We start from the raw sequence: 72,089 nt of genomic DNA on the forward strand, positions 1-72,089 counted from the left end.
TTGGGATCTTTATTTCCTTGGGCATTGTTGAGTTGTTTGGAAGAGGTGTTTCTACAATCTCTACAGGAATAGATTGGTCAGCAAATGATATTTCAATTTCTTGCTTACCTTGGGTCAGCTCCTGTATGTTTGACACTGTGGCTTCTGGTTGATCAGCGGAAGCTGAGCCTGGTTCATCTTCTTCAGGCTGAGCTGACTTACCTGTAGGGTTAGTTTCATCGAACTCAACATGTATAGACTCTTCTATAATCTGGGTTCTTTTATTAAATACTCTATATGCTTTACTGTTTGTTGAGTACCCTAAAAAGATCGCCTCATCAGCTTTAGCATCAAATTTAGCAAGATTGTCTTTTGTATTGAGTATGAAACATTTACACCCAAAGGCACGAAAGTATCCAATGTTGGGCTTTCGACCTTTCCAAAATTCATATGGGGTTTTCTTGAGTATAGGTCTGACTAGAGCCCTATTTAGTATATAACATGCCGTGTGAACAGCTTCACCCCAGAAGTACTTTGGAAGCCTATTTTCACTCAGCATTGTCCTAGCTATTTCGACAATGGTTCTATTTTTCCTTTCAACAACCCCATTTTGTTGAGGTGTTCTAGGAGCAGAGAAGTTGTGGTCAATACCACAGGTTTCACATAATTCATCAAACTGTTGGTTTTTGAATTCTCCACCATTGTCGCTTCTAATGTGAGCTACTTTTAGGTCTTTGTCATTTTCAAGCTTTTTGATCAATGTGGTGAACATCTCAAAGGTTTCATCCTTGCTACTCAACAAGATGATCCAAGTGTACCGAGAGAAATCATCTACAATAACCAAAGAAAATTTCTTACCTCCCAAGCTGAGTGGCTGGATAGGTCCGAAAAGATCCAGGTGTAGTAATTCCAACGGCCTTTTGGTTGAGACGATATTTTTGCTATGAAACGACTTTTTAGTTTGTTTACCCTGCTGACAGGCTTTACATAGTTGATCTTTTTAAAACTTTAATTTGGGTAATCCCTCAACTAATTGCTTTCTAGCTAATTTGGCAAGAAGGTCCATGCTAACATGCCCAAGTCTTCTATGCCATAGCCAGGAGTTGTCCTCTTTAGACACTAAGCATATATTTTTAGAAAACTGTTTTTCCAAGTTTAACATGTATACATTTTCTACACGAGGGGCAGTTAAAATTAATTCATTTGTATTTCCCTCGAGTATTTGACACTTAGTATCATCAAATACAACCCTTCTGCCGCTTTTGCAAAGCTGAGCTACACTCAGCAGATTGTATTTGAGACCTTTAACTAAGGAGACAGACTCAATAGTTGGGTTACCTCCGATAGTACCTGAGTCGACTATCTTACCCTTCTTGTTGTCTCCAAAGCTTACACTTCCACCTCGTTTAAGCTCTAGTGTGATGAACTGAGTTTCATCACCTGTCATATGCCTTGAGCATGCGCTGTCTATATACCATAGTTTTGACTTCTCCACGCATGTCAAGTTGACCTGCAGTTTAAACTATTCATTTTTAGGTACCCAATTCCTTTTGGGTCCTTTCTTGTTAGTATAGACAGGTGCAAAGTCATATTTTAACTTGTGACGGTGTGACCTGGTTTACCACAGAAGTCACAAAAAGATACCCTTTGCGGGTTGAACTGAGTATAGTCAGCATTATTGTGTTGGGCATGCCAAAATACTTTTGTGGTATACCCTTTTCTTCCGCAGAAGTCACATTGGACAGTCCGCTTGTTATGCCAACACACATCCTTTGTGCGTCCCCCTTTTTCCACAACATTCACATTGAGTGACTTGCTTATGCTGACTATTATTTGCATACTCAGCATGGGCTTTATTTCTGTTTGAGCCCTTCCCTTGACTCTATAATGTTGTGATATCCTTTCTAAGTTTCTTTGACTCAGATTGAACCTCCGTGACAAACTTATGTAAGATTTGCATGTTGGTATGCAAGTCAGAGTTGTCCTGGAGAAGATATCGGAGGTCACTCAGCTTGACCTCTTCAATCTCATCATAGCGCCTGCTGAGTGCCTTAATCTTTTTGTTACACTTCTTAGTTAGTGTATATAAGTCACTCAGGGCATTTACCATTTCATTTCTAAGCAAAAGTAAAGATGTTACCTCGTTGTTGTGATTCTCTTGGTCAGTTTCATCAGAAAGGTCAGCATGCTCAGATTGGGATTGGTCAGCTCCATCATCTGCCATAAAACATATGTTGGCTGTTTCATTTTGCTCAGCTTCAGATGATGTTGATTCATCACTGTCACTCCATGTGGCTACCATAGCCTTTTTGCTTCCCTTCTTCTCTTTCTTGAGATTGGGACAACTTGACTTGATGTGCCCGGTTTGATGACACTCAAAACATGTGACAGATTTCGAGCTGTCCTTCTTGTACTTGTCACTTGACTCAGCTTTGGACTTATCATTTCTTCTAAATGATCTTTTGCCATTTCTATCATTTCTCCTGAACAGCTTTTTCATCTTTCTGGTGAACATGGCCAATTCCTCATCATCAGTTGACTCCGCTTCAGTTGAGTCAGCTTTCATGACAAGGGATTTTTGTTTCTTATCTTCTGATTTTTCTTTCTCTTTGGCTTCAAAGTTTTTCATAGAGATTTCATGGGTCAGCAAGGATCCGATCAGCTCATCATATTTGTAGGTAGTCAAGTCTTGAGCTTCTTCTATGGCTGTTTTCTTTGCTTGCCAGCTCTTGGGCAGACTTCTCAGAATTTTCTTTACCTGTTCTTCTTCAGTGAAGTTCTTTCCAAGCCTTTTTAGCTCATTTATAATGTTTGTGAACCTTGCGTTCATTTCTGAGATGTCTTCATTCTCCTTCATCTCAAACAGTTCGTAGAGTCTCATATGTTGATTGACTTTAGACTCCTTAACTTTGCTTGTGCCTTCATAGGTTACTTCAAGCTTCTTCCAAATCTCATGTGCTGACTCACAACCTGAAATCTTATTGTATTCTGCAACATCTAACGCACAGTGAAGCATGTTTATAGCCGAAGCATTATTTTGTAGTTTTCTGAGGTCATCCTCTGTCCACTCAGCCTCGCTTTTAACAATTTTCTCATTGTTAATAGTTTTGTATGGAACATGTGGACCTTGAACAATTGCAAGCCATGCACTCATGTTTGTGGCTTGAATAAAGTTCTTCATCCTATTCTTCCAAAATGTATAATTTGATCCAAAGAATAGGGGTGGTCTAGTGATTGATAATCCCTCAGGGAGTATCTGTGTTGTTTGGTTTCCAGGAAGGAAACGAGTGCTATTCTCACCCATTTTTAGGGATCAGCTCAAGATTGTTAAATCTTTGAGTAGTGAGCTTTTGCTTTGATACCACTTGTTGGTCCCTGGTAATTAGTTCCAAGGAGGGGGTTAGGAACTAATATAACTTTTTCGTGTTTTAATTGACCTGACCAGAAGTTATATTGAGAGTTTATTAACTCAGCCTTTGGTCAGCTTGGTGAGATATATCACAGGACAGCTTTAGTCAGATGTTGACCAAAGTTGTTTCCTTGAGAGTTAGGAATTGACACTCTTGGAGGTCAGCTTCTAACTCAGCACCACTTACTTACTCAGGATCAGCTTAGGCAATTTATATGCTGAGTAAATAAAGCAAACAACAAATGCAGTTATAAGAGAGAGTTTAGAGATTACTCAGTATCACTTATCCTGGTTCGGCCTCTCTGCCTACGTCCAGTCCCCAGAGTCCTCCGGGCTTTTTGAATCCAATACTGAGCTCTTTAATGGTAGAGCACAAACCAATTACAAGGCAGTTGAATATGCAAGAGTACCTTCCTCTATTCGTCTACTCAACTCCTACTAAGTGCTACAACCCAGCACCTAGATTTCTCTACTACTGAAATGCTTACAACCAAGCACTCATCTTTACACTCTCAATATTCCTATTGATCACAGTCTTGTTCCTTTTTGAACTAAAGAACACTTTAGATGATTACAACTCAATCTATCTTTTACACATAGAATAGAAACGTCGGTGTAAGATTCCTTTTTGTATTTGAGTGCTTTTTGAAACCTTCTCTCTTGTATTTTTCTTTTTGATGCTTCTCTTTATTTTAAGTTCTTCGATTGTCCTTTTATAGAAGAAAATCTGTGGTCTTGATTGTTTTGAAATGTCTTGACCGTTGCTATCAAAACGGCTCTTTTGGGGAACAATCTCTAGAAAGATTCAGACTGCACCTCCATTCCCTTTCTCTGTTTTCTTCAGGCGTCAGGTTTGTCTTCTAGCGTCTGGTTTGTTTGTTTGTGCCAGTTGTCTGTTTCCAATAATCCAACGTCCCATGACTCTTGGAATTAGTCTTTTAGGTGTCTTCGAGGTTCCAATTATTGGTGCAGAAGATTGGCAGACTTCGTCTTTTAGTGAACGGATCCTTCATGCTGTCCTGACTGTTACTCAGCTTCGTTTGTTCTTTTCGAATGTTCAACGTTCATGCTAAGTTCCTTCAAGGTCAGCTCCGTTCTGTTTAACCGCTCCAGTAGAAGTCTTCAACTTTAGTCAGCTTCGTTTTGCTTCTGAATTTTAACTCCACTCAGCTTCTATTCTGTCATGCTGAGTTCCTTTCTACTCAGCTTCGTTTGTGCTGACTTTTGTCCTGTCTTTACTTTATATATTTTTGCACTCAATATTTAACAAACATATTAGTATAATTAAATCAAAGCATCTAAATTTAATTGCCTCTTAATCATGGATGATTTTGTCAAATCAAAATCTTGTGGAAAGGTGTTTCAACAGATTCCGCTCCTCAACACGTTGAGCAAGCCAAGGAATTACCTGCTCAGGTGAACACTGAACTTACTCAGCTTCCACAATCAACTCAGCTTCTACCTGACCCTGAGCAAGTAACACTTTCTGCTGATCCTCCACTTCCCCCACTCAATGATTAGAATCAGATTCAGTCAGTTTCTACTAACAATCTCAATTCCAGGCCAGCCGCTGATAATGCTGGGCCTTCTAATGTTGAGCAGAACCAAACAACGCCTCTATTCGTTTTACTCCTCCTCCAGCATCTGGGCCAACACAAGATGGATCCTTTAGCTACCTCAATGCCTCTGAGTCTGGTCGAAAAATTGTTGACTCCGCTCAAGCTCTTATCTAGGACCTCCATCAATCAAGTACCAATGCCGCTAGGTCTACTAATGTTGAGACAACTCCACTTTCATTTGTCACTCAGCTTCTTACTAAGATCAAAGGTCTGAAGGATCTTTTGAGTGTCATGACATCCCTCCAATCTCAACAACCCAGGCAAGACTCTATAGCAAAGCTGGCCGAACTCCAGCTGACCATGGCCAACCATATAAACTCACTGCAAGGGGAGATTCATCAATTATCAGCTGCGAACTCAGCATATACCACTTCTGCTGAAGTACAACATCTCTTCAGCCAGCTTCATACTGAGCAAGAGAAGACAAATCACCAACTCTCTTCCTACTCTCAATGCTCCATTGAACAACTCAGCGAGGCTGTGCGCATGCTGAACTTAAGCAAACAAAAGATGGACACTGACCAGCTCAAGACAAATGAGATCTTGAAGTACTCTCGAGTCACCTTCAACCACCTTCGTCACTCCAACGCTCAGCGTGAGTATTTTGATTCGTCTTTACTAAAGATGTTTCATCAAGCTTTTGCAATGCTCTCTGAAACCTTACACTGGGTGGGAAAGTCTCAAGCATATGTTTTGAGTATGTTGAGTGCTGCATCTATCGGAATTCCTCGAGCCATTGTGGATGAGGGTGTTCCAATCTTCGACAGAATGAATGAAAGCACGCGAAAGCTAAAGGCATTTTCTAGACGCCTAACTCAAGCTGCCATTAAATTTAAATGTTTTGATTTGACAAAATTATTTAAGTAATGATAAAAATACTCTAACACATTAAATTTAAATGTTTTGATTTATTACACTAATGTGTTTGTTCAATGTTGAGTTTAATTGTTTATAATACATTGAGATTAAAAAGCCCAAAGGCCCATAAAGTGGAAGTCAAGCCCAAATCAACACATCAAGACCATTCGGCCCAAGAGTTCAAAACGAAGCTGTATCAACTAAAACGACGACTCAGCAAGAGAAGGATCGAGAAGCCTTCGTGGCAAAAGCTTCAAGTAGAAGTTGCTGAGTTGGATGACAAAGTAGTCTGGACAGCGGCAGACAATGTTCAAATTCTAGACAAAGTATTTCTACTTTGGGAAAAGTTCATAAGGCGCAGAAAGCTGTCTCGTGGACTTTTCCTTAAATGTCGAAACATTCTGCCGAAGACTGACGAAGACAGAAGATGCATGAATCCTATTGGCCAACGACGCTGAGCACGCCCAAAGTGACAACGACAGGAAGTCGTTTCCCTCCAACGGTTATTTCGAAATTCGAAATGACCAGGTGCCTCAAGTGTCACTATATAAAGGCCATCCATTTGCTTCAATCCATGCAGAACTTCAAGTAGTCGAAACGCTGACCAAATTCATACTCGAAGATTCTGTGAGAAAAGCAAAGCAAATACCTTACACCAATTTCCATATTATTGTGTAAAAGTCTAGAGTGATTTTCAATCGTCTAAAGTGTCTTAGCAATTGTTGTTTAGGACAAACCCTTTATCAATTCTAGAAGAATAGAAAGGAGAGGCTGAGTACTTGGTTATAGTACTCAGCGTTAGATATAGGAGTGAGTAAAGGTATAGAGGAAGGTACTCTTGTTATACTCAGCTTCTATTTGTAAAAGATTTCGTGCTCTACCTTTAAAGAGCTCAGTAGAGAATTCAAAAAGCTCAGAACGAGTTCCGGGGACTGGACGTAGGCGGAGAGGCCGAACCAGGATAAGTCTGCTGAGTAATATCTTTCTAACCCTTAAACTCCTTTAATATATATTGCTTGCTATGAAAACTGACTAAGTAAAAAACTCACGCTGAGTTAAGTTTACTAAGAAGCTGAGTTCAGGAATAGACTCTAAGTGTTATTTCCTGACTCAAGTAAAGAAGCAGACTTAGTCACAAGTTGACTAAGCTTGTGTCTTGAATCTACTTAGTGACGCTGTGTAAACCTTTTCATAAGAAAAGAAGTCAGCCTTAACGGACAAAATTTTAAATAGTTCCTATCCCCCCCCCCCCCTTGGAACTAACTTGTCACGTTATAAGGGACCAACACATCTTATCCCTCAAATTAATGTTATGTAGTTTAAATAAGGTTAAAATAGTAAAATGTATTATTTTATCTCTATCCTTATACCACGTACCAAACATTGAATAATAATTCTCGACTATCATATTTTTATCCTTATCCCAACCATTTATCATTATCCCTATCCCAACCTTTATCCTTATCCCTATCCTAATAGAATACCAAACGCCCCGTTAGGGATTTGTTTACAGGGAATATCAGGTGGTTTTTTTGTTGCAATTTCCACTTAAAGAAACGACGTCGTTTTGCTCATTAAATAAAACGACGCCGTTTTTTGTCTAGAGAATAGGAAACGAAAATTACAAAACAGACCCTCTAATCTTTATCTTCTACAAACAGCAACATCAATGGAGGGGCTTAGGTTTCTTGGTTTTCAACTCCAGTGGTGGGAAAAAAATCCAGCAACTTCCTGTTGGCTGCCGGGTCTTCAACTCATATTTCTCATGGGTTTTCTGATAGTGCTTCTCCTTTCTATTCCTTCAACCATCACTATTCTCTTAATGTTTAACATCCAATTTAAAGATAAGAGTTTCTTTGTTTGTCCTCAATCGACATCACTTTTTGCTATCTCTATCTTTTCTCCACTGCTTTGGGTTTACTTTGTTCCTCTGTTTTTGTAAATTTTGAATTGTTTCTTCTCTTTGCTATTTTGTGTTTCACCGTCAATCCAATGCTTTCAATGCAAATATTGAAGTCTATTTTTGCTAAAAAAAATTGTACACCTTTATTTTTTGATCTAGACCTTCAATTGTCTTTTCTCAGCTATTCACCATTTTTTATTGTGTTTTTATTTTTCTTATATCTATAACGGCAACTTTTGATGGTTAATAAGTAAGTTACATATTATGATCTCCAAAACCAATTTGAACATGAAAATAACTACACATTATAATTTCAGCGGGTTATTAGCTGTCCAATATTGGGAATCAATGTGGGATTGTTTTTCTTTAAATATTTAAATTGTTAAATAATTTGGTTCAAGTGAAGACAACTTCTTTCAACTATAATGTGTTTTTAAGGTCTTTGTAAATTAATGCTCTTTGGGCTTCTCAATTTGAGTTCTTATAATTTGTTTTTAACTATCTTACAATCTTGATTTTCGCCTCTCAAATTCATGTGATCCATTATTTCCCACATGTATATTATGTCATCTACTGATCTACACGATGGATTATGGGATAGAGATAAAAGTTGGTGGTCTGAAATGGCTGATTTTGTTCTCTATCTTTCTTTAGTTGTCTCTTGCTGTTATTTTTTCTATATGCAATATGACTGAGGTTTGTTCTATAGAATAATAAAGGGGCTATTTATATGGATTTGATGATGAATTAATAAACAGTGAACTTGAGAGGTTGGCTCAGGCATTCACTTCTAGAGCTGCAGTGAATTCTCCACCTTGCCTTCAACATTTTTGGTTCTTCAGGTATAAGCTTTATTACGTTCATGGTTTTCTATAATAAGTTGTATTACTAGTCATGTTTCAAAATGTCATTCTTCCTTCAATGTGTTTAAATTATTGCTAACATTTAAGAAGTCATTAACTGCTAAGTCACACACGTTGATTAAAAGTGTGGAACATAGCAGGGCATATACTCTTTCGCTGAAAAAAGAGTGATATTACTAAAGACCATTTTTAGGGACATATAATACAAAGTCTTTTAAGGTAATACCATGATATCTCTCACCTTCAAAGATGGATGATTCAATAATTACCATCACAAAGGCAATAACTTATGGATCTGCAACTTTTTGAAACATGTTTATCTTTTAATTTTGAGGCACTATCTCCTGTAAACGTTGGCACAACGGTAAACGTTATTGTCGTGTGACCAAGAGGTCACGGGTTTGAGTCTTAGGAGCGGCCTCTTGCCAAATAAATTGGCAGGGGAAGGCTTGCTCCCAGTACACCCTTGTGGTGGGACCCCTCCCCGGACCCTCACTCAGCGGGACGCGTAGTGCAATAGTGAATATCCTCTTGCAATAGTGAATATCGAAAGTAGAGCAAAAGGGACTTCAATCCATGAAGTGGTTTTCCAACTAGAGGTTTGTATAGTACCAATTCGTGTGTATAAATTCTGAGTCAGATGCACTTTTGCTAACCTTACATCAAGCAACATACTATCATTCCATTTTAATAGGATATTAGATGATAGATTTATGTATATGCTATCTGTTGGGGGCTAATTTAACTTTTTGTGTTTTAGCATATGTTATAATTTTTACTCCATAGTTATTTTGTTTTAATTTAATTCATTTTGCTACAAAATAAAAATGTGATAAAAAATAGAAAATAATATCAAAAGATTATTATAAAAAAATAGAAATAAAAAAGAAAAGAAAAGAAATAATAAAAATCAGGGGTAAATTTGCACCATTTTTTCAGCAACCCGTCCAGAAACTTCGACAATGAAAATGGACCTCAAAATAGTGAAATATCGGGCAGTCAATATTTTTTCAGAAAGTTCAGAATGTTAGCTTTCTAGAATGTCAAAAACGGAGCAAAACTGAGCTGTAACGAAGCCGTTAGAATTTTTCAGAGAGCACCACTGCTGAAAAATGGGATTGAACTTGTCTACACATTTCAGGAACGTATTTCACGGCCTTAACTCCATTTTTCCAGCTCCTAACTCACCCATGTTCCTTCTTTAACTTATGGGAAGGTAATGGGAATCATGAGAATCATCATTGAAGTAGATCTATAACTCTCCAAAGCCCAGCAGTTGCGTCATTATTTGCTCAAGGGGTGTACGTGATTGCAAGTACGGACTTGATCAAGTACATGTTAAATCAGCATATTTTTTCCGGAAGAATTGGAAAATGGTCATTATAGCATTGGCAGAGTTCACACTAATTTATTTGCCACATACATTGGAAAAAGAAAAGGCGATTACAGAATTCGTAGCCGACCACCCCTCAAATTTTTGATATCCCGAAGAGATGGAGCTCCCAATTCATATGGTACGAAAGAAATCATGGACCTTAAGGTTCGATGGTTCAAGTACGGATAACTCCAATGGAGTAGGTGTAGTCATTACCTCTCCTACTGGCGCAAAAACTATTTTGTCCGTCAACTTAGATTTCGAGTGCACAAATAATCAAGCAGAGTACGAAGCCTTGATTATCGGACTCGAGATTCTCATTGACTTCGGAGCCAAAGAAGTCAAAAATTTATGGAGATTCGCAATTGGTGATCCGACATTTGACCGGAGAATATAAATGTGCACGTTTATCGTTAACTTCATATTTTGCATTCAAGGTACAACTTTTGGAGGAATTCGATAATGTTGAACTCGAACACATTCTGAGAAGCAAGAATTGGGAAGCTAACGAGCTCGCTCAAATTGCTTCAGGGGTGAGAATTTTGAGGGAGACCATGTACAAAATGATTCTCATCAAATGCCAAGGCCACCTGTCAATCTCCAAAAGAAAGATCCAACTCGAGTCATTTAACATTGACGCTAATTTGGCCCAAGATTGGAGGAAGCCACTCATCGACTACCTTGAGAACACGTCCAACAAAGTAAAGTATTCACTTCGAGTTCAAGCTCAGAATTATATGCTTTTGGCAGGTGATTTGTATCGAAAGAGCTACGATGGAATGTTGGTAAAATGCCTCGGATTTCCAAGATCAATGGAGGTAATGAAGTAAGTCCACGAAGGCATATGCGGTGCACATCAATCAGGAAGGAGGATGAGATGGCTCATCAATAGGCACGATTATTTTTGGCCTATAATTTTAAAAGATTGCATGACATATGCAAAAGGTTGCAAGAAATGTCAAATGTACAGCCAAGTTCAACGTGTTCCCGCAGAAGAATTGCATTCGGTAGTCAAGCCTTAGCCATTTCGTGGTTGGGCAATCGATTTAATTGGGAAAATATTTGCGGCTTCGTCAAAAGGGCATTGCTTCATCATAGTAGCAACATATTATTTTTCCAAGTGGGTCGAGGCCTTACCCATGAAGAGAGTTGATAAAAAGGATGTAATTCGCTTTATCAAAGAGAATTTAATCCACCGTTTTGGTATCCAAAGTCAATCACTACGGATCAAGGACTAGCATTCCGATGTGAAGAGTTGAAAAACTTCATGGATAAATACAGGATTAAGTTGATCCATTCGACTTCATTCTACGCACAAGCAAATGGGCAAGCTGAGGCATTAAATAAAATTCTCATCAAAATCTTCGAGAAAATGCTCGAAGAGAACCCAAGAGATTGACATACCATTATATTTGAGACACTCTGGGCAATGAGAACGTCCAAAATACGAGCTACCGAGGTAAGTCCTTTTTTCCTAACGTTTGGTCATGATGTAATTTTACCACTTGAAGTTGTAGTACCTTCACTGTGTGTTATGCCCTTTAATACCAAATTTCTAAAAATAAAATTTCTTTCAAAGTTGAAATAGAGGTTGTCGGACATCCCAACTAGGTTGGCACCCCCTAACAACCCTCAAACACATGTTGTAATTTTAAAATGTGCTAAACAAAATCAATATTGTTAAAAAATACAACTTCAAAATATTCTAAACCACTAAAGAACGGTCTCTATGTTGATATTCTTCAATTTCTAACTCTTTTCCAACCTTGAATATCATCTTTAATTGCCTACAAAACAAAGTATGCAAATAATTAAAAAAGTTTAGTTCTCCGAGCATTACGAGAGGCAAAATCATTAATGATAATATCAACATCCATAGTTCCTAAAATTTCTTTCTCAATAGACAAAATTGCTAAACCACTCAACCTTTCTTGAGACATTGATGACCTCAAGTAAGTTTTTATTAACTTTAGTTTTGAAAAGCTTCGTTCAGCTGATGCTACAGTCATATGCAAAGTTAATAAAATCCTATAAGCAATAGAAACATTTGGATAACAATCTGCGGCTTTAACAAACTCCAGAATTTGAATAGTTGACATTAATTCATCAGATGGCAAAGTAATTTGCAATACTTTCAATTCAGAAAAAAAATCATTTAAATCAAAATCGGATACACCGTCATGGGAAAAAATAGAGTGAAGATTATCACAACAATTTTTTAAATCATCGCAATCTAATGATTTCAATTTTTTTGAATTAAATAAAAATCCAAAAATGCTTTCGAAATATTTTAATTGCTCAAATCTACTTTCTAAAGAAACTAAATCCATGTCCACAACAATCAAAAAATACTCTTCTTTAAATAACTGTTGGGGAGTCTTAATTTCCTCTTCATAATCATTCTCATCAAATTGTTTTTTTCTAGTAATCCGACGTTTTGTTGGGAAAATAGGCTCCACATCCATATCAAAAGCAACACCTTTAGCAACATTCAAACAAGATTCATATCCTTCATCTCTAAACTTTTGTAAAAATAATATTACACCTTCTAACTGTTTCATGGTAGAGTCAATGCACATAGATTTAGATTGTAATTTCTTGCTTACCATGTTAATAGCAAACAAGATTTCATACCAAATAACCATACTAAGCAAAAACTCAAAACTCTCTATGGCATCTACTAAACTATCTGCATCACTCTTTGATTTGGCATCATCACAATTTTTTTTTAATTCCTCCAAAGCCAATTTAATTTGAGGAGTTTGAAACCTAATAGGTTTCACACTTTTAATCCGACTCTCCCAACGAGTATTGCACAAAGACTTTAAAGTTAAACCAGGAACATTATCAAGAAAAACTTGCCATCTTTAAAGTAATGAATATATACGTTGAATAACCCCAAAAAAATAAATAGCTTTAACACAAGAATGAGCCATATCACTAAGAGTAAAATTAAGACTATGGCAAGCACAAGGCATATATAAAGCTCTAGGATTAATTTCAAGTACCCTAGTTTGGACTCCTAGGTGTTTTCCTTTCATATTTGAACCATTTTCATAACCTTGACCCCTCACATCATCAACACTAAGATCAAGACCTTTCAACACTTCTAAAAGTTTATTAAAAAGCCCTAACCCAGTTGTATCATCCACTTTTAGAAACTCATGAAAGTACTCCTCAATTTTTATTTTCTTACCGGACATATTAACACATCATACTACTAAAGTCATTTGTTCTTGATGACTCACATCAGGAGTACAATCAAGAATAATGGAAAAGTATTTGCTTTCTTTGATTATTTTGATTATAGAATTTCTAACATTTTGTGCCAAAAGAGAGATTAACTCATTTTGCATTTTATGTCTAAGATAATGATAGTGAATTTCACGATTTTCAATACGTCGTACATGATCTTGCATTACAACATCAAATTCCGCAATCATTTCAATCAATCCTAAAAAGTTGCCATTGCTATCTTGATATAACTTTTCATTAGAACCTCTAAATGCCATATTATGTTTAGCAAGACATTTCACAATAGAAAGGATTCTAACTAAAACTTGTCTCCAACGTTCTTTCTCTTTCATAACCTCTTGTTGCAAGTTTTTATCAATTGTTACGCTCTTATCCAATCGAACTCTTAATTCATTCCAAGTATTCATATTAGTCATATGTTCAATACTATTCTCATGTTGTCTAAGTCTCTCAACAAGATGCTTCCAATCATTATATCCATCATTTGCTAACGAAGATTTGTTCGTACTAGATTTGAACAATTTACAACAAAAACAATAAACTTTATCAACATGTTTAGAATAAACCAACCACTTTCTATCACGTATCTCACCATTGCTAAGTTTTCTAGAGTATAAGGCATATGAAAAATGTCTAGACAACTTATCTAAAGGAAAACTCAAATTCTCTTCCCTTATAGGTCCATTTCAACTAAAATGTCCATTTCCTTATTATCAAGACTTTCCCAATTTCTAGGATCATAAATATCATTAAAAGGATGGATTGTTTGTTCTTTACCAACATCGGGATTTTCAGACACCTCATTTACCTCACTCAAATCATTAGCATTATGGTCACTAATATCATTTTCAACCAAATTATCTATTGACTCGTCCACATTAGTTGCACCTTCCCCATTATGATTCTCATTCGAATCTTTCTTCTTAACTATAAATTTATCAATAGCTCCTTGTTGTGATTTTACTAAAACATCTAACCGTTTTCTCTTTTTTCTTTTTTCACTTCCGGACAAATGCTTTTTAGAAAACATCTTATGATTTAAGAACAAGAACAATTCAAATAAAATATAAGAAGAAAGATAACACCTTGATAACAAGATGTTCCCTCAGATTCTTCTAAACTTTAATAACTTGTCACTTGCTAATCAGTATTCAGTGAATCAGTGATGATGCTCCTGCCTGAGCAAAATCAAAAAATATAAACAACAAAATCATTAAAACTTGAACTAAATTAAAATTATGTAAACAGCAAAATCAAACATCAAACTTATCTAACAAAATCAAACAGCAAAATCAAAAATAAAAACAACAAAATCATTAAAACTTGAACTAAATTATGTAAACAGCAACATCAAACAAACATCAAACTTATCGAACAAAATCAAATAGCAAAATCATTAAAACTTGAACTAAATCATGTAAAAAAACAAAACAAACAGCAAAAATATAAACATTATTAAAACTTGAACTAAATCATGTAATGTAAAACAAACATTATTAAACTTATAAAAAAAAAAAGAATAAAATATAAAAATACAAACAGCAGCAAAATTAATTTAATTACCAGGATGAGAGGGAGTAGCAAAGCAACGCAGGTGGGTGGTGCTAGGAGGGAGCAGCAGCAACGCACGAAGGAAGGAGGAAGAAGACCAAGACCAAGAGATGCAACGCAAAGAGGAGATCGCGGAAGAAGACGCACAGAGATCGCGGAAGACAATCGCTGAATGAAAAGGGAGGAGACGCAGCGCGGAAGACAATCACACAACGGTAGGTTTTTTTTTAATATATATATACTAAATGAAAAATTTATTTTTGGGGCCCCTAAAACTTATGGGCCCTGGGCCTGCGCCCCAAAAATCAGGGCCCTGGGCCGGCCCTGCTGCAACACGAGCTCGAACCTGACAATCATTTATAAGCCATGATCATGAGTTAGAAGATGTGGACTATGAACGTCAAAAAGCTCTCGACAATATTCTCGTGCAAAAGAAGAAGGTTTCAAATGTGTATAATAAAAAAGTAAAAAAGAAAACTTTCCAAGAAGGTGATTTGATATGAAAATTGGTTTTACCAATTGGTGCTAAAGATCCGGAGTTAGGCAAGTGGTCGCCTAATTGGGAAGGACCGTTCCAAGTTCATAAAGTCTTATCGGGCAATGCATATTGGCTAAAAGGTTTATACGGAGAGCCTCATCGGAGATACATTAATGGGAGATACTTGAAAAAGTATTTTCAAACAATGTGGGACATAGTGAATTTGGGAACGAATAATGCATAAAATGCGCGAAATCAGACACGACTCGAATGTTAACATTCAATGCGGTACTAAATATTGTTTAATCTTTTTTGTTTTGTTGTTATCATTTTTTTCCTTATGTTAGTTTTCTTGTTTGATTAATTAACATCTTTAGCATAATTAGTATATTAGGATACAATCAAGCATCTGTTAAAATAATAATAATATAGGAATGTGAAAAATAACATGACAAAAAGAAGTAAACGAAATAATCAAAAGTCCGTTTACATGTCCTAAAAAATAAAATAAAATAAAAATAAAAAGCAGGAATAATAAAAGAGTTGTGCCAAAAAAATAAAGAACAAAAAATAAAGCAATCGCTAAAACACGCGATGAAAATGTATCGATAATAAGCAAAAATAAATCAAGGTGCTAGGAGAGAAGATGACAATGAAGTGATGTCGGCTCGAGACTCACGGTGCCACTCATCATAAATTGCCATGGCTGCCCGGTAGTGCGCCTCGCCCTCCTCATGCCAAGTCCGCATCAAAGCCACTTGACTAGTCAACCGATCCTTTTCTTTTTGCATTTCGCCTTGAACCTGCCTCAAAGTGTCCCTATAATCAGCCCCAGACACCACCAACTCATCACACTCGACTCTTATCACGATCATTTCTTGCTCCAATTCTGCCAATCGAGTCCTCTTGACTCGAAGAGCCTCTATCCGATCTCGATCATGTGATTGATCTGCTTGAAGCTTGGCATATTGCTCCTTGTACTTATTAACTTCGGCTAAACTAGTTTTGGTTTGAAAAGATAGTTGAGCCGTCAACATATTCTTCTCGAAATAAGAACCAAAAGTAGAAATCATCTTGTCCTTCAAAGTGGTCAAGTTAGCAGCCTCAACTGGATCGGTGCTCGCCGAGATCAACACAAAAAAGCTAGTTGTGGCCCTCTCCACTTGATCGCCCTTCCAACTGCTCAGCCAAATCGCCATCAGATCTGAGATAACACCATAAGCATCACGGGTGGCACCCAAACTCAAAAACGTCGGGGGGACATGTTCTGTCATAAATGAGAGATCCATATTATCAAATGGATTCTCGACTTGAAGCTCAACCGGATCAAGACGAACATCGGTCAAACACGATTTCTGAAAAAGAAAAAAGAGCAACTCAATTAAATCCAAATTGAGCAGCTCAAGAAAATAATCAACATAAAAAATAGAGTTGCAAATTAACTAATGGTTTGGTTAAATTTCAGGATCATTTTTTGCATCTCTATGTGTCAAGGAAGAGGAGCCAAATCAATTTTGCAATTTCGGGGCCAATAGCAGTGCAAAAAGAAAATGGCAGCACCTATTCTTTAGTTGAAACAGAAAAGATTTGATTTAAAAAATTCAACTCATGTTGAAAAAACAAATACCAGACACAAACATTTTTCGACATCAACAAGCAAGCCACAATCGACAAAATTTCAGCATCATGGAACATGCATAAACGGGACAACAACAATTTTAAAAAAATAAATAAAATGGGTGCAGTAGATTTCGTCATATACAACAAATAAAAAAATCTGGATTAAAAATCAGGAGCATCAAGAAAAATCAACAACAAATTTGAGATTCATCAACACAACCAACAATGCAGTTCAAGAAGTTTAAGAAGAAGTGAGTGAGAAGATGAAGGCAAATAATTTATAAACAGTAAAAACAAGGGACCAAACTGGGAAGGAAGTGAATTGAGCAGAATGTTTAGGGAGGAAGAACTCTGAAGAAGAGTCCTTGCCGAGGGTTGCATTAGTGAAGAATCAGCAGCAATAGAACTGAAAGTGAAGGTCGGAGAAGTCGACAATGTGTTGATGTCACTAATGACTCTTTTGATACCAACATCTTCATTTTATCTCCTTTCGGCATCTTCATGAGCCCCCCATCGTCATAAACAAAAAAGGAACTCTCACTTGGTTCGTTTTCCATCTTACGGATCCCAGGGTCAGCTCCTTCGATTCCCTCTCCTTCATTGACTACTTCTTCCACCCGCTCATCACTTTCCACATCCTCTTCTTCCTCACATTGCTCATTCACACGAGCATAAATCACTGGAATGTCGATTAGCATTTTCTCCTCTTTGATCAAAGTTCTAGGGGACATTTTCATTCTATTACCTTGAGGAGCCGGCTCATCTTCAGTTAAGTCGATATGATTGGTGTCGGTGTTATGGAAGCCAATACCAACCCTATGGTTTCGTCCCGAGCGCCTTATATTCCTGTCATAAATTGGCCCACTCGATGTCACTTTTGTAATTTGCTCTGTGGGATTGGGAAATGTTGTCATTACAGGCCGCAGAGTTCTCAATTCTTCCTCTGGACTTCCACTTGCATCTGTCAAAAGCAAATAAAAGAGAATTTTTAGAATAGAAGGATGAAATTGAAAAAATTAAAAAGTCAAAAAAGCAAAAATGAAAAAAAAAAAAATATAAATTAAAGGTGAGAAACAGAATAAGGAAAATAAAAAGAGCTTAAGAGTCTAGAAGTTTACTAGTAGGAGGCATACACGAGTTAAAGACAATGCTCCACCAAAAATCAAAACTCGGATAATCCGGATGAAGAAAAATTATCTCATTGGATCTCTCCACACCCGTCTCATCCTCTGCTAGAGCAGTCGTGATGTCATCCTCGTTTGCCTCGTGCCTTTCTTGACTAGAGGGAAATGGTAAAGGCCAAGGAATGCTTTGGAACAAGCCAAATTATCGAGCCCATAAGCAAGGAGCATATAAGACCATCCATATAGCCGATGTTCGTGAACTTCGGGTCTTAGACGTACCGTGATGCAGCTTCCGTGTCAAGCAAAACAGTTTCCACCACTGGCGATCCTCTTTACTAGCAGCATGAAAGAAAGTCCTGGCACATAGAGGCAAGTATGAATTACCCCGAGTTGAGCAAATGAGCAGGTCATTGAGAGATGAAAGGATCCTAGTCCGGAAATAGCGAAGCACTTCTTTCAAACTCAAGTCATAAGAGCGGTAGCACATGTCAATTCCTAGAAATTGAGACTCGGGCCTGTAATTTCCTATTGAAAACTGAGGGAAATAAGCAAAGAGCTAGAGCTCGATGAGCCACAAGCCTCCCTTCAACTTGGAAAATGGATGATTTGTCATCGCAATGGACAAATGGTGATAAGTGTTGGCCAGTAGCATCGTTCCTAAAGCGAGTTTTTGCCCCATCACCAATGCCTTAGCAATCACGAGCACTTCCAAAGTCAGAGAACATCCCATGGGCTCGAAAATCCATTGGCTCAAGAGAATCCAAATGAAAACCAAATGATCATCTTCAGTAAAATTTTCCTTATTTACAACATTCGGGAAAGCTTCATATGTAACCCGACTCGGAACTTCATCTCCAAAAATCGGTAGCCCGGTAATTGCCACCACGTATCTCAAGGTAATAGACATAGGCCCGAGAGGTAGAATCAAAGAGTTACAATGAGGCGACCAAAAATTCAGAGCTCCCTCTAATATCGTGGCAACCATAGCAATCTCATGAAGCGACAAGTAAACGAGACCAGTTATGCCCATATGTTCCCAAACGGTTGAGTAAGTACCTTCGATCCTCTTAACGAGATCATTCCACTCTTTAAAGTAGCGAGGGAAAATGATGGACTTCTTGGTTGAATGGAGCTCCCGAGTATTAACATTTAAATCCAAATCATGATCACTTGCAAGTGGAAACGGAGGAGGCAACAGTGTATCAGACTCAGTTGTAGGTCCACACAATATGAGCATGTCCTGCAATTTGGAGAAAGAAATTTCAACAGAGTATCATCAAGGAGAAAAACTTCCATCACGTGATTTGTGAAATTGCAACATCAATGTTCATATAAATCTTACCTCGGTGAGTTTCATCTTATTTCCAAGCCATGAGCCGGGAGAAACCATATAAGCACGTGATATCAGAAATATGATGAAATTCGTCAAAATGTGGCTTGTAACATCATTTATTTGCGTTTATTTTCACCAAAGATTGATCAATAAAAAGGCGGTCCGGTCGCACTACGCGTCCCCGCTGAGCGAGGGTCCGGGGAGGGGTCCCACCATAAGGGTGTACTGGGGACAAGCCTTCCCCTGCCAATTTATTTGGCAAGAGGCCGCTCCTAAGACTCGAACCCGTGACCTCTTAGTCACACGACAACAACGTTTACCATTGCGCCAAGGCACGCCCTCCAAAGATTGATCAATAAATCATAAAAATGATTACAAGAGAAGATTCAGGTAAGCAAAAGAGAACAAAAAATGAAAAACATGGGAACATTAGTCGTGTTGTAAATAGAGAATGAAGAATATAGAGAATTGAAGCAATTGAATGTATCGATTGTATATATTCTGAATGTGTCGATATACAAGAAGAGATGGGTATATATATACAAAGATTGCAACAACTCCTAGATTATCTCTAATTCAAAGTTTGAAATCCCTGATAATGTGATTAGTTACTAGACTAAGTAAAAGGGGTTGACTGAGTAATTAATAATATTAATTATGATGTTAGATAATTAGATATTATTGACACCCCCCTTCAAGCCAATGGCGATAGGAGAGACTGAGAAGTTGATAGAGTCGTTGAAAGCGAGATGTCGGAAGCGGCTTGGTTAGTATGTCGGCAACCTGATCATCAGTAGAAATGAACCGAATTTCAATGGTACCGGATTGGACTTGTTCACGAACAAAGTGTTAGTCAAGTTCAATGTGTTTTGTTCGAGCATGGAATACCAGATTAATAGTGAGATAGATGGCACCGGCATTGTCACACCAAAGAGTAACATGGCGTTGTAGTGGGTACCCAAGGTCATGTAGAAGGGATCGCAACCATAAGAGTTCGGCGGTTGCATTTGCAACGGCTTTATATTCACTTTCTGTAGAGGATCGAGCAATGGTTGGTTGCTTCTTGGTGTGCCAAGAAATTAGACTTCGACCAAGATAAATACAGAAAGCACCTGTGGATCTGCGATCGTTTGGACAGCCGCCCCAATCACTATCAGTATAACAATGAATTTGATCAGTCGGGGAACGAGAGAATAAGAGCCCCGTGTCAGAATTCCCTTGGATGTAGCGAAGAAGACGTTTGATAGCCTTCCAGTGTTCTGTAGTTGGTCCATGAAAAAATTGGCAGAGCTTGTTGAACGAAAAGGATAGGTTTGGACGAGTAATTGTCAAGTATTGAAGGGCGCCGACTACACTTCTATATTCAGTTGCAGATGGAGGTGGCGTGCCTTGATCATGAGAGAGAGGTGGAGTTGTGGCCATGGGAGTGAGACATGGTTTACTGTCAATCATCCGTACCCGCTCAAGGATGTCAATAACATATCTGGCTTGATAAATGTGAATACCTTTTTGAAAATAGCGTATCTCAACGCCAAGAAAATATGACGCACGACCAAGATTCCTTATAGGAAACTCAGATTCAATTTGTAGAATGGTGGATTGAATTCCAGAGGGATCAGAGCCTGTTATGAGAATATCATCAACATAGCAAAGGATGAATAACTTGTGTGACCCGATAGTTTTGACAAATAAAGAGTTATCAGCAAGTGACATGACAAAACCAATCGTAATCAAGAATCCTTTTAGGCGTGAGAACCATTCCCGTGGAGCTTGTTTTAACCCATATAAGGATTTTTTTAGTCGACAAACAAAAGATGATTTGTTAGGATTAGTGAAACCCTATGGTTGTTCCATAAAGATGGTTTCCGTGAGGTTTCCATGTAAGAATGCATTAGAAACGTCAAGTTGATTGACAAACCAGCCTTTTGAAGCAGCAAGTGCAAGCACGGTCCTGATAGTTGTTGCTTTAACGACTGGACTGAAGGTTTCTTTGTAGTCAAGTCCCGATTGCTGAGTGAATCCACGAGCAACCAAACGTGCTTTATAGCATTCAATTGTTCCGTCAGATCGTCTTTTTGTGCGAAAGAGCCATCGACAAGTGACAATGTTGCGGTTAGCAGGTCGAGGAACAAGTTCCCATGTATCATTATCAATGAGGGCTTTGATTTCTTCACTCATTGCATTTCTCCATGCTAGGATTTTATTTGCCTTCGTGAACACAGGTGGGATCAACTACTCCATCCACATGAGTGGCTGTGAGGGCAGCAAAACGACCAAGTGATTGGTGAGTGGATTGACGAAGGCTCATTCTATGTGTGCATGGGGCTGTTATGTTTCGTGGTCGTGCTGCTACTGGCGGTCTGTTGGGTGTTTGGAATATTATTGATTGAGCACGTGTGGATTGAGTAGTGGAGATTGTAGGCAATGCTGATATAGTTGATGAAGAACAGGGGGCTGTTGGTTCTGCTGGTATGACCGGAGAGGAGCTGGAGACAGCAGATGCTGCGGTGTTGTTAGCAGAAGGGCCCGAGGTTGCAGGTTCCATCAGCCTGGGCGATGCGGCAAGGGCTGGTGCAGCAAAACAGGTTGGTGTAATTGTTGGGGCGAGATTTACATCAGTAGCTGCTATTTCTTGAGTATTATTGGGGCCTGCAGAATTGGTTATGGCTGTGGTATTTTCGGAGCAAATAATTTCAGCATTAGTAGGTTCAGACACTTCATTATGTGTTGATGTAATGGCTTCAGAATGAGGGATAATAGGAGCTGATATAGTAAACGTTGAAGCAGGACCAGCAGTTGTACAAGATACAATGTTAGGCAAATGGGGCTGATTAGATATAGTTTGTGAGGAAGAAGTTACCCGATCAAGTGGTGACGAAGCCATTGTAGAACCGGAAGGCGAGAATCCATATTGTGCTGGCGAGTAAGGTGCAAGCGGAAGAGTAATGACTGATGGAGCAGGATCAGAAGCTTGTGGTGATTGTTTTTTATTGATTTCTTGTCCAGGAAAGGATGACTCACGGAATTCAACGTGTTTACATATATAAACCCGTTCAGATTGAAAATCTAAATAGAGATCACCAGAGTGATTATTTGAGGGGCCTAGATAAACCCATATTTTTGAGCGATAATCAAATTTGTGTTTATTGTAAGGCCGTAGGAATGGGTAAATGGCACAACCAAAGGTGCGTAATTTGGAATAATTGGGATGAACCCGAAATAGACGAAAAGATGGGGACTCATTGCCTAAGGTTGGTGTAGGAAGAATGTTAATTAATCTTATGATGTGTAATGCTGCATAATTCCAAAACTTAAGAGGTAAACAGGCATTGGCAAGTAAGGTAAGTGTTGTGTCAACTATGTGTCGAATTTTTCTTTCTGCAATTCCATTTTGAGCATGTGTGTGTGGACACGCGATTTTATGGATAATGCCCTTTTATTTAAAGAATGATTGGAGTTTTTGAAACTCGCCACCAAAATCTGAATAAAATGCTTTAATGCTTGCATTAAATTGGTTGACAATCATGGCATAAAATTCTTGAAAGGTAGAGTAAACATCACTTTTTGATTTTAGACAATATACCCATGAAAAACGAGTGAATTCATCAATTAAAACAAGAAAGTAACGATGACCATTGAAAAATAAAATGGGTGCAGGACCCCAAACATCAGCATGAATATGTTGAAAAGGAACAGTACTAGTGCGAGAAATGGAAGCTAAAGGCTTGATAGATGCCTTCCCTAACGGACAAAAATTACATGCTTCCGGAGTACCGGAAACAGGTAAATTATTTTTTCGAACTATACTACTAACTGTTGAGTTTTGACAATGTCCTAATCTGGCATGCCATCTTGAAAAGGGAATTTTTTTTCATTTATTAGAGCTTGTTTGAGAGAAGAAGGTAGCATGTATAGTCCATCCTTACTCGGCCCACGCAATAGGATTTCCCGCGTTTCCTGGTCCTTCACAAGAAAAAAATTTGGCCAAAATTCAAAAAAACAGGAATTATCATGGGCAAATTTTTGTACAGAAAGTAAGGATTTTGTCAATTTTGGAACCAACAGTACATCATTTAAATGGAAATTTTGAATAGTTGAGGTACCAGAATGAGAGATTGCCATACCTTGCCCATTACCAACAAACACATTATCGTACCCATTGTAAGGCACGGGATTATGAATTTGATGTTGATTTTCTGTCATGTGGTGAGTTTCACCTGTGTCAGGGTACCAAGGTTGTGGTTCATCAAAAAAAGGTGATTGGTGTTGGCAAGCAAGGTGTGCTTGTGGGCTGGGATTGCGAATCCTTGCACGGGACCGAGATTGAGACTGATTTTTGTTTCTTTTGTTTTGGCTGCACTTGTCAGCCCAATGATCAATTTCACCATAAAGGAAGCAATGGCCTCTTCTTTTCACATACGTTCAGGATGACTCACAATTTCGATTTTAGTACTGATGTTGGCTATAGCTATTGGACATGGTTACTTCCCTTTTAGTAATGTTTCATAAGACACTAATTGGTGATAGAGCTTATGAAAGTCCAGATCACTGGTTGAATTGGATAGTAAGGAAGCAATGACAGGATGAAATTCATCATTGACATGTTGAAAGATAAGACCAGGTAATAGATCAGCAGGATAAGGATTCCCAGAAGCAGCTAAGTCATCCAAAATGACTTTCAATTTTTGCAAATATTCCTCAACAGAATTTCCATTTTGTCTCAGGTTTTGCATTTCCATAGTTAATTGCAGCCTCTTGCTGCCAGAGACAAGCCCATAAGTTCTTTCGAGAGCATTCCATATTGAATTGGATGTGGTGAGATTATGGATTAGGGGATAAATTTCTTATGTAATGGAGTTTAATAGAAGGGATCGAGCAGTGTTTTTTGTGTTATCCCATGTACTAAAGGAAGGGTTAATGATGTAGTCCATTGGGTTTTGGTGATGGTGCAGATATTTGGGTGGTGCAGGAGCAGTGTTTAAAACATGTTCATAAAGCCGATGAGTTTGAAGGGTGGTAGTGATATTCATCTTCCAAGAACGGTAGTTCTTAGAAGTCAATTTGATATTGATGATGATATTAGAGGATCCTGATGCAGGCAATGGCAGGTGCTGGACAATAGTGGAACCAAGAGAGTTCGTACTTTGAGTTGAATTAATTGAGTTCAGATTTTCACCAGAACAAAACTGTGGATGAAATGTTGTATGAGGCGGAATGAATCCAGTTGAAGGAGCCGTGGGGCGCTGCAGCTTATGGCTTGCGATTTGAGGAAAAGTTGTAAATTGCGGACCGGTCTGCTGAAACGGTGCCGAAATGGTGGGAATTTGCAGGTCCATTGTGTGATTTCCAGAATTGTTGTTATTGGGTAGCATTGTGGTTTGTGAGGATGACGCAGACATGGAGAATTGCGGTTGGGGGAATATTGCAGGGTGCCAGGAGGAGATGGAATTGGTGAAATTTGGTTGATCGGGAAAGGGATTCTGAAAGATAAACGGAGAATTGGGTGTGATAAAAGATGAAACATTATCTGAGATCATGGTGTACTCAGATGTGGCTGAAGTGGCTGTGGAATTATTTGCTGCTGCAGAATTTGAGGGTGATGCCATGGATAGCGAATTGGTGGTATTTGGGGTTAACCCGGAATCTGATACCATGTTGTAAATAGAGAATGAAGAATATAGAGAATTGAAGCAATTGAATGTATTGATTGTATATATTATGAATGTGTCGATATACAAGAAGAGATGGGTATATATACAAAGATTGTAACAACTCCTAGATTATCTCTAATTCAAAGTTTGAAATCCCTGATAATGTGATTAGTTACTAGACTAAGTAAAAGGGGTTGACTGAGTAATTAATAATATTAATTATGATGTTAGATAATTAGATATTATTGACACTGCGGTGTTGTTAGCAGAAGGGCCCGAGGTTGCAGGTTCCATCAGCCTGGGCGATGCGGCAGGGGCTGGTGCAGCAAAACAGGTTGGTGTAATTGTTGGGGCGAGATTTACATCAGTAGCTGCTATTCCTGGAGTATTATTGGGGCCTGCACAATTGATTATGGCTGTGGTATTTTCGGAGCAAATAATTTCAGTATTAGCAGGTTCAGACACTTCATTATGTGCTGATGTAATGGCTTCAGAATGAGGGATAATAGGAGCTGATGTAGTAAACGTTGAAGCAGGACCAGCAGTTGTACAAGATACAGTGTTAGGCAAATGGGGCTGATTAGATATAGTTTGTGAGGAAGAAGTTACCCGATCAAGTGGTGACGAAGCCATTGTAGAACCGGAAGGCGAGAATCCATATTGTGCAAGCGGAAGAGTAATGACTGATGGAGCAGGATCAGAAGCTTGTGGTGATTGTTTTTTTATTGATTTCTTATCCAGGAAAGGATGACTCACGAAATTCAACGTGTTTACATATGTAAACCCGTTCAGATTGAAAATCTAAACAGAGATAACCAGAGTGATTATTTGACGGGCCTAGATAAACACACATTTTTTAGCGATAATCAAATTTGTGTTTATTGTAAGGTCGTAGGAATGGGTAAATGGCACAACCAAAGGTGCGTAATTTGGAATAATTGGGATGAACCCGAAACAGACGAAAAGATGGGGACTCATTGCCTAAGGTTGGTGTAGGAAGAATGTTAATTAATCTTATGCTGTGTAATACTGCATAATTCCAAAACTTAAGAGGTAAACATGCATTGGCAAGTAAGGTAAGTGTTGTAAATTGCGGACCGGTCTGCTGAAACGGTGCCGAAATGGTGGGAATTTGCAGGTCCGTTGTGTGATTTCCAGAATTGTTGTTGTTGGGTAGCATTGTGGTTTGCGAGGATGACGCAGACATGGAGAATTGCGGTTGGGGGAATGTTGCAGGGTGCCAGGAGGAGATAGAATTGGTGAAATTTGGTTGATCGGGAAAGGGATTCTGAAAGATAAACGGAGAATTGGGTGTGATAAAAGATGAAACATTATCTGAGATCATGGTGTACTCAGATGTGGCTGAAGTGGCTGTGGAATTATTTGCTGCTGCAGAATTTGAGGGTGCTGCCATGGATAGCGAATTGGTGGTATTTGGGGTTAACCCGGAATCTGATACCATGTTGTAAATAGAGAATGAAGAATATAGAGAATTGAAGCAATTGAATGTATTGATTGTATATATTCTGAATGTGTCGATATACAAGAAGAGATGGGTATATATACAAAGATTGTAACAACTCCTAGATTATCTCTAATTCAAAGTTTGAAATCCCTGATAATGTGATTAGTTACTAGACTAAGTAAAAGGGGTTGACTGAGTAATTAATAATATTAATTATGATGTTAGATAATTAGATATTATTGACAAGTCGAGCTCCTGCCGTCAATGGAAGAAATCGACAAAATCAATTTTCTTAAATCATTTGGTTCCAAATTAGTTCCTAAAGCTCATACACGTAATCTAAACACCATCAACACCTTCAATTTCGGATTTCACGAACCGAAAATATCCATAACCGAATCTCCATTTTTTCATAAATATTGAAACAAAAAACCAGCAAATACACATGCAAAACCAAATTCTAGCTCCCCACTATGATCCTAGAAGCCTAATCACAGATTTCCACAAGAAAAAGCAAAGAGTATATCAAAACCCAAAATGGGTATCCATAGCCATTTTTTTCACAAGTGCAAACTTCTCAAACTATGAAATTTTATGGGAAATGAGTAAATAAAGAGACAAAAGAAGAAAAACTCATGCATTTGTGATTGATTCTTGGTCTTGAAGCTTGGAATCGTGTTGCCTTGATGTTAGATGAGTTTTTTCGATTTTCACTGGGTTTGAGAGCAAGAGAAACGTATTTGAGTGATTAAGAGAAGAAGAGGAAGTGTTTGAGTTCTATTAAGAGAATGAAAGAGTTTAAGTGAAAATGTGAAGGAAATGAGGCCAAATGTTTGAAATTAAAAAGTTGGGGGTTATTTTTCAAAAACTTATTTTATATGCAAAGTTTTTTCCAAATCCTTTACACATAAAATAGGGGGCAATTGTTGGGGGCTAATTTAATTTTTTTGTGTTTTAGCATAGGTTATAATTTTTACTCCATAGTTATTTTGTTTTAATTTAATTCATTTTGCAACAAAATAAAAATGTGATAAAAGATAGAAAATAATATCAAAAGATTATTATAAAAAAACAGAAATAAAAAAGGAAAGAAAAGAAATAATAAAAATCAGGGGTAAATTTGCACCATTTTCAGCAACCCGTCCAGCAACTTCGACAGCAAAAACGGACCCCGAAACAGTGAAATATCGGACAATCGGTATTTTTTTCAGAAAGTTCGGAATGTTAGCTTTCCGGAATGTAAAAAACGGAGCTGTAACGAAGCCAGTAGAATTTTTCAAAGAGCACCAGTGTTGAAAAATGAGTTTGAACTTGTCTACACATTTCAGGAACGTATTTCACGACCTTAACTCCATTTTTCTAGCTCCTAACTCACCCATGTTCTTTCTTTAACTTATGAGAAGGTAATGGGAATCATGGATGAGAAATTTAAGAGCCACTAACATGGAATTTGTTGCTCAAAATCCTATAAATAGAGCTCATTTCCTTCATTCTCAACCCTCACTCAAAAATCAATCAAACACATAAAAAACCAATTTGTCTTTCCTTGCCAAAATCGGCCATTTTATCAATCTTTATATTCTTAGAAATCATCCTTTAGCATCTAATTAGTGTAAACGAAGTCTTAATTTCCAGAAGTAGTTCTTTAATCTCCAGTTCCTTAGAAAAGCTTCCAATTTTCAGAAACTTCAAATCCGAAATTCTCTTAGTTTACTCAATCAATTCTCAAATCGTTTTTTTTTGCAATCTCTTAGTTAAGTCAGTAAAATCATTACCCAATTCTTGATTAAAGCTCTCTTAGTCTAAATCAAATTTCACCATTGTCATCTTCCTCCAAGCTTTAAGCGTTTTTTTTTTGTGAAACCGAGATCATCGAAACCTCATTTTCGAGCCATTCTTAGTTTGCGCACCTATTCTAAATAATGTATAGAAACTTTTTATTGATCTCAATCAATTAAAAAGACCTCCACATTCAGCCCACGTCTTGAATAACTGCTCCACTTTGACTTCCACGATGAAATTGATCGCTTTCTAACTTTCTTGCATTCTAATTGGCTAAAAAATACACGTTAAAATATTACCTGGCCTTCTGATGTCCTTTCGATTTACCTTAGGTTCCCCTTGAGGTTCACCCTAGAAAATAGTTTCCCCCCACTAAAAGCCAAAAATTATTTATGGTGTAAACACTAACCAAACATGGTAATGAGCTTGTATTGTAATACACATTCCATTGCTTTTATATCCAATAAGAATGGCACGGGCGAGACAAGCAGAGGCTTTTTTTTGTAGTTTGATATTTAACTCCAACAAAATGACATCCGGTGTAATTTAACTTATTTAAAATTTATGTACAATCCAATAGGATAATATGATATAAGAAGTAGATTTCAGGTCCGTTTGTTTCCACTTCTCCTGTTTGCTGTTTGTTGTTGCTGTTAGTTGTTTGCTGTTACAGATAGACAACAAATATTAGTTGATTTTTGTCTAAAAAGCAGCTGTTTCGAATTTTTACCAAACGCTTTTTTGTTTCCTGTTTAGACTTGAAACGCAAAAAGCAGTTCCGAAAAATGGAAACAAATGGATTCTTCATGGAATAAGAACACAAAAGATGTAATTGGAAAAGGAAAAAAAAAAAGACAAAGACTACCTGAGATTTGTACCATTTTACTTAGACCTAACAATAATTATGTTTATGTCGTGTCATTTCCAGGTTTATGTTAAAAAGGGTAAACCAAATCTAAAAACTTCGTGTCACAATTATGTTAACTTGTTCGGGTTAGTGTAGATTTCGTGTCGTATTTTCGGGTTACATGTAATTTTATTATGCATATATATTAATGATAACTGTTAACAATATAAGAAGATATGCTATTTTTAAATATTTATGTCATTTTTAGACTAGTATGTTGATACTAACTATCGGAAAAATCCATCAATATATGTTAGAGGGTAATGTAATATGCTTATAACAATTTAAGAGGTTCGAATCATATTTACAAGTACTAATTATAATTTTATTATATTTATTAATAAAGTGACATATAAAACCATGAGACAATATAACAATAATTTTAAGTTTTTATATCATTTCGTGTCGTTTTGTGGTTATCATATTAACCCCAACCCAAACCAAAAACTTATATGTCAGTTTCGTGTCAATAAAAAAATGACGCATTACCTATTAAGTTAAATCCAAAAACTAAAATTGTGTGTCAATTTTGTATCATGTGTAATTTTACCACTTCTAATTTTACCGCAACTCAGAAAACTGTTTATAATCAAAATGTGTTATTGCTTTTCATTCGGCTAAATGCTTACATATCACTCTGTTTTCTGCTCAATTGGGATATGTTTTTATTTGGGGGAAATGAAAATACAGTAAAATCTCTATATAGGAATATATTTGGGACCGGATAATTTCTATAACAATGGAGATGTTATTATTAAATAGAGTTTGGTAATAGAGGTTATTATTAAATTGGGACCAAGTTTTTTTATAACAAAATAGAGATTATTCATATATAGAGTATTCATATATAGAGGTTTTATTGTACTAATAATTAACCATTTTACTGCAAATCAGCAAAAAATTATAACCAAAAGCCATATCATATAATCTAAATTTTAAACATAATTTTCAAATATACAAAAAAAAAAAAAAACCATAACCACCAAAAGCCAATTTAAAAAATAAAAGAAACTCTAAAATTGAAATTAGGAAGGGAAACAAACCAATAGATAGAATAAATTGTTCCGATATGAACTCTGTTTCGATCTCTTTTGTTAAAAGGTCAACAAACCTGGTAGCCCATTCTTTAGTTAAAGTTGTCAGCTCTAAATTTGACTGGGGTAAGTGGATATGTCCACCACCATTCATTACCGATATTCTTTCATTTGATTCAATTTAATACACATCATTCTTTCAAAAAAGATAAAATAAATTGCTCCGAATTATATTTGTAATTGACTCAAAAATTATGCTTTTGATTTTGTATTTATAATCGACAATTCTGCTAAAATAGAGTGTATGTATATGCGTTTTAAAGCCCTGAGACGAAAGATGTTGAATTTGGGCCAAGACGGACATATCTACATGGTATTTGATAAAGTTGTTACAATTGATATCAGAGCCGATTCTCCACGTACGATGTGTGGTTCGGGATAAACTAGGCAAAAGCTGGTGGATCTGTAACGATTCGGTTCAGATTGAATGGTGCCGGCGTAGAAGGTCAGGACAAGGAGCAGTCCTAACCTAAAGAATGACGAGAGCATAACTGAATCTATTAATAAGGTGGGAGACGTATTTTAGAACCGTGAGGCCAAATGTGTTGAATTTGGACCAAATAATAGTGGACTGGACATAAATAGTTTGATTTACGGAAAATTACATATAAATTCATTTTTTAAAAATTATTTACAACTATGTCAAATCATAATTTTGAATTATATTAAACTAATAAAATCACTATTTTTAATCTATTTTAAAAATTAGAGTTTATAAATTAAAGGTCTAGAATATATTATCTTTTATAAATTGGAATTTAGAATTTTTTAAATTGGAGTGTAAAATCATAATGTGTAAAAAAGAATGACAAAGTTTAACAACAATAGCGCCCCTTGTGTGGTTTTGCCTGCTCTGCTAGGGTTTAGGCCTTTTTGGTTTTCTCTTCTATTTATCGTTTGCGGTGGTGTCGGATTCATTCTCTGTCTTTCTGTTTTTCTCCTCTGTTTATCGTTTGCGGTGGTGGCGGATTTATTCTCTGGTGGTTTTCTGTAAAGCGGTGGTGGATTTGGCTGAGGCGGTGGGTGTTTAGGTTTTATTTTCCCAAATCTCGCCTTTTGGTTTTCTCTTCTATTGATCGGTTTGGAGTGTCGGGTTCTGTCGCCGGTGGTTTTATGTGAAGCGGTGGAAGAGTTGAGCGGTGATTGACTAAATTGAGGCGGTGGTGGCTGTTTTGGTTTTATTATATAATTTTTTGTTTTTTCTCCCAAATCTTTGTTCTGGCTCTTTTTTGATAGACCTATGGGATTTTTTTTATATGAATTTGATTGGCTTATGGATGAAGTGGTGGTGTATGGGTATAGGTGAGGCGGTGTTGGTGGATTAGGATTTTTAATTCCTCAATTTTCTGGGTTGGGTCCGATTTAGGCAAATTGATATTAGGTTTATTTCATTGATTTTTGATGGCTGAAGCGGTGGACGGTTTGATGAAAAACCTAAAGTTAACGGAGGAGGAAAGTGTTGCGGTTGAAATTACGGCTGGCCTCTCCGGTAATGAGCATCGATCCCTGACTTTGGCTGGAAAATTAATTTCAGCAAAGCCTCTGAATATTAAAGCACTGACTAATGCTTTCCATAACATTTGGCGGATCAATAAGGGTTTTAGTTGTAGTGATTGTGATGAGAACTTGTTCATGATTGAATTCCAATCATATAGGGATCGTGAGCGGGTTTTTCATGAGTCTCATTGGCACTATGACAGGAACCTTGTCGTTATAAAGGCTATTGAGGGAGTTGAAAGTCTATCAGATTTGGATTTTTCTCTATGTAGCTTTGGGATTCGTTTCTATGACATTCCGTTATCATGTCGTGCAGATGATACCATAATTAAAATTGCAGGACGTGTGGGTAAAGTGGTATGTCTGGATGAGAATAAAATGAAGTTTGCTCATTTTGTTCGTGTTAGGGTGGATGTGGATATTACCAAACCTATGTTAAGGGGTGTTAAATTGAATGTAGGAGGTGTGGAAAAATGGGTTCGATGCCGCTACGAGAAACTTCCAAATTTCTGTTACAACTGTGGCGTGATCGGTCACGTTCATGAAGATTGCGAGATTGACTCTAAGGAAAGAGAGGGGGATTGGCAATATGATCCCTCATTACGGGCCTCACCGGCTAGGATTCGCAAGGTGGAATGTGGTTATAAGTCAAAATCAGATGAAGGAAAGTGGAGTCTGGACAAAAGCAAAGGGGAAAAAAAGCTCAAGTATTCAGAGAGGGTTATTCCAAAGGAATAATCAGGAAAATGACGCTGAAGGTGCGACTTCGGTTTGTTGTGCTCCTATTACTGTTAAGGATGCAGATCAGGTGCAACCTCATGTAAGCAATGCTGCAATTGATAAGAGCTGTGAGTCTTCTAATCCAAACATTAGCGGGGCAAAGCAGATTGATGATGAAGTGGAGTCTTCAATGGGTGTGGCTATGGTACAAAAGCAGGCCCAACTTTGTAGAGTTAAAATGAAGAGGTTGGCAAGGGCTATTGCCAGCAAATCTGATTTTGCTAATGTTACGACAGAGGATCATCGAGATGTTTTAAAACAGAAACGACAGTACACAGACATGGAAGGGGTGGAGATGAATGTGGATACAAGTAATAATAAACGGTTACTTACTATAGACCAGAGGGTGGAGGCCGCTAAGGGGCCCCACCCTGCGCCATGAAACTATTAAGTTGGAACGTCCAAGGATTGGGCAATGCCTGGACGTTCCGTGCTCTAAAAAAAGCTTTGAGAGAGTATTGTCCGGATATATTCTTTCTTATGGAGACTAGATTAAGGAAGAATGAGTGCAACTATTTTCAGAAGGAGGTACAAGCTTATAATATATTCTTTGTGGATGCGGTTGGTCTGAGTGGGGGCTTGATATTAGGATGGAAAAAAGAGATTGATGTAACTATCAATCGGTACTCACGACATTGTATTTATTTTTGGGTAAAACATTTCAATTTGGAATGGCGTGGTGTGGGGATTTACGGGTGGCCTGAAGCCCAATTAAAAAGGAACACGTGGGAGCTTATGGATTATATTTGCAACCTTGATTCGCTTCCTCTTCTCGCTTTTGGCGATTTTAATGAGATTTTATGGAGTTCTGAGAAGAGAGGAGGACGATCACGAGATGATAATTCAATGGCTGCATTTCGTGAGTGTCTGGTTGATAATAATCTTATTCCCTTTGAGAATGCAGCAATGGAATTCACATGGTATAACCGTAGAGCGGGTGAGGAGGCAATATGGGAGGTCCTGGATCGTTTTGTTGCATCACCATCCTGGCATAATCTTTTCCCGGAAGCGGCAATCACTACTTTAACTCGAATATGTTCTGACTACAATCCAATTTTGATTAATACGGTGGCGGTTTATTCGACACATGGTAGGCGACAAGCTCAGTTCAGATTCGAAAATATGTGGATCGGGGACCTAGGATGTCGAAGAATTATCGCCGATCGTTGGAGGGCTACGGCGAATGAGGGCTTCCTTTTAACTAGCAGACTGAAAGCTGTGGGGCGTGACTTAGCGGAGTGGAATCGTACTGAATTCGGGTCTATAAATCATCAGATTCGCGAGGTTAAGGGTCAGATTGAGGCTATTCAGGGGAAAGTGGATCCTAATCAGCGGGGCCGTGAGAAGGAATTGGGAGTACAGCTAAACCAGCTGTTGGAAAAGGAGGAAGTTATGTGGAAACAAAGATCTCGAACTGAGTGGCTTAAATCTGGTGACCGCAATACGGCATATTTCCATGCAAAAGCATCGGCTAGGAGGAGAAATAACACCATTCACAGGATTAAGAATTCCAATGGTGAGTGGGTATCTGGTCAGGCACAGGTTGCGGAGGTTATTACCAACTATTTTGGTGATTTATTTATCTCTTCCTCTCCGAGTGGTGATGTTGAGTTTTCTCAGGCGGTGGATTCTAGGTTGAGTGAGGACTAGAGGGAGGAGCTAAGTGAACCTTTTACTCGGGAAGAAGTGATTCATGCCTTACACCAAATCCATCCATCAAAAGCTCCAGGTCCTGATGGGATGTCAGGTAACTTTTATTGTTTTTATTGGGATTTGATTGGTGAAGATGTGATTAAGGTGGTGTTGCAATGCTTCAATACGGGAATTATGCCTGAAACAGTAAATCATACTATTATTGCATTAATTCCTAAAAATAAAAATCCTGAGGTGGTGAAAGATCTGCGTCCCATTGCTCTGTGTAACGTGCTCTATAAAATGATATCTAAGACCTTGGCTAATCGGTTAAAAAAAGTTTTAGCAAGCATTATCCATGATTCACAATCTGCTTTTGTGCCTGGAAGACTTATTACTGACAATGTTATTATCGCTTTTGAGGCTTTCCATAGCATGAAAGGTATGATAAGACGGAAGAATGGTAATTTTGCTTTGAAACTTGATATGAGCAAAGCTTATGATAGGGTTGAATGGAGTTTTTTGAGGATTATGATGGAAAGAATGAATTTCCCTCTAAAATTCATTCAGGTGATTATGATGTGCGTCTCAACTGTCACTATGTCTGTTCGAGTTAATGGTTTGCTTGAGGGGTATCTACAGCCAACACGGGGTCTTCGTCAGGGTGATCCCATCTCCCCTTATTTGTTTTTAATTTGTGCTGAGGGACTCTCGGCTGCTATTAGATAGGCTGAAACTGAAGGAAGACTAAGTGGGGTAAAACTTAGCAGTAACGGTCCGAGGATTACACATTTATTCTTTGCTGATGACTCTCTTGTTTTTGGGAAGGCTAATTTGGAGGAGGCATGGACTATTGCTACTATTCTCAAGGATTATGAACGTTGCTCTGGTCAGTTGGTCAATTTTGATAAGTCTGAAATATTTTTTAGTAGCGGGGTTTCGGGGAATCAGAAAGAAGTTATTTTGACAACATTGGGGGTAAGAGAGACTAGTGGTTTGCCTAGATACCTTGGGCTTCCTACTCTTATTGGGAGATCAAAGAAGGTTATCTTTTCGGCTATTAAAGAAAGAATTGTGCGTCGACTTGCTGGTTGGAAAGAAAGGCTTTTGTCTGTTGGAGGCAAAGAAATATTGATTAAAACGGTAATTCAGGCCATTCCCCAATACATTATGTCGTGTTTTATTCTTCCTGATTCTTTCTGTTTAGATATCCAACGTTTGATAAGTCGATTCTGGTGGGGTGGATCAGAAAACAAGAGGCCGTTGTATTGGTTATCTTGGGAGGCTATGTGCCAATCAAAGGAGGATGGAGGGGTAGGGTTTCGTTGGTTAAAATCTTTCAATAAAGCTTTGGTGGCGAAACAATGTTGGAGGTTACTCAAGTCTCCTAATTCTTTATGTGCTCGGGTGCTGAAGGATAAATATTTCCCTCATTCTCCTTTTCTGCAAGCGTCAAGGGGGAGAAAAATAAGTTATTTGTGGCGTGGTATTTTAGATACTAAAGAGCTATTGCGCAAGGGCCTAATGTGGCGGGTAGGTTCTGGTGCTGATATCAAAATTTGGGAGGATAATTGGGTTCCTGGACTAAATGCCAAGCGACCCTTGACTAACTTGCATTATCATAAACCGATTTGGGTAAAGGATCTGATCCAAGAGGATAATGGCGCATGGAATAGAGAAGAGTTACTTAAGTTTTTTGTTCCGGGTGAGGTTGCTGAAATTAAAAAAATTCCGTTCAGTTTTCGTCGGCCTCCGGACGAACAGTACTGGGGTTTAACAAGAACGGGAATTTTTTCGGTTAAATCAGCTTATTACTTGGCCGAACGAGTTCGTGCTGCTCAGGAAAATCAGGCCTCGACGTCTTATCAAGGGAATAAAGGGTTATGGAAACGTCTTTGGTCCCTCGACGTTCCGTTGAAGCTGCGTCATTTTTTGTGGAAATTTTGTAAAAACATTCTTCCAACTCGGGCTGTAATTGCGAAACGTGGAGTTAGCTGCTCAATCGAATGTCCAAGATGCTCCTCGTCAATAGAAGATGGTCTTCACGCGATTAAAGCATGTAGGGAGAATAAGCACGTCTGGAAGAACATGGAGTTTTCATTTAGGATTGACAAAATCGTTGTAGCTGATCCTCTCTCATGGATTCAGGCGTGTATGGATTTGCTTCGGCCTGGGGAACTGGTACGTGCTATTTGTGTCATGTGGTGGCTCTGGTTTCGTAGGAACAAACTTGTGCACGAAGAGGAATGGATCGATGATGCGGTGCTCCAAACAAAAATATTGGATTTTATGGTCGATTGGCGAGTTAATGGCGAAGAAAATGTTCTTCGGAATTCCGAATCTATTTCTCTTAATCCTGACAAGATTTGGCATCCACCTCCACGAGGGGTCACAAAAATTAATTGTGATGCTTCTTTTGGGGAAAATGGATTGATTGTAAAGGTCGGGGTAATAGCGAGGAATGAGGAGGGACAAGTACTTGCATCTGCTGGATTGCCAATTGAGCCGTGTGCAAACATTGAAACGACGGAGCTATGGGCTATAATGGAAGGTCTTAAACTAGCCAATGACTGTTTTTTCACTCGGATCTGTATTGAGTCTGACGCCCAGATTGTTATTGATACGCTGTTAAAAAGACGGTCTCCTCTGGCATCCTTGAGTTTTCTTTATGATGATGTTATACAGTTTAGTTCGGGTTTTGAACTTTGTACTTTTAATTTTATTCATAGGGAGGGGAATGAATCGGCTCATAAGATGGCTAAATGGGCTCGAGACTTTAATTCTCCATTAGTTTTCATTAAGGATTCTCCGTCTTGTGTGTGAGAATCTATTTGTAAGGATGCTTCTAGAATTTGATTTATGGTAATTAAGTTTTTATAAAAAAAAAAAAAAAAAAAAAAAAAAAAAAATATACAGTAATTAATTATGATATTCATGTATGCATTTGACCCTTTGATTTAGGGGCCAAAGCCCAATGTGTTAAACCTCAGGTGCCTGGTATAGGGTTTTACCTCCATTTCCTCCTCCGCCATGGCCCGATCAAGAGGATACTCCACTTCACGTCTCCTTTTCTCACTTTACTCTTCCACCACCAAAGCGACAGCTCCGACTTCCAATTCTCCCTCCGCCGCCCTCCTTCTCGGCAACTTCCACCTCCGTCAATTCTCCAACGTCGCTCGCGTCAAGGAAGACAAGGAACCATGGTGGAAGGAATCCATGGAACGTGTACGGAACATCGGAATCTCGGCTCATATCGATTCCGGCAAGACCACGCTCACAGAGCGCATCCTCTATTACACCGGTCGTATTCATGAGATCCATGAGGTCCGTGGCCGTGATGGAGTTGGAGCAAAGATGGATTCGATGGACCTCGAAAGAGAAAAGGGAATCACTATTCAGTCTGCTGCTACTTACTGCACTTGGAAGGATTATCAGGTGTCTAGGCATTTCTATAACTGTTTAATTAATTAGTCCTAGTTCATTGAAGGAATTGAATTTATTTGATCTTTGATGGTTTAGGTCAATATAATTGATACTCCAGGACACGTTGATTTTACCATAGAGGTGGAGAGGGCGCTGCGTGTGCTGGATGGAGCAATTCTTGTGCTGTGTAGTGTGGGTGGAGTTCAAAGTCAGTCTATAACTGTGGACCGGCAAATGAGGAGATATGAAGTCCCTAGAGTTGCTTTTATCAATAAACTTGATCGAATGGGAGCTGATCCATGGAAAGTTCTGAACCAAGTATGATACATCTGCTGTGCAAGTTAATCAATTTGTTTTATCATTTTTTCTTTTATTCGGTTGTAGTTGTAGTCATGATTCAAAGAAAAATGTCTATTGGAAGTTTGAATTGCCTTCTGACTTTGTGCAGAATTAGTAATGCTGTAAAGTTTTTGTTTTTCTCAAGAAATAGAAAAAAGAAGTTTCGTTTGCTTGTTCAGAATTTGAAGTTACCGATTGTGATGGTTTGATTCTGTATCTTAGGCAAGGTCTAAACTGAGGCATCACAGTGCAGCTGTGCAAGTTCCAATTGGGTTGGAGGAAGGCTTTAAAGGCCTTATTGATCTTGTGAAGTTGAAAGCTTATTATTTCCATGGTTCTAGTGGGTGTGGGTTCACTCCATTGGTGTTGTTTATTTCCTTTAAAGCAGATCTTGTATGACATTTTTGTTCTTATGATCTAACCTGTTGCAGTGAAAATATTGTGGCTGAAGAAGTTCCAGCTGATATGGAAGCCATAGTTGCAGAAAAACGACGTGAACTAATAGAAGTGATTTCTGAAGTTGATGATCAACTTGCTGATACTTTTCTTGCAGATGAGCCTATCTCATCAACTGAGCTTGAGGTATGTTAAAATGCAAGGGGTAAAAGAGGTGTCTAATGGGGGCGATGATAGGGGAGGAAATTTAATGAAGCAATTTCATGACTATCTCCATCTGTTTTGGAATTAAACATTAATTTGATGGATTATGGCCATTATTTTATTGTATACGATAATTCTTACTTAGTACTTTTGCTTTTTGTTACCATTTGAGTTGTTTTTGTACTTGTTATGCTCTTATTTGCAACTGGTATTGACATTTAGAGCTCATTTGTCTTCTTGAGTAGGATGCTATTCGCAGGGCTACTGTAGCACAGAAATTTATACCAGTATTCATGGGTAGTGCATTCAAAAACAAGGTACTAGTGTTATCTTGCTCCTTGAGTCGATTGATATTCCCTGTCTATTTATTGAAGTTTTGAGACTCAGTCATATGATATCTTTCTACTATAGGGAGTGCAACCACTTTTGGATGGTGTGCTTAGTTATTTGCCTTGTCCTATTGAAGTTAGTAACTATGCTCTTGACCAATCTAAAGATGAAGAGAAGGTATTCAGTTAAACAACTTTATCATGGTTTCTCTTTTATGTGTATATATATTTTCTTATGAAATTAAATGAAGTGTAGGTCTTGTTGACCGGATCTCCAGATGGACGACTAGTGGCCTTGGCTTTTAAATTAGAAGAGGGGCGTTTTGGTCAATTGACATACCTAAGGTGCGATTTAGAGTCTACTTGTTTTCATATGAACACTTCCATTTTCTGGCTTAGATATATGCTGACATTATATTACTATTGCAATATATATATATATATATATATATATATATATATATATATATATATATATATGATTATCCACTTATAGTCTCATACTAACAATTTATTTATAATGAAGGATTTACGAAGGTATCATTCGCAAGGGTGATTTTATTGTTAACATTAACACAGGCAAGAAGATCAAGGTTAGTTGGAGCATTTACTATTATTCCTACAAAGCATAAAATTGCATATTAATGTAATTGCATAATTGAGGATATCATAGACTAGTAATTCTGTACATCATCTAGATTATATTGTCCTAAGTAGCAAGAATATATGCCTCTTATAGGGTTAAGCCAACGGTCAATATGGGAATATTACTTGGCATGGTATTACCTAAGCCCCTGAAATATATGCGTTTTGTGCTATTGAGTCCCTCGATTTCAAATTTATTCTATCTGGACTTTATAACTATAATCTATTGAGCCTTTTTCTAGGGCTTCGGTAATGTGTCTTTCGCAACAATGTAATTTTTTCATGATTGTTTTCGGTGTTAGAAGAGGACTAAATTGGTTTGAGGTAAGAAGTTTGGTGGCATAATAGATTAGATTTGAAATTAAGGGGAACAATAATATAAACATCTAATAAATGATCTCGTGCCATTTTTTTGCTCAATTGTTTGTTATATGGACTTTTTTTGTTTTTGTTTTTTTAAATATCATTGCATGATTAGACATTCTAAACATGACCTAGTTAATCTTTCCTAGTTTCTTGATAATGTTTCCTTGACATTTTGATATAGATTCCTCGCTTGGTTCGGATGCATTCTAATGAAATGGAGGTCAGTTTCACTTGAAATATATATTGGTAGTTTGATTGATGAAATTTTAGATCTTTATACCCAGGGCCGTTCCTAACCTTTTAGAGGCCCGGGGCGAGATGATAAATTTGGGCTCCCATATATACATTTTTAAGTTGGAAGCTGAATGATTTTTTTTATCACAAAGAATAAGGTACTAATTTAGTCATATGGTTGTTAGGAGAAAGCAATTAGCATTCATAAACAAAATATTGCAATTTTTAGCCTAACGTTTATCAATTGGTACATTTTAAAGCTTATTTGACAAAAAATGAGGTCTTTTATGTGTAATTTCTTGTTCTATCCTCACTCCAACCTCCACCGTTCTGGTCACTCAATATGAAAATAACTCATTTTTTATGTTAATGGAAAAAACTCATTTTTAATCAACTATGTTTGAAATTGCACCAACTCGTAAACGTTATATTTAAGATTGCAATATTTTCTATATGGAAGCTAAATTAGTAGTGCAGTAGTAACGAGTATACTAACTAGAATTATTTGTGTACTAAAATAACAAGTATATGTGTCATGTAAAATTGCAAGAAGTAAATAAGTATATTATTTTTCATATTGAATATATATATATTGACATTTAATTTTTTTTTTTTTTGGAAATGAATTGACATTTAAATTTAAGAAAAAAATTGAAATTAGATAATATTAATGATGAGAAAAAATTAAATAGTTATTTTTTTTTGTACAATATATAAATTGATAATTTAGATTTAAGGAAACATGGAAATTATAGTAACAATTCATTACAGAAAATAAATGGAAAAAAATATATTTGATTGTGATAAAATAAGGTGGGAGAGTAAAAAAATATTTGAAAGTAATTAAAAAATTGGAAGAAAGAGGTATGAGCTCTCAACCTCAATAAATGGAAAAAAATATATATTTGATAGTGATAAAACAAGGTGGGGGAGGAAAAAAAAATATTTGAAAGTAATTAAAAAATGTGAAGGAGGAGGTTCGAACCCTCGACCTCAAGCTAAGATGAAATCATTAGATAACTCCTTCTACCAACTGAACCAATTAATTTTAATGTTATATAATCATCTCTATATTTATATATACACTATAAAAATATTTTATAAATACATTATAAAAATATTTTTTTGGGCCCCTTATCGTTATGGGCCCTGGGCGGGCGCCCCTCGTTTTATAGCCCAGGGCTGGCCCTGTTTATACCTATAAAGCATCTTAAGATGTTTTCATGCAGGCGTAATTGTTGTATGTTTATTTTTAGTTTTCCCTATCTGTTCTTAGATTTTTTTTTTTTTGTTTTATTCTACAGGACATTCAAGAGGCACATGCTGGGCAAATTGTTGCTGTATTTGGTGTGGATTGTGCTTCAGGTCTAACTCTTCTTTTGACATGTGTGCACATTAAACAATACTTTTAATTTCATAGTTATGTGAGGGCAACCAGAGAGTAAAAATTTACTATTGAAAGTTTCTAAGGATAATGCAAAAATGTGACACTGGACTTGGTAGTGTCCCTCAAAAAATGGTTCAATGCAACTGTTAGGGTAGTGAAATAGTCAATGTTGATCTGCAGAGAAATTTTTACAAGGTTTCTCATTTTTTTTTTTTTCACTATTTACTTATAATCACAGGAGATACTTTTACGGATGGTTCAATTAGATACACTATGACATCTATGAATGTACCTGAACCAGTTATGTCATTAGCTGTTCAACCAGTTTCAAAAGACTCAGGTGGACAAGTAAGTACACTCGAAAGGAATATACTTTTTCGATGGTTTGTTTTGTTGGTCAACTAACTGGTCCGTTTTATTTTATATTTTTGTCAGTTTTCAAAAGCTTTGAATCGTTTCCAGAGAGAGGATCCAACTTTCCGTGTTGGTTTGGATCCTGAGAGTGGGCAGGTTTGGCTCGTATTTTTTCCATTGGTCCTTTTTTTTTAGTGCTATGTTAACATTATAATGTCTTTGTGAGCAGACAATCATTTCTGGAATGGGAGAGTTGCATTTGGACATATATGTGGAACGCATCCGGAGAGAGTACAAGGTCTCTGCATTTTATGAAACGAAATAGGCTATCTCCATCTGCTATTTTTATGAAAGAGAACATTATTCACTTACCATTCCTCCATAATTTCACCTTGAACAGGTTGATGCAACTGTTGGGAAGCCTCGTGTGAACTTTAGAGAAACTGTTACTAAGCGTGCAGAATTTGATTATTTACATAAGAAGCAAAGTGGAGGGCAAGGTCAATATGGACGAGTAATTGGGTAAGCAATGATGATATCTTGGGTTTATTATAGTTGAACTAATTAGAGAACAACTATAATCAGGTATAGTTAAACTAGTTAGAGAACAACCATAATCAGGTTGCTGATGTCTTTTCATCTGCCCCTCTGAATTCTTTTCCACATTTTTGGTGCATCTTTATATGCTGTACTATTATAAGCCAGCTTTATGAGACACGAATAGAGAAAGGAGGATGTTCTAGTAATACTATTATAAGATTAAATATATATTAGCATTGATTATTAAATAAATGATTTTGAGCAGAATGAACACCTTTTTTATGTGATAAGTATGCTGTTTATGGATATGTTATAGTGTTATCTAAGCACTCTCATTTGCCTGTTCCAACTTCAGACCTGCTACTTGTCCAGGTCTAGCTTTCAACTTGAGAAAGCTTTTAATCCCTTCTGACCAAATACTTTTCAAGATTTGATTGCTTTGACATGAGGTGTCTAAGTGCAATTTCTTTATTGAGATTTATTTGATGTCTCCACCCTTGATGTGTTTTGCTCATTTCGTAATGCACAGGTTCATTGAGCCACTTCCAGAAGGCTCGTCAACCAAATTTGAGTTCGACAATATGTTGGTTGGACAGGCTATACCATCAGGATATATTCCGGCAATTGAGAAGGGATTTAGAGAAGCTGCTAATTCGTGAGTGCTCTGCCTTTTTGCTGTTTTGGGAAAGTAAATATTGAAATTAATTTATTTCTTCACATAATCTGTCTGTCTGTCATCTTCTTGCATCCTCATTTTTCATCCAAGTTCGGTTTGTGGGCATTTAACAAGAAATATTTAGGAGGGAAATTAGAAGAAATGCTCTTTTAAGGCAATAAGCATCTTATGCTGCAATACAAATAGAACAGTGGGGATCAGTTAGTATAACAAAACGTCAGATAGACCAAACAATGCATGCGAATTACTGCATTTATTGGAGTGACCCACAAACGACAATTTTTTTCTCTGTCTCCCTATCCCAATGAGCCGAAACAATGCATTCAGTGAATGTTATATGTTCTGGTACTACAATATGTATAATGCCTTTGCACTGATATTTGATGCTTATCAAATTGCAAATGTTATGATACTGGTTGGAGGTTTTTTTTGTGATTTTGAATTTTGATGGGTGTTCAAAAATTGTCTAATGTATGATTCTGTTCGCTCTTCTGTGTGCAGGGGTTCTTTAATTGGGCATCCGGTTGAAAATATTCGCATTGCTTTAATAGATGGTGCTGCTCATACTGTTGATTCTAGTGAACTTGCATTTAAAATGGCATCAATTTATGCTTTTAGACAGGTCTTCCTCATAACCTGTATTTCAGGATAAAATCTGTTGATTGTTAACCATATTTTCGAGTTTATATACCTGAACTTTTTCTTTCGTGTTATTTTAAATTTCTATAAAACAGTGCTACACAGCTGCAAAACCGACTATATTGGAACCGATCATGTTGGTGGAGCTGAAAGTACCAACAGAATTTCAGGGTACAGTTGCTGGCGATCTTAACAAGTGAGTGCCTTGCTTGATTATCTTTTTTCTTGTTTTCCTAAAATATGTTTCAATTCGGCTTCTCATTACTGTATCTTATACAGGAGGAAAGGAGTGATTGTTGGAAATGACCAGGAAGGGGATGACTCTGTAATTACTGCTCATGTAAGCATTCTTCGTCTCCCTTATCAAATTGGTCGTAAAAAGTCAAAATTTGTTCCTTTCTTTCGACATTATTCGTTTCAAAATCCCACTCGAAAATACACAATTGGAGAACACAGTTTCGACACTCCTTTTAACTGTTTGTTAATAAAATCGCATGTGTCAAATTTTGAAAAAATTAAAGTACATCGACTAGAAAAGGTGTCAAATTCCAGCTTTTGCCCAAATTATAGTAGAATTTGACAGGTCTGCTATCATGAAACAAAAGGAAAAGGACACATACCAACTAGGGCCGCCTATCAGTTTTTGACTTGACAACACGATTTACAGAGACACCCCGCCTGACATTGACTTATTTGGCGCTATTATCATTTTTGTTGCAGTCATATATATCATATACAGTCATGTAAAGTATATAATACCTGTTTGACGCTATTATCATTTTTGTTGCAGTCATATATATCATATATAATCATGTAAAGTATATAGATCACATAACACAATTATGATACGACAACACCTTTTGACACTCCAAATACCAACTATATCAATCAAATGAATGATCCAGTTTGTATTGCTTGTGATCACTCTAGCTCTACTGAACTTTAATGCATTCCTGTTTGTTATGACTTGCCTTACAGGTTCCTCTAAATAATATGTTTGGGTACTCGACTTCTCTCCGTTCAATGACACAGGTAAGCACTCAATAGAAATTCCATTGACAGATACAAAATATTTGCTGCTGCTTCTTACGACTCTGACCTATTCGCGTATTTATGCAGGGGAAAGGCGAATTCACCATGGAATACAAAGAACATTTACCGGTTTCACAGGATGTGCAAAAGCAATTGGTAAACACCTACAACGCAAGCAAAGGTGTTGTTGAATAGATGGGGATTTTGTTAAAGCTCGGTCGGCCCCCGGTATTCTTTATAGGTAACACTAGTCATAAAAATTATAATGTTGTAGACTAAGTTTGATCATTCAATATACATTTTTTTTGGAAAATAATAAATTTAAACTGCCTAGACAAGTAAATTAATACTACTTGTCATTCATAAGGCTGGAGTTATATAGGGAAAGTTGTTCAGCATAGTAATGGAATTCTAATTCCAGATTTACCTCTTTATGTATACTTAGTTTTTGATGCAGTGTGTAACTCATGTAATGGTTTTTCTCTAAGTGCTAAATTGTCTTCATGTTCTGAAAAAATTGCATTAAAAACCGGGTAAATTACACTCATGACCATAGTTTTAAAAAGCGAAAGGCGAGTCAAGGCGACAAGGGCAAAATATCGCCTTGAGGCGGGGCGACGGCCTCCCGCGCGTGAGGCGACAAAAAATTAGAAAATCAAATAAAATAAAATTAAGTCAATAAAAACTAGTAGTACTTAAGGATAGTTTAATTTCTAAACTTGTAAACCAAAATAACTTAAAGTCTAATAATGAAGTGCTAATTCTTAAATCAAAATAGCATAATATCAAGCATCTACCTAGCGTACTTGAAGATTATTGATCATGTTTGGCAAGAGGAGTTCCACAGTCCTCTTTATGCAGCTGCACGTTATCTTAACCCATCTTTATTTTATAACCCCAGTTTCTCCCTCCAATAAAGTTGTCCAAAAAGGTTTACTTGATTGTATAGAAACACCTTAGAACCTAATTTGTCTGCTCAAGTTACAATCACAAGTTAGATAAAATTCTACGAGGAAGCTGTGGGAAGCAGAAACTTGGTGGTGGAGGAGAAGAATCGGTGGTGGAGGAGAAGAAGAGAGAGTTGTTGGAGTTTTTGGGGGGGTGTCTGTGTCTGTCTCTTTAATTTTATCGGGCTATTCTGTTGTCTTTTTGGTTTTAATATAAATTAGGGTTTTTTTTTTTTAAAGAAAAGGCTGACTTAACGCCTTACCTGCAAGAGGCGATCGCCTCAGACCGCCTCTCGCCTGAGAGGGTGAGGCGATCGCCTCTTGAAGGTAAATGGAAGGCGGTGGGGTGATCGCCTCTGTCGCCTCTCGCCTGAGGCGACAGAGGCGATCGCCTTTTTAAACTATGCTCATGACCCCTCAACTCGTCTTATTTTTTTGTGGCTCCGGAACTTCAAAACTGGACATAAAAGTCTTTAAACTTTGCCTTTTTACTAGGGTTGCAAATGGGAGGGGATTGTCCATCCCCAACGGAGATGGGGAATCCCCATTTATTTTCCCATGGGGGTGGGGATGGCGCGGGGACTAGCCTCTCCATCCCCATATAGTTTGTATATGGATTTTTATAGGTTAATTTTTTTTATATTCGTATATGTTTTTCATATATATTTGATAGATTTATGTATGATTAATGTACTTTTTATATGAACTATACTAATATTTTATAGGATTTTGGCTCATGATCTATTCAAAATTTTGTCGCTTGTCTCCTGACTTGTTATTTAGTTATAATTGGTCGTTGATTTATCTTAATTGTAAAAATTTCATCCAATCTGGATATAAACTTGACAGAATCGTTGTTCACCTAACACGTCGTGATATTTTGGCACCTGAATTTGACATGTAACATGTCTTAAAGTTTTTTTACCACAATTTTTACTAGTTAAGTAGATTAAAATAAAAAGAAAAAAAGTAAAAAACAAATTCCTCAACTAAAATTTATCAAGTTCAATTGTCAACCGTTCTGATGAAATTGCAGGTGAAATTTTACCAATTGGAAAAGACCAGGATCAAATGTGATCAAATAATATAGTGGTTAAATGACACTTGAAGTTGTTTAAGTGTTTTTAGGTTAGGAGAAAAAATGGTTATTGAGAAAAAAAGCTTAGTGTTTTGGAAAATTGAAAACCGTAGTTCCGTGAGAAATGTAGTTTTAAACAATTTTACTTTTAGATTTTAGAAATTGTTTGCGTTTTATTATGAACCTTTATGTTATGGTAAATGCTATGCTTACTTTGTTTTTTACAAAGTAAGTCTTACTTTGTGTGTTTTCACCATTAGATTAATTTTACACTATCATCCAATGGTGAAAACATACCAAGTAATGGTAGTTTGTCAAAAACAAAGTAACCATAGAAGGCATCTTATGTTATAGAAGTGTCAAGTTTGGATACATTTTATACATGGATCCATAGATTTATGTGATTGCAACAAAAGAAAGGACTTTGATCGGAATATTCGAAAGAGCCTCAATGATAAAGATTGGATTGCAGTTGCTTTTCTACAGATTTGAATTTCTGTTTTCATGTTTTTTTCTATCTTTTATGATTTTTTCTTGCTCTTTGTAATCGTCTTCATCCCTTTGTGGATTTTGTAAGGTTCTATTCCTTGTGATTATTTTTTTTATTGTATTTGGACTTTTTTAAACATTTTCATAAAAAAAAAAAGTTTAGAGACATTTTGTTTGATTTTACAAATCAAACAAACCACATAATTTACAAATCAAACAAACCATATATTCAACCATATATTCAAGTTTAATTGAATAAAGCATGAGTATTATTTATTTTATTTTACCCCTTTTTATATTAAAGAAAACCAAGAGTTGTCTTATTTCCTTAGTTGAAGTATACACTGGTATGCTGCACTTCTCTGATTTGCAATTGTTATTTGTTTCTGCAAACAAACTGTCTTTTTTTCTATTACCTCCAAATTTTTCTCCAAAAGCTTCATTTCAGCCCTCACTGCTAAATGATCCTTCCTTGTTTCTTCTACTTCCTCTTCAATAATCTGCATTCAGTTTAAAATATCAGTTACATCCAAATGAAAACCAAAACAAAAATAATTATATGCAGTTTCACGCACTAGGAGGTGGAGACTATTGAAGCTGATTTTTTACTGTCTCCCTTTAAATTTTAACTTAAAAGTCAAATTAAGAGGTTGTTGAAGATGCTCTAACATCACTCTAAACATGTCTGACTTTTACAATTGATATGATAGACACATGACGTGCCATGTGGCATCTTTTAAGACAATTTTTTTTAAAGAAGACAAATTCTTTTTAAAAAATATGTTTGTCTGACGTGACATTTAGTTGATATATAATCAACGGAATATTTAATGTTTGTCAATATTTTTATCCTTTTATTGAAGAAGAGTGAATTTATCCTATGCAATATTAAATCTAACTTCCATCATTTTGTGCAATTTGAAGACTAATTAACGAAAGATGATTTTTTTTTTTAAAACAGAAGATGTATAATTTCAAGGCTTACTGGATGGCAAAATGTTAGAGGTTGGAGAATAGTCGGTATATGAAATTTCAATGAAAAAAAAATACATTTTTCATCAATTAGGTTTAAAAATTGCACTATATTATAATAGTTTAAGATTTCATCGTATTCTACATAGAAGCTAAATCCGCTCTCCTCTAATAACCCATTATCCATCAATGGATGAATTCCATCCATGACCACTAAACTTTACTCATTTTCACAGTATTATCACTGACTTCAATAGTAACATAAAAATCACTAAAGTTTACACTTTTAACATCATGACCACTAAATTTTGATTAATACCTCAAAATGATAGTTGACGAATTCAAAATAAAAAATGATAAAAATATAAATGAATCACCTTGATATTCTGTTGTATAGTTTGTTTAGGTCCCACAGATCTCCAAAATCTTCCATTGACAGCAGCATTTGCAATAGTTTTCTCTCTTTTCCATTTCAATTCCTTTATTTGTTCAATGATTTTTCGTCTCTGAGATTCATCATTTGAGTAGCATTGACTTCTGAAATTCAGCTGCATAATCTGCTCTCACATCCCAAAAATAATAAAATTAAAATCAATTTCAAACAAGATTTAAGTTTGTTTTATGTTAATAAAATCATCAAAATTTAAGTTTTATGCCAATAAAATCATTACTACAGGTTCCGGTATTAAAGACTATTGACAAGATGACGCGGCGAGTCAAAATTTAAGTTTACTGTCCCTATTTGGACCTTTTTTCTATTCTCATATTTTTTTTTTATCAAAAACTGAAAATTCTCTCTAAAAGCATAAACCTGAACAACAATAATTGAAATTATAAAAATAATTGATGTGTGACAATCCGAATCCCGGAAATGAATGATTACAAGTGGGAAACATTAAAATTTATGTTTTTTTTTTTTATCAAAGAACTCATGAAAATAATATATATTTTTTATGACGATTTTGCATTTTTCGTCCAAAAAATTGGAGAATTTTGCATTTTGCGTCACAAAAATTGAACGATTTGGTATTTTTCGCCACTAAAAATTTTATGATTTTGCACTGGCAAAATTTAGCCTAAATGGATGCGGCATCTGTTCGTTCAGCCCATGGCAGGAACAGATGCCGCATCCATTTGACCCATGGACCGAATAGATGCGGCATCCGTTTAGAACAAATTTTGGCCGATTCTCTCAGAAAAAAATCCAGTTTTGAATTTTTTTTAGGGTTAATACACATATTTGCCCCCATGTTTTCGCGGAAAAACAGATTTACCCTTAAATCAAATAAACCCACAAAACTATCCCTGAATTTTCCATAAACCTGCAATTATACCCTAATCTGACGGAGCTGCTAAACGGCGATGTCATCAAACCTTCTTGTCTCCAAAAAAATTGGATGACGACAATCAAAATTCATTTGGTTTCTTATTGTTTTCTATTGCTATTGCTTTTGGATTAATTAGGAGGTTTAGACGCCATTTTATTAGGTTGATTGAGCTTTTATGAAAATGAATTTTGACCAATCTGTTCTTCTAACTTGTTTTTAATCGAAATTGAATGTGCATATTTTTTCTGTTTGTGATTGGTTGTTCTATTCTGAATTTTTTCTGGAGATAAGAAGGTTTGATGTCATCGCCGTTTAGCAGCTCCGTCAGATTAGGGTATAATTGCAGGTTTATGGAAAATTCAGGGATTTTTGTGGGTTTATTTGATTTAAGGGCAAATCTGTTTTTCCGAGAAAACATAAGGGCAAATATGTGTATTAACCCTTTTTTTATGAAAATGGCAAATTTGTCCAAATGGAGACGGTGAAAGTAATTTGAGAGCGGTAAATAGCAAAACCCAACTTAAATTAGGGACTAATTTGTTTGTAAAAGGCATAATGTCCTTTTGGCTTTCCAAACTAAAGTTTTAAAATTATTTAGGACCTTAAACTATTAAAATCATCGATCAGATGTCTGAATTAAGCAAAAACAATTGACTGAGTCTCCATTCTAAGCAAAAAAATCATTAAGTACATGTCAAATAGTCATAGTTTCTAAATTTAGAATTAAATGAAAACTCAATTGATGATTTTTACTTAACTGATGATTTTGACAGTTTAAAATCATAATTGGCCTTGAAGTTTTAATTCAGGAATCAGGAATCAAATGAGTGTTATGCCTTTATAAAATATAGAAGCCGGAAAATCAGAGCTGCTAATTATGTTGGCTCGCTGCCATTATCGGAACTCGTACCTAAAACTGGAATCTCCAATATTTAGTTTTTTATTTGACTTGTCACGTCATCTTTAACACCGGATCCTATGACAGTAACTTTTAATCATGTAAAATTTAAACTTTAGTGATTTTATTAACACAAAACAAACATCAGTGCAAAAAACCTTAAACTTTAGTGACTATGGATGCAATTTACCAAAAAAAAAAAAAAAATTGCAATTATCATAATTTGATTGTTATTACCGGAAAGGAAAGTTCTTCCATTGATGAATAATTTGCTCCTCTTTGTTGGTTTTTCTTTGTCTTCTTTAATACTCTTCTCTCTTCAGCTAAACTATTGCTTCCATGTATTACCCTGAATTTCAAGTTCTTTATAAATGAAAATAAAAATAAAATTATTGACATAGCTATCTTTTTTTTTTTTTTTTTTTTAAAAAATTGCGCAATGCGCTTACATTAAAGAAGAAAGAAAAATCCCCATCAGACCCCGGATGTGATTCAAACCCATGACCTCCCAAGGCATAGGTAAGCTCTCAACCACTAGGCTAAATATAATTATTGACATAGCTATCTAACTAAACAAACAATATAAGTTTAGTAACAAAATTAAAATCAAAAGATAAGGTGCAAAAATACCTCTAACATTTACGGTCAGAAGCAATTTTATCTCTAACGTTGGCAGCCAAGAGCAATTTTACTCTTAACGCTATCAAGGTGGGTCAATTTCAACCATTATTAGAAAATACAGATATTTTCTTCCTTATGTTGCGCCATTGCATATCAATTTGTTTAAAAAAAAGTTTTCATATTTTCTAAGATTTAATAATAAAATTGGAGATTAATATTTATAAATTCGGTGGCATATTTTGAATTTTTTTTGTCCAACTCATACAAAAGACAGTATATTTTTCATTTTTTTTTCATTTTTTTAAACAAGTTTGCATGATAAAACGACATTGTTTCATTTAATAGATCTCCTACTTATCGGGAGTCCTGTTTCCACCACCGATTATAACATATTTTCTAAAAATAAATTAAAAAAATTCAAACATTTGAGGGTTAAGGTGTAAAAATATCTTTAACGTTTTGAGTCCGGAGCAATTTTACCCCTAACGTCTAAAATGGTGAAATTTTACCCCTAACGTTGGAAGCCAAGAACAATTTTACCCCTAGCGTTGATAAATTAGACCAATTTGAGAAATAATTCATCAAACTGTCTTCTTGGCTAGGAATATTTTCATCTACACTTCACACGTGCGGCATTTTATCAGTAACAAATTACAAACATATGTTAGGATGTGAAAAAAATAAAAAAATATACTGTCTTTTGTATGAATTGGATAAAAAAATTCAAAAAATTCACCGAATTTATAAATATTAATCTCCAATTCTAGTATTAAATTATAAAAAATATGAAGTCTTTTTTTACAACGAATTGATATGCAATTGGTGCAGAATAAAGAACAAAAATATCTGTGTTTTATAATAGTGTCTAAAATTGACCTAAATTATCAACGCTATGGGTAAAATTGCTCTTGCCTACCAATGTTAGGGGTAAAATTACACAATTTTAAATGTTAGGGGTATTTTTACACCTTCACGCAACAATTGAAAATTTAATTTTGTTTTTAAATTAATAGATAGATTGGAATTACTTGAGGGTCAATTTCATCTTCCATTGATTTGATTTGATCTCCATCAGAATATGCATTGTTGTTGAATTTAAGCTTGTCTAAAGCTAGTTGCAGAGGTTCTAATTTCTCCCTTTGATTATTTGATTTGTATCTCAAAGATCTATCTCTGTATTTCACATTCTTCAGCTTCCAAATTACATTCTCTCGATCAAGCTGTTGATATATAAATTAACTATAATGTGAATTAAAAAAAATAAAAATAAATTTCTATCCGATATAATAAAAGGACAATATTATCTTATAGAAAGTGGGTGATACTGAAGTAGAAGACCTGATTTTAAAAATATTATTGACAGGGCTATATTAGTAAGATGGACGCTAATATATGTGGACGGATTTGAAAACTGCGAGGCCCGATAAGTTGGATTTTGATTAAAACAGAAAACTTCTAGGGTCAATTACATGAATATCATAATTAAGTATAAAATTACAACTAAATTGTATCATCAAATTTAATTCTTAATATGTAATTATTCTTTATATATATTATGATTTTATATAATAGTTTAAAAATTCTAGACTCCAATTCATAAATCATAAACCCTAAAAAATATATTCTAAATTTCTAATTTATAAATTCTAATCTTTAAAATATATTAAAAGTACTGATTTTACTAATTTGACATAATCCAAAATTATGATTTGACAAAGTTGTAAATAGTTTTTGAAAGATGAATTTCTGTGTAATTTTCCCTTTGGAAAAATTACACAGAAATTCATCTTTTAATAACTATTTACAACTATGTTATGTCATAATTTTGGATTATGTCAAACTAGTAAAATCAGTACTTTTAATATATTTTAAGGATTAAAATTTATAAATTAGAAGTCTAGAATATATTTTCTAGGATTTATGATTTATGAATTGGAGTCTAGAATTTTAAACTATGATGTAAAATCATAATATATAAAAAAATAATGACATATTAAAAATTAAGTTTAGTGATATGATTTACTTGTAATTTTGTATTTAATTATGATATTTATGTATTTTACCCGAGAAATTTACACAGAATTACAAGTTTTAAAAATTATTTAGAATTAAATCAACCTTATTTTTCAATATTATCAATTGGAGTAATCTCTTTTCATTTTGTCAAATTGAACACCCACGATTCTTATATACATTAGAAAATAAGTAACTGTTTTCTAAAAAAATAAAAAAATCAGTAACTGTTTGACATTTGTAGAATAAGTTTTGATACTTTTGATACATTAAGGATTAGTTTATCAATATTGATTAAATACTAATATTATTAGTATACATGACTTCTATGTAAAGAGCCCAAACTTCTATATGGTATTGGATCAACAGTTACACTACCATATCGACTTAAATGGGTCAAATAGTACCAGTGCTTCCAGTGGCGAATACATGATTGTTCGGTTGGGGGGCCGATTTTACACGTATGTGTGTAAAATTTTTTGTTTTTGCTAAATCGAACTTATTTAAATTTTTTTCGTGCATATACATTATAATCTGAGTGATCAAGAATCAATTTTTAAGTACTAACGTAAAACTTCTCAAAATTAAGCTATATTGCGTTTAAGATTCTTAACATGTAAAAAAATTGTGTCTAATAGAAAAAATCGGATTTAGGGAGAGCCAATAGGCAAAAAAAAAATTTAGAAATTTGGATTTAAGGAGGACCCAAAAAAATTAGAATTTTAGATTTAAAAATTACCTAACAGGACCTATGCCAATTTTGGGTGCTAATTGAGCATCCGATCTAAATTTCTTGGAGACAGGGGGCCGAAACCAGTACATCCTCAAATTTTGTAGAGACAGAGGAGACCGAAACTACTCGTGATTATGGTGGTTCCGAAGGCCAGAGGGGCCCATCCCCTTTATCCGCCCTTGAGTGCTTCTTACATCAAGTGACCAAATATTTAAATTCTAGCAACTTCATTTGTTAATTAAATATAAATACATGCTAAAATGAGTTTGTGTGAGATTGCCAACTTGTTAAATTAGGAAGTTATATGAATTCTTAAATATATAAGGTAATAATTAAATCTATTTTTTAGTCACCTTTTAAAACGAATTAGGTCTTTGTTCACAGAGATGATAATAAAATGTAATTTTGACACCTTAAATTTTTAGGTTAATTGTTTTCTCGGAGTAAATTAGACTCAAGTTTAAGATGATATTAGAGTCTCCTGGTCCAATGTTTGAACACTTATATATTGTGGGCCATCGCAAGATATCAAGTCCTGTAAACTTTACATTCCAAATGTTCATCACTAAATATGAGAGAATCCGTTAAATATCCCACACTGACTAGTTACAAAGGTAATACGCCATTTATCAATGAGACAATCATCCTCATCAAGGTATCTTCTACGGTGAGTCGGACCTAACTAGCTTGTTGTTAAGATGATCAATTGTTTACACGGTTGTAATTTTTGTTGCATTTATATCATATATAATTATGTGGAAGATACATAACATGATTATGTTTCGATAAACATGGAAACAATGTCTAAGTGCTCCTCAAATTGAACCTTACTTTTTTACGGCTCCTTACTTTAAAAATTGGACATAAAAGTCCTTGAACTCCCGTTTATTAATATGGAAGTACTTCAACTATGTTGCACGGACACGGATACGGATACGGTATCCGACACGGACACGGACACGGGAAACGTCATTTCTATAAAATACAGGACACGGATACTTGGGGGACACGTGTAAATATTAAAAATATTGGGGCAAATTTATAAATATTAAAAATATATCCAATCTCCAAGCAAAACAATTAGAAATTTGAGTAGGAACAGGAACGTAAGAATTTAGAATGTTAGCAGCCCTATTTATATAGATGGATGGAGAAGTTTGAGAGTTTTTGTATTAATGGCATATTAATTCCCCCTGTCCCTGTCCTTTGGAGTTTCTGACTCTCCAATGGAATAAGAATCAATCGGTTATTGAAGGAGATGAACGGAATCGGAAAGGATTTTTCGGTTTTGAAGGAGATGAACGGAATAGGAAAGGATGTAATCGGTTATTGAAGGAGATGAACGGAATAGGAAAGGATGTAATCGGAATCGGAAAGGATTTTTCGGTTTTGAAGAATTAGGGTTTTTTTCCTGGGACACACGTATCCTTCACTGATACGCGTGTCCAATTTTCCGAAATTACAGACACGGCCCCGACACGGTGTCCATAGAGTGTCCGGCCGTATCAGTGTCGGAAACGTATCGGACACGCGATACGTGATGATTCCGAAGTGTCCGTGCATCATAGTACTTCAACCTTTTATTACCCTTCATTATAGAGACGACGGAAATTGTTCTAACCAATTTTAATTCATGGAATTTTCTAGTTTTGAGATCGTTTAGATATTGTTGGATGAAGAGAGACAATCGGTTATCTAAACAGAGAAATATCCGACGATAGTGATTTAAAAAATCGAAAACAAATGGTTCTATAAAAAATATAGTTTTAAATAACTTTATAATTTACTATTTTAGTTTAAGATAATCACTTGATTTTAAAATATAGTCAAGAAACGGCAGGCGATTCCGTATTTCGTTTCCGTTTCTATCACAGTTTCCTAATTAAATTTTCTTAAAAGTAAAGTTTCTCAATGTCTGTTTCCATAGTCGGAAAGGAAATGTATATGAACTGAAAAACGGTATTAAAGAGGAGTTTACTTTGCATACCTTTAATTGTTCTATCTGATCGAAAATGGCGAAACGTTTTTTATTCATACATTGAATGATCCTCTCAGCCTGTTGAATTCTGCATTTGGAAGTTGGATCTAAGCATGGAATAACATGAACATCCGAGCTCTCTTTCATATGTTTTTATTTCTATTTTTATTTTTTATGATTAAAATAAAATAGGAATTGAGTTGCAGAGATAGATAAAAATGAAAAGAATATATAATTAGCTACAAATATTAATTAATTATTTTTCAATGAAGCTTGTCTACATATCACTTGCTCCCTACTCCAAGTAATTAAAGTCAACCATCTCTTTTGCCAAAAAAAAAAAAAAAACTTTAGCTTTATGCAATAGAAAATTTTAGTCAACTGCTAAATACCGCAACCAAATTCCTTATCACCGCCTCTTTTGGACTTTTTTGCCTTTCACATAATTTTGATCAAAAACTGAAAATTCTCTCTCCAAAATCATAAACCCGAACGATAATAATTGAAATTATGAAAATAATTGATGTGTGACAATCTGAACCCCGAAAATGGATGATTACGAGTCGGAAACATTAAGATTTACATCTTTTTATTAAAGAACTCATGAAAATAATACATATTTTTCATGACGATTTTACATTTTTCATCATAAAAAATTGAATGATTTAGTATTTTTCGTCACTAAAATTTTTATGATTTTGCATATTTCAAAATTTGGCCTAAACGGATGCGGCATACCGTTCGACCCATGGCAGGAACGGATGCGGCATACCACTCGACCATGGTGGGAACGGATGCGGCATCCGTTCCCGCCATGGGTCGAACGGTATGTCGCATCCGTTTAGGCTAAATTTTGAATTTTCTCTCAAAATTTTTTTTTTCCCCAATTTCGGAAATTTTTTTATGCCAACGGCAAAATTGTCCAATGGGTGCGGTGATAAGGAATTTGGTTGCAGTATTTAGCAATACCCTTTTATGAACTACTCCTTCTGACTTCACAGTACATAACTTTTAAGATTAAAAACGTAAAAGTTAGAAAATATAATTAATTTTAATTAAAAGACTTTGTTGTCATTGTATTAATTGCATCTATCATTTAATTTTTTTTCTATTTTCAAAATAAAAATACAACTTAAATAGGCGTATATTTGGTAAAAGTCAATTAAGATGCATGGATTGAATCAAAACGTCATGTATTATGTAACAAAAAAAAAAATCTTTAGAAAGACATGTATTGTGGAACAGATGGAGTAGTTAATTGGTATCTGATTATCACATCGAATCTTTAAAAAAAATATAAATTTATAACAATTTCGAATTCATGCAGCTTAACAAGTTCGTTTTTCAAAAAATTAATTATAACTGTAGTAATAATATAGTAAATATGAATAAAGTAAAATTTTGCAATATGACTATTAGGCAGGATAGATTTAATCTTAATGTATAAAACAATTGATCATAAACTTAATGTTTACCAGACGGTGTAATTTCAAGCATCGTTAATGGAAAATGAGTTTTTTTTTTTTATTAAGGCTTAAACAATATGAAGCCTTCTAAAGTTGTCCATTTTGGTCACTTTACTCCCAAACTTAAGGACAACCCATTAAGAGGTATGCTATATCGCTTTTAAGGAATTAGAGTGGCTAATGAATTGTCCATTAAGTTCAGGAGGCAATGTGACCAAACAGAATGAACAATTTTAAGAGACTCCATATGATTTAGACTTTTCATTAACAAAAAGAGGTGTAATTTCAAGCCATTGGTTCTTACAATACAAAATTAGATTCATACCATTAAAAAAAAGGATTTAATGCTCATTAATTTCCTTTTTTTTCATACATAGTACATAAAATTTAAAAGGTCCAAAAATTGATTAATGAAGTTCAAATCCATTAATGAGATAAAATTAAACTTGACTTAGAAACACTTAGACCATGTCCATGGGTCGGTTTCGGGCCGGGCCTGATGGACTTTTATGTAACAATGATTATTTCAAGCTCAGTCCAGTCCATTTTTAATTTAGACGGATTCGAGCGGGCTCGGGCTTCAAACTCAAATCCAAAGTCTAGCCCTAAAAAAATACATAATTTTAATTATAAAAATAAATATATAAATTTCTTAATTAATATTAATAAGACGGACCGGGCTGACTGATCTGTGCTATTTTCATCAGTCTCAAACCCGTCCAAAAAATAGACGAACTTTAACGAATCTGGACCAGATTGGACCTAAGATTAATTTTCATTATCCAAGCCTAGTCTAAAGGACAAGGATTTGAGCGGGTACCAAAGTACTTTCTTAATTTAGTTTAGTCATATCATATCTTAAGTAATGATCCTAGGTTCTGGTCTCCTTGCAATAAAAGAACCATGTCGTGGCCATTAAGAGTGTAAGAGGCCTTCGTTTCGGTGTGAATTGCAGGAGCTCCCAGTCGCTGGTATCAGATCCATAAGATAAAGGTATGATTGATTAAATTAAGGAGTACAGAGGAAAGATCATTCAATCATGGAATCACCTTCAACTTCTACTTCTAATCCCATTCAACTTTCTTCTTCTCTTTCTATCCCATCATCCTTTCGATAAACCAAAACCTCAAAAATTGAAAATCTTGTGGAATACTCTTATGTTCCAAAAGATGCTCAAATCCACTCAACCAACTTACCCTTGATCAATCCATACAACATTTATAGGCGTGATTCTTCTATCACAAGAAGTATCAGGTCTTTAATCTCCACCAGACGACCGTATGCTAAAGAATATGTCCAAACTTCCAAAATGGACCAATGTTCTCTGAAGGCTACCAGTGCAGAGCAATATGTAACCTTGGAGATTCCTACTTCTTTCATATCTAAATGGAGGCAAGAAGGATACTCCCATTCCACCTTGGTGCAATACGTATTATTCTGACTCTTCATGGTAGGAAGGGTCTCCCAGTCACAGCACGAGTAAGCCTGTTGGATACTAGATTTCTTAAGTTTGAACATGCTGTCATCGGCACAGTTTTAAAAACGCTCAATGCCGGTAGTATTGTTCTAACATTTTTTCCAAACTTCAACCTTTCATTACATGACCCAAACCTTCCTTCCACCTTTAAGATTCAAGTACAACTAATTGGTGCTGAACAAATCTCTACAGCTGTTGCAGCAACAGTTCACCACCAACTCATTTATCGGCTCCAGAATCATGCACTTGACATGCCAACACAGAGTACTTCATCTGAAGCCTTGTTCTTAATTGCGAAAGAAGATGACAATCCAACAATTGTACAAATCCCTCGCCAGATCTCCAGGGAAGAGCTTACTCAGTTGATGCCTCTTGAATGGCTCACTGCATATGAGAAATTGCACCAGATTTCTCAACCTGTCCAAACCACTTCTTCATCTTTTCAGAACAGGGAAGATGGACTGGTAAAGACAGTTTTCCAACCCCCAAGGCACTCTTTTCACCAAGTCATGATGATCTCTCCGGCCTCTTTTCCTAGAGAAAAGAAGATTCCCATCCATAGTTTTGGGCCTGATGGTCGACACACCTATGTTTCACACATAGATGGTCATTTCATCTGGGATGTTCCCGGGTAGTGGGATGTGTGATCCATCGTGTACATGTGTAGAAGATCTTGATTCTGATGATGAATCTTGCGATAATTACTCGCACAAGAAAATAGCAAAGCCATCCAAAAAAGGAGCATGTCGCTCGTCCTCAACCAGAGCTCCGACAAAGACTGATGATGATGATGCACCCTGGATCGGTATCCATCACAGAAAAGATATCACTCCAGACCCTCAATTTAAGGTCACCCTAGCTTATCTAAAGCCTCTTGCAATCTACAAAAGGGAGCTTGAATTTCTTGCAAAATTAAAAAGACGGTGTCATCCTTCTCCACATGTTTATTCTCCAGAACTACCACCTCTTGTACAACCATGCATGATGAACACCAGTTTTACCCCAGAAGATTTCCCACCTTTGACAAAACAAACCAACACCCAGTCTAAAATAGTATCCTTTCCTTACATACCTTCCCATACTGTTACCCATACTGGCCATCTTGAAGAACCTAAACCCTTTGAGTCTGTGCTAAACTGGCAGACTGACAATGCCATAGCCCAGAATAATTACCTTCAAAAGATTGATCACAAGCTTGAGCATATGGTTTCCTCCCAGAAACACATGTTCCAAAAGGTTGATTCTTTGACAGAGTTTGCACTCAAAATGCAGAAAGATCTGACACAGCAGATCCAAAAGGTTGACAACAATCTTCGAACTTTGATCTCTCAGCGAAGATTTGGTCAAGAATTCAACCAGAAAGAAGCTAAGATTAGGAGGTTAAAAGATCAGTTAGCTCAAGTAGAAGCAGACTTGGCAAAGGTTCAATCTCAACCTTCAACTTCTCCTCCAGAATTTGTGGATCCCTTTTCCAGATCCCCTCATCATTTTTCACCTTTTCCACCTCCAGCACAAATATATACTCCTTTTCAGATGATCCATGAACAACTTCAAGCTCCACCCACAAAAGTTTTATCTTCTTCTGGCTCATTTGAAGAAGATTCTCCGAAGCCAAAACATCACAGGCCCTCAAAAGACAAACAACCTATGTTTTCCAATATGGCTTCCATGATTAACCATCTCACCATTGTCCCGGAGTATTCTACAGACTCCTCAGAAGGAACATCTGAAGATCTTCCTTTAGAACTTGATGCTGATATTACTGATATTACTCATATACTCATGGCTGATGAACAACATTCTTCTGCACCAACCCCTGGTGTGACAGAACCCACAGTTGAAGAACCAGCTGATGAAGATTTTATGTTCTATGAAGAACCTAAAACTACCAAGCCAACATCTGGTCCTTGGTTCACATTTGATCATCTCCCTCCTCATCGATGGAGAGACCATCTCCATGAAATGGCAGCATGGATAGATTTGCAAATGACTAAACAAGATGTCACCATGAAGGAGGTGCTAACTGAATTTGTCTCTCGGTTTACAGGCACGCTTCGAGAATGGTTCCAAAGTCTTGGACCATACAAGATGGCCGCCTTTCTCAATCTTCCAACGGCTAGTCATGCTCTGGGAGAGATCCATCAACAGTTCATCGGCGATCCTAAAAAATATCACAACCAGATGAAACAAGAATTCTTTGATATGAAATGCTGCTCTTTGAAGAAAAAAGATCTAGACTTTCATTATCAAAGAATGGTGAAGAGGTACTACATGCTAAATGGGTATAATGATCCGAATCTTCGGTACACTTATATTTCCTCTCTACCAACCGAACTCCAACCAGAGTTACAACGTCTCATCACAGCTACAGGCAGAAATTTCGCTGAAATCAGCATTGGGGAAATTCACCAATTCACTCTTCTTGCTCTAGAGAAATTGTGTGAGCAACAACGCCTCTTCAGCAATATCATGTCCCAAAGAAATCTTGCTCAGAAATTTTGCAACAAATCTTACCTACATATCAAGTGCAAGGATAGCAAATGTGACTGTCGTCCCTCAAAGAAGAAACACCACAGGAAGCTCTCTAGATTCTCTAAATTCCCTAATTCATATCAAGGGTCCAGACGGCAGAAACGATTCAAGTTTTTCAAGAAAAAGACCAACAGGAATAAGCGGACTGATCGGTGTTACATTTGTGGTCAAAAGGGGCATTACACTCGTAAATGTCCAAATCAGCCACAAAAGGCTCAAAAATTGGTCCAACAACTTTCCTACAGTCTTGAAGATGCAGATGTTGAATCCTTGTACTCAGAGCAAGATGAAGCAACACCAGAAACCATCTTCGCCCTTGAAGATTATACAGATTCTTCTTTTTCAGAAGATTCTGATGATGATTTTCCAGTTTCTGATGATTTGCTTCCCATCTATTCCCTACAATCATGCTCATCAGAGAGTCTTACTCCCACTTATCCCCTGGTAAATATTCATCTATTGCCGTCCAAATATGACAGACCCATTTCTGTTATTGGTCTTATGGATACTGGGGCTCAAAAGACGATGGTTAATCCATCAATTTTGCCTAATACCTCATGGGAAACCCACTATGAGTATTTCAAGGCTGCAGATGGCAAGGTATTTTCCACTACACTCAGATCCAAAAAACCCATTGGGATTCAGTTTTTCCCTAACTGTATCATTTGGGTCAAAGTCCTTGGGTCGGCACTTCCAGACAAAGACATCTTAGTTGGTTTTGATGTCTACCAGAAAGCTAAAGGGTTACAAATTCTTCCTGAAGGGATTCGTTTCAAACGACAATTAAAATTGTACACATGCGTCCCTAAGATGTACTCCCTAGCTGAAGTCTCACCAGATTTTTAACAAATTACAAAACTTCTCTTGAAGTCATGTGCTGATTCCCACTCGCAATTCTCGCATCCCTCACCACTTTGGAAAAATAAAGATTTCTTCATCAAATTGCCTTTCAAGCTTAATGAAGATGTCAATCCTACAAAGGCAACGCATCCGGGCATGACACCTGCTGACCTTCTCCTGGCAAAAGAAGAATGTGCTCAATTGTTGCAACAAGGCTTGATAGAGCCAACCACATCTCCTTGGGCTTGTCAAGCATTTTATGTCGAGAAGCGGTCAGAAATAGTTCGTGCAAAGAAAAGGCTTGTGATTGACTACAAGCCTCTCAATGGATTTCTAAGAGATGACAAATTTCCCCTTCCAAGGATTAATTCCTTATTTGTCCATCTTAATGAAGCCCATATATTTTCAAAATTTGATCTCAAAGCAGGTTTTTGGCAGCTTGGGATTCATCCAGAAGATCGTTACAAGACGGCATTTTGCATTCCTACAGCCCAATATCAATGGAGAGTTATGCCTTTCGGGCTAAAAACAGCCCCATCTCTGTTTCAAAAGGCCATGATCAAGATTTTTGAGCCCATCCTTCATAGTGCTCTTATCTACATTGATGATATCTTACTCTTCTCAAAAGACGTCCAAGCCCATAATAGTCTTTTGGTCCAATTCCAGCACATTGTAGATCAACATGGCATAATGCTTTCTGAAAAGAAGAGCACTATTGGACAAGACTCAGTGGAGTTTTTAGACATGAGCTTCCATGATGGCCAATATCAGCCTGGACCCCACATTTCTCAAGAATTATTGAGATTCCCTGATGAGAATCTTTCTGTAAAGCAAATTCAGCAATTCTTGGGAATCATCAATTACATCCGGGAATTCATCCCTCATGTCTCTGAGCACACTAGCCAATTATCAAAGATGCTGAAAAAGAATGCCCCATCGTGGAGTCACGTCCAAACTAAAGCTGTTCAGCAACTTAAAGTTGTGGCTCAAAATCCTCCACCATTAAAGATACCTGGCATTGGAAAGCGTGTTTTACAAACAGATGCTAGTGATGAAAATTGGGGTGCATTGCTTATTGAAGAAGTTGATGGAACTTCTCAGTACTGTGGACATGCTAGTGGACAATTCAAAGATGCAGAGCAACATTATCACACCACGATCAAAGAGATTCTTGCGGTAAAAAATGGTATAAAGAAATTTGAATTCCATCTCATCGACCATCATTTCACTGTCAAAATGGATAACTCATCTTTTCCGAAAATCCTTGAATTTAAAAATAAGTCTCTCCCTAGCCAACAATTATTGAGACTTAAGGACTGGTTTGCAAAATATGACTTCCATGTGGAGCATATAAAAGGAAATCAGAACCTCATCCCAGACTTACTTTCCAGACCACAACCTTCACTTATTACCTCTATAGCCTCCCTACCTTTCATCTTCATTGCATCCTCTACTCCTAAGAATCCTGTAGCCCTTCACCCCTTTCCTCCTAGAACTAATTTCAAAAATATTTTTGAGATTCAGTGCTATGCCAAAACCCACCTGTTTGTTCACTTCAAAGACTTCCTCACTGTAAGGAACCTCCCTAAACCTGATGAATTTTACCAAGATTGCCCTTTCCTTATCCTTTTCCGTCTGAAACCCACACAAGATCTCCTCTCTTCCAAATTATGGTGCATTTGGTGCTTAACGGTTCTTTATTCTATTGCCATTGAAATACCAGTCTTGGAAATGTTTCATCACCTCCATGAAGAACAGCAATGTGATTCTCTGTTATGGACTTTAATGGACTGGTATGCCACCCTTTCCTGGTGGCGAAAGCAACTCTAGAAAATAATTGAAAGACTCAAGCTCTGGGATAGTGCAACGTCCTATTTATCAACCAGTGCAGTCTTTATCATCCACAGCCCATACTTCCAAGACATGCAAGGGAAATTTTGGACTCAAAATGAAGCTTATGAGTGGAATACTTTTTTAACTCCAATACAGGAAACCAAAGGCAATGAAAAAATGGCACTCAAAAATTATCTTTGTTGCCTTAATGGTTATGATCTCAATGCTAACCAAATTCTTAGTATAACTTTGTACCCTGCCAAGCCAGTCAACATTCACTTAGTGTCAAATCGGACTCCATTTATGGCTTCACAACGACAACCAGAACCAGGACAAGCATCTTCTTCCAGATCAAGACCACCTCAAGCAACTCAAGTGCCACCTCAAGCAACTCAAGTGCCACCTCAAGCAACTCAAGTGTCAACTCAAGAACCTCAAGTTCCACCTCATTACTTCCAAGATTCCCAAGACCCCTATCCGGACCCACGAGTAAGGAAAGGACCATGGTACAAATCTCTGTATGGCGACATTGATTCGGATGATGAAGACTGGAAGAACTTCAATCTCTCTCCTAGTCATTACATATGAAAATATCCAGAAGACATAAGTGTCATTTGTCCAAAAAGTTGTGGTTTAAGTATCAAGTTTGTATTTTTCTTGCAATAATAATCTAGTGTGATGTGATGTGTAATAAGAAAGATAAGATTCTTATCTTTCTTAAAGATAATGGTGTGGTGTGTAAGAAAGGTAAGATTCTTATCTTATCTTTCAAAAAGATAATGGTGTGATGAGTGGTGTGTAAGCAAGATAAGATGTTATTCTTATCTTTTTATTTTGTCTTGTTCCTAAGGTTTTTCCTAAATAAGGAGGCCTTAGCTCATTTGTAAGATAATCCGTTGCTTCCATTGTAAAATACTCTTTGTAATAAAAGTTATGGCTTTCTAAATCCTTCTCTCTTTCGAAAGTACTTTCTTAATTTAGTTTAGTCATATCATATCTTAAGTAATGATCCTAGGTTCTGGTCTCCTTGCAATAAAAGAACCATGTCGTGGCCATTAAGAGTGTAAGAGGCCTTCGTTTCGGTGTGAATTGCAGGAGCTCCCAGTCGCTGGTATTCATATCATATCTTAAGTAATGATCCTAGGTTCTGGTCTCCTTGCAATAAAAGAACCATGTCGTGGCCATTAACACCGAAACGAAGGCCTCTTACACTCTTAATGGCCACGACATGGTTCTTTTATTGCAAGGAGACCAGAACCTAGGATCATTACTTAAGATATGATATGACTAAACTAAATTAAGAAAGTACTTTGGAAAGAGAGAAGGATTTAGAAAGCCATAACTTTTATTACAAAGAGTATTTTACAATGGAAGCAAAAGATGATCTTACAAATGAGCTAAGGCTTCCTTATATAGGAAAAACCTTAGGAACAAGACAAAATAAAAAGATAAGAATAACATCTTATCTTGCTTACACACCACTCATCACACCATTATCTTTTTGAAAGATAAGATAAGAATCTTACCTTTCTTATTACACATCACATCACACTAGATTATTATTGCAAGAAAAATACAAACTTGATACTTAAACCACAACTTTTTGGACAAATGACACTTATGTCTTCTGGATATTTTCATATGTAATGACTAGGAGAGAGATTGAAGTTCTTCCAGTCTTCATCATCCGAATCAATGTCGCCATACAGAGATTTGTACCATGGTCCTTTCCTTACTCGTGGGTCCGGATAGGGGTCTTGGGAATCTTGGAAGTAATGAGGTGGAACTTGAGGTTCTTGAGTTGACACTTGAGTTGCTTGAGGTGAAGCCATAAATGGAGTCCGATTTGACACTAAGTGAATGTTGACTGGCTTGGCAGGGTACAAAGTTGTACTAAGAATTTGGTTAGCATTGAGATCATAACCATTAAGGCAACAAAGATAATTTTTGAGTGCCATTTTTTCATTGCCTTTGGTTTCCTGTATTGGAGTTAAAAAAGTATTCCACTCATAAGCTTCATTTTGAGTCCAAAATTTCCCTTGCATGTCTTGGAAGTATGGCCTGTGGATGATAAAGACTGCACTGGTTGATAAATGGGACGTTGCACTATCCCAGAGCTTGAGTCTTTCAATTATTTTCTGGAGTTCCTTTCGCCACCACGAAAGGGGGGCATACCAGTCCATTAAAGTCCATAGCAGAGAATCACATTGCTGTTCTTCATGGAGGTGATGAAACATTTCCAAGACTGGTATTTCAATGGCAATAGAATAGAGAACCGTTAAGCATCAAATGCACCATAATTCGGAAGAGAGGAGATCTTGTGTGGGTTTCAGACGGAAAAGGATAAGGAAAGGGCAATCTTGGTAAAATTCATCAGGTTTAGGGAGGTTCCTTGCAGTGAGGAAGTCTTTGAAGTGAACAAACAGGTGGGTTTTGGCATAACACTGAATCTCAAAAATATTTTTGAAATTAGTTCTAGGAGGAAAGGGGTGAAGGGCTACAGGATTCTTAGGAGTAGAGGATGCCATGAAGATGAAAGGTAGGGAGGCTATAGAGGTAATAAGTGAAGGTTGTGGTCTAGAAAGTAAGTCTGGGATGAGGTTCTGATTTCCTTTTATATGCTCCACATGGAAGTCATATTTTGCAAACCAGTCCTTAAGTCTCAATAATTGTTGGCTAGGGAGAGACTTATTTTTAAATTCAAGGATTTTCGGAAAAGATGAGTTATCCATTCTGACAGTGAAATGATGGCCGATGAGATGGAATTCAAATTTCTTTATACCATTTTTTACCGCAAGAATCTCTTTGATCGTGGTGTGATAATGTTGCTCTGCAGCTTTGAATTGTCCACTAGCATGTCCACAGTAATGAGAAGTTCCATTGGTAACAAGTGGAGAATTTCTGATCGACTTTCGTCCCTGTGGGGGCGTCGTTGGGTTCGACGGGGGGAAGCTCTGATGCCAAAGTTAGCAAGATGAATCAAGGTAACCAACTGAATTGACAAGGGTTGTGAGAATGTGTACCTTGATAGCCTAGGGGATCGGGCTATATATAGCTGGAAGTTGTAACCTTCAGGTAACTAGAAAGTCTCTATTAATGCTTCATTAATGGCGGTTATGAGTTATCCTTTATCTGGCGGTTTAGCTAATTTAATAACTCATTAATGATCTTTTATGGCCGAGTCGGCGGCCAGCCGTTATAGAGGCGAATAGAGAGATCCGCCTTATAGATCCGCTAGCGGATCTCATCGAGCTGATCCGTGGAGATCCGCCAACTAGCTTCCCTTTGGGGATCATTACGTGGCGTACTCTGAGGTGAATATCTCTTTTGGTCCTCAGGATAATATCTCGATGTTATCAGAAGTCCCCCCAAAATGTCCTTAAAGTCCTTTAGGGCTTTTGAACTTCTGCGCGCCGTCATAAACACTTGCATTAATAAGCACACTGTTCAATGCCATTGGATGATCGACACGTGTGGTGGACACACTGTCCCAGGAAGGAGAAAACTCCTTTCTTCTTCTCACGCTTTCTCTTTCTTCCTCATTTCTCCATTTTTCTCCTGCGCTCGAAGCTTTTTCTGGGATTTCTTCAGAATTTCGCACCAAGCTTCCGATTTCTCATGTAAGTTCATTTTCTTTTCGTTTTAACTTTTCCTGGATGTTTAGAAGTTCGTCTTCATCTTCTAGATCGACTTTAGAACTTTTTAATTCCTCTTCTCCTCCTGAAATAGAAGTAGATTTTAGCTGGACCACCTCGTCGTCGGAGAACTCCCATTCTTCTGAGGACACGGTTAATTCCGATTTAGCTGAGTTTGATAACTCGGCGCGTAATTATTACCAGACTCGTTCCACTAGGAATCCTTCTCTTTTTACTTCTATCTCCGGTGCTGTTCCGGCCGGTGACCACAGGTGGTTCCGGGGATCAATGGCCTCTTCTTCGATTCCTCCTAAGAAAAAGAATCCCCGAGCGGAGTCCACTCCGTCTCGTATGAGTGCCGCGGATCTAGCGAATCTGGCGGATCACTTTCCCTGGATCAAAAATTATGAGACCCAGCTCGCCGCATCTCATCAACGTCCTTCATGTCCGCCTAGCGGCTTTCTCACAGTGTATAGTAGTCATGTGGAGAGAGGGTTCCGACTTCCTCTTCCAAAGATGATGGCGGACATCCTTTCTTACTTTGACATCACAGTCAGCCAGCTACATCCTAACTGCTGGTTGGACATTGCTTTAGACTGCTACCTTGCCTCGAATTTAGGAGTTGTATACACGGGCCGTATCTTTAGAGCTTTTCACAAACCCTCAAAAAGGAAGTCCGAATCTTATCTCACGTTCGCCAAGTTTGGAGTTTATTCACCCTTTAGTGAAAAAATGTCTAATGTTCATTGCTGGGATGAGAAATTCTTCTACGTGAAGATAAAGGATGGCGAACCATTGGGTTTGCCTTCAGTCTGGAATCCCAGGCCGCTACATATGGCGGGTGACATGCGAATTTTAACGAACAGTGATGAGGAGGTAGCGGAGCTCATGAAGCAAATCAAGGCGGATGCATGGACTTATGCAGATGCCTTAGCTTTCATGATGAGTGATATCCCATTGATTCGCTTGGAAGGGGATCGATTTATTTACTCAAAGATTGCGCAATTTGACCAAGGTACCCTTCATTTCTTCGTGAACTTTGATTACTTTAATGTTTTCTTTGGCAGGGGTGTATCTAAGGCCAATCACGCTCTTTTAGAGACGCGCAGGAAGTTTTTGGAGGCTGAAGCACGTAAGAAAGGTCAAGCGGTAAATCCCCCAACTGATACTGGTAAACGTCCTGCAGAGACGGTGGTTGAGCCGCCACTAAAGAGGAGAAAGCCCATCACCACCGGAGGCCCTAAGCTTATGGCGGATGCCATGAGGTCCGCCAAGTCTGCTGAGGAGGTTGCACAGGTAGCCTACCTTTTGATTTCCTTTCGTTCATCAAGTTTTGGACCGAAGTATGACTTTTTCATATTTGTGTAGACGGCGAAGCCTGATATTGGTGGATATTGGTCCGCCAAATTGGGAACCCAAGGTTCTTTTGAGAACGAATCCATCCTAAATGATCTGGATGAGGCCTTGGGTCAGGTGGGTGAAGTGCAGAGGAACTATAACCAGATTCCTGGTTCAATTCATGCTCAAAAAGGGAAGACGGAGCTCCTTTCGGTGAGTTTCTTTAGAAAGGATGTAGATAGTATTAGCTCCTTAATCCTTTTAGCCTTTTGATTGAATCATTTGTTTTTGACAGTTGTATGCTCGCCTTCGCACCATGGAAAATGAGCTCCTTCAGAACGTGGCGGACAAGGCAACTATCGAGAGGTTAGAGAAAGAGATAGGGGAAGCCAATTCCACCATCGGTTCTCTTAATGCAGGTCTTGCTTCGGCGAATGCAAACCTTGCCTCTGCCATTGCCGCCTTATTTCTCAGGGATGAGGAGATTAAGAGTTTAAAGGCAAAGATTGCATCCGATGCCAAAAGCCATGAAGACGCCCTTGGAGAAGCTGAATACACGGCGGGTGTGCAAGCTTTTTATTATGGCGAGATGCTTATGGCGTACTTCTCCTTGGCGCATCCTGAGGTTAACTTCACAGATCCGCAATTCGCCGTCCCCGAACCAGAAGATGTGGCGAGGTTCAATAAAATGCCAAATGCTAAGGAGTACCTCCGTGATTACGTCCGGAGATGGATGAAGGGACCTATGGAGGAAACCAAACCCTCTACTACGGTCTTGGCGGATGAGCTTGAAGAAGTGCCCCTCAAGGCGGATGCAGAACCAATTCCTGATCAGGCTCTTCCACTTGGTTCCACATCCTTGGCAGATAAGGAGGTATCTTCTAATGGCGTATCTGCGAATGTGGAGAAGGAGAATCCCCAAGCAAGCACCGTGGGAGAAGAAAGCGCAAAGGAGGATGCTCCTATTGTTGTTTAGCTTGCTTTTATTTGAGACATTGTAAAGACATTTTTAAGTACAATTTGTTTTGATCCTTTATGGAAACTATATTACTTTACCTTTACGTTTGCGTAAGGAATTATATAGACATCTAGGATTTGGAGTAGGTGGCCAGCCATACTCCACTGTGTGAAGGTTTGGTAGCTGTGCTATTCCTTCTAGAGGAAGTAAAGCTGCCCAGGGGATCGATTTGCTACCTATCTTTGAGGTGAAATGATCCGCCCGTAGGACTTGTGAATTCCTTCCTGAGAAGGATAAGAGAGTGTAAAGACCTTGCGTCCAAGGATCGTTTTAACTCTATTGGAGATTGGGATCCGCCTAGAGACGGATCCGTCCATAAGATTGATCCTCTTATGTTTTTAAGGGCATCGAGGATGTATCTCTAAGATAGCGATACATTGCAAATGTGGAGAGCGTTGGATGCCCCCCCTCTTTTTAAGACTGGAATATTGATATTGCTGCAGTAAACAATAAAAAGAACATAGATAATAGAACAAATGATGTTCATTAATGGGAGAAATGCCTTATTACAGCAAGTAGGTCTTATAAGTGAGCCTCGTTAAAACCTTTAATAAGAAAAACCACATGGGAAAAAGCTTATTAAAGGAAAAAGAGTACTCAAGACTGTGTATACACTTCATTTTCTGACAAAGTATTTGCGGAGATTTTGGAGGTTCCACGTGCGTGGTAGTGTATTGCCCTCCATGTCCTGTATCTTAAACGTAGCGGATCCAATCTTCTCCACTATTTGATATGGACCTGTCCAGTTGAGCCCTAACTTGCCCTTGCCTTCTCGAGATTGGACTTTATCAGCTTTACGGAGCACAAGATCACCCACATTTAGATCCACAAGCTTGGCATTTTTATCATGGTAAGCTGCAATCCGCTGTTTATAAGCCGCCATGCGTACATAGGATTGATCCCTGCGATCCTCTATTTGATCTAGATGCTCCCTTAGCTGTTTACCATTGTTTTCTTCACAATAAAAAGCCACTCGATCACTGGGGATCTGTATTTCGACTGGAATTACAGCTTCGACACCGTGTGAAAGGGCGAATGGCGTTTCCCCTGTGACCGTCCTTGGGGTAGTGCGGTAAGCCCATAGAACACTTGTCAGCTGGTCCGCCCACTTCTTATCATGCTCTCCTAATCTCTTCTTTATCCCTTTTACGATCGTCCGATTGGTAACTTCAGTCATCCCAACTGGGGATAATAAACGGAGGCAAATCTGTTCAAGATGCCCAACCCTTCACAGAAAGCTTTGAATTCGCCATAGTTGAACTGCGTCCCATTATCGGTGATGATGGTATGTGGAACACCGTATCTTCCTACGATGTTGTCTTTGACGAATTCCACCATTCGTTCTGCAGTAATGGAGGAAACAGCTTCGGCTTCTACCCATTTGGTGAAATGGTCGACTGCCACTACCACGTACCTTCTCTGCCGGCGAGTCGGAAAGGAAATGGGCCAACAATGTCTATTCCCCAGAGGGCGAATGGACGTCCCTCTATGATTGGCCTCTGAATTTGTTTGGCAGTATGTGATTCATTCGCATGAATCTGACAATTGTGACAAGATTCTACTAATTTTTGGGCATCCAATTCAGCCGTGGGCCAGTAGAAACCTGCTAACCTGGACTTTTTCAAGATGGCGGCAGATGCTTCGTGTGCCCCACAGGATCCCTCATGTAGTTCCTTGATGACTTGTTGTCCTTCTTCCGGTAGAATGCACTTTAACCATGGATGACTAAAGGACTTTCTGTAAAGGCAGTCATTAATCACGGAGAAATAAGCCGCTCTCCTAACTATCCACTGTGCCTTTTCCTTGTCCTCAGGTAAGGTTCCATTCAGCAGATATTGGCGAATGACTGATCTCTAATCGTCTTCCACTGTTGTGAGTAGGGAAACTTCCTCTGAGGCGAAGGCTGGAGCTATTTTAACTTCAAAGGGACAATCCGGATCTGTCCAGTTCTCCTCACAAGAGGCCATTTTGGCCAAATGATCCGCCTCTGTGTTGGACTCCCTTGGTACGTGAATCAGTTCCCATTTAGTCTCCTTAGCCTCAAGGTGATCCAGCAATTTTTTGACTTCTGCCACGTATTTGGCCAGAATCTCGTCCATCACCTCGTAATTCTTGATTACTTGGTTGACCATTAGTTTAGAATCACTATAGATC

At 37.0% G+C, this 72,089-nt stretch overlaps 2 protein-coding genes and 1 pseudogene across 4 annotated transcripts; 1 reads left to right on the plus strand and 2 right to left on the minus strand.

Annotated features, from left to right (window-relative positions):
- Nucleotides 1-13,218: 13,218 nt before the first annotated feature.
- LOC136229922 (uncharacterized) lies at nucleotides 13,219-14,291 on the minus strand (annotated as a pseudogene).
- Nucleotides 14,292-37,105: 22,814 nt separating this feature from the next.
- Nucleotides 37,106-45,195, plus strand: LOC136228726 (elongation factor G-1, mitochondrial). 2 transcript variants are annotated; one of them, XM_066017188.1, is made up of 20 exons: nucleotides 37,106-37,610; nucleotides 37,695-37,916; nucleotides 38,160-38,281; nucleotides 38,369-38,519; nucleotides 38,783-38,854; nucleotides 38,949-39,044; nucleotides 39,123-39,211; nucleotides 39,393-39,459; nucleotides 40,059-40,097; nucleotides 41,416-41,476; nucleotides 41,737-41,846; nucleotides 41,934-42,008; nucleotides 42,082-42,150; nucleotides 42,253-42,374; nucleotides 42,922-43,047; nucleotides 43,570-43,690; nucleotides 43,803-43,903; nucleotides 43,987-44,047; nucleotides 44,686-44,739; nucleotides 44,827-45,195. In XM_066017188.1, exons 1-20 carry the CDS (start codon nucleotides 37,206-37,208, stop codon nucleotides 44,932-44,934), a joined length of 2,271 nt encoding a protein of 756 aa, XP_065873260.1. In that variant the 5' UTR covers nucleotides 37,106-37,205; the 3' UTR covers nucleotides 44,935-45,195. The 2 variants fall into 2 exon arrangements, with proteins under 2 accessions (XP_065873260.1, XP_065873262.1); XM_066017190.1 differs by having other exon boundaries at nucleotides 37,474-37,610; nucleotides 37,717-37,916.
- On the minus strand, nucleotides 43,055-55,974 carry LOC136228727 (uncharacterized). 2 transcript variants are annotated; one of them, XM_066017192.1, is made up of 6 exons: nucleotides 55,806-55,974; nucleotides 52,101-52,292; nucleotides 50,689-50,814; nucleotides 48,603-48,782; nucleotides 47,670-47,753; nucleotides 43,055-43,239 (listed from the first exon to the last, which is right to left on the minus strand). In XM_066017192.1, exons 1-6 carry the CDS (start codon nucleotides 55,941-55,943, stop codon nucleotides 43,201-43,203), a joined length of 759 nt encoding a protein of 252 aa, XP_065873264.1. In that variant the 5' UTR covers nucleotides 55,944-55,974; the 3' UTR covers nucleotides 43,055-43,200. The 2 variants fall into 2 exon arrangements, with proteins under 2 accessions (XP_065873264.1, XP_065873263.1); XM_066017191.1 differs by lacking the exon at nucleotides 43,055-43,239 and having other exon boundaries at nucleotides 47,491-47,753.
- Nucleotides 55,975-72,089: the final 16,115 nt, after the last annotated feature.

The sequence above is a fragment of the Euphorbia lathyris genome, chromosome 5 (assembly GCF_963576675.1).
Source record: "Euphorbia lathyris chromosome 5, ddEupLath1.1, whole genome shotgun sequence".
Taxonomy (NCBI): Eukaryota; Viridiplantae; Streptophyta; class Magnoliopsida; order Malpighiales; family Euphorbiaceae; genus Euphorbia; species Euphorbia lathyris.

Excerpts from the sequence above, each read along its gene's own strand:
- LOC136228727 (XM_066017191.1), bottom strand. The coding sequence starts at position 55,943 with ATGAAAGAGAGCTCGGATGTTCATGTTATTCCATGCTTAGATCCAACT. Across the intron at positions 50,815-52,100 it reads AAGATGAAATTGACCCTCAA|AACTTGAAATTCAGGGTAAT; the intron begins GTAATTCCAATC and ends TCATTTATAAAG. Across the intron at positions 48,783-50,688 it reads TGGAAGAACTTTCCTTTCCG|ATTATGCAGCTGAATTTCAG; the intron begins GTAATAACAATC and ends ATGTGAGAGCAG.
- LOC136228726 (XM_066017188.1), top strand. The coding sequence starts at position 37,206 with ATGGCCCGATCAAGAGGATACTCCACTTCACGTCTCCTTTTCTCACTT. Across the intron at positions 38,855-38,948 it reads GTAGTGCATTCAAAAACAAG|GGAGTGCAACCACTTTTGGA; the intron begins GTACTAGTGTTA and ends TTTCTACTATAG. Across the intron at positions 42,009-42,081 it reads TGGATCCTGAGAGTGGGCAG|ACAATCATTTCTGGAATGGG; the intron begins GTTTGGCTCGTA and ends CTTTGTGAGCAG.